General features: G+C 38.9%; 1 protein-coding gene and 1 long non-coding RNA gene across 2 annotated transcripts; both read right to left on the bottom strand.

The window, feature by feature from the left end:
- Positions 1-12,044: 12,044 nt before the first annotated feature.
- LOC132642443 (uncharacterized) lies at positions 12,045-18,679 on the bottom strand. Its single transcript, XR_009583162.1, has 3 exons — positions 18,502-18,679; positions 17,932-17,980; positions 12,045-12,637 (listed from the first exon to the last, which is right to left on the bottom strand). It is a non-coding gene; the product is annotated as an uncharacterized LOC132642443 (long non-coding RNA).
- Positions 18,680-25,432: 6,753 nt separating this feature from the next.
- Positions 25,433-59,189, bottom strand: LOC132639380 (uncharacterized). The gene is made up of 4 exons (XM_060355831.1): positions 58,877-59,189; positions 57,436-58,751; positions 57,274-57,375; positions 25,433-25,879 (listed from the first exon to the last, which is right to left on the bottom strand). The coding sequence occupies exons 1-4, from the start codon at positions 59,187-59,189 to the stop codon at positions 25,433-25,435; spliced, it is 2,178 nt and encodes a 725-aa protein (XP_060211814.1).
- Positions 59,190-72,089: the final 12,900 nt, after the last annotated feature.

Here is a 72,089-nt window from a genome sequence, read left to right as displayed (position 1 = left end):
TATGTATAAAATATGAATATGAATGTGATAAGACTATGTATATGAATACGAATAAGGACATGTATACGAATACGAGCACAAGTATGGTACGAGCACTACTAAGAAATACGCATGAGAAATGGAGAGTTCCTATGAAAGGCAGGTAAGTGCCATGATGATGATATTATTGTCTCCCCTCCTATGCAACTTCATATATTGTCTATGATGCTTCTATATTGATGTTGATCATGCTTTACATACTCAGTACATTCTTCGTACTGACGTCCTTTTGCTTGTGGACGCTGCGTCATGCCCGCAGGTGCACAGGGGGACAGACTTGATCCATAGTTGCTTATTCAGAGATTGCATAGCAGAGCTCCATTCCTTTCGGAGCCGTAGCTTTTGGGTACTTATTCTTTTGTATACATAATTATGGGCATAGCGGGGTCCTGTCCCGCTCATGTGATTTGTTATACTCTTAGAGGCTCGTAGTCACCTGTATATATGGTTAGATATGTCCGGCCTTGTCGGCCTATATTTTGTATGTCTTTTGTTGGCCCCGTCGGCCCTTGTACATTGTTGTGGCACAGACGCCTATGATGATTAAAGATGTTGTCGTCCAATGGGACTAGTATGATTTATGCTTAGAGATGAATGATTAATGATGTGGCTCACCTAGATGCAAGCATAAGTGTAAGCTATGGGGTGCCCGGGTGGGCTAGCACCGGGTGCTCGTCGCAGCCTCTGCTCGGGTCGTGACAAAGACCTACTGAGCTAGATCGCCTATCTGGCTACCTGAACCTACTGGCATGAACGCAGCGCCCCCAAGCAAAAGAGACGTCAGTACGAAACAATGTACCGAGTATGTAAAGCAAACGATAACTAAAACTGAACTGAAATCGATACAATCTGAAGGCCAAAAAATTCCTAGAATATCTTAACTGACCTGTCTCATATGAAATTCAATATATTACTAATATATATCTCACTGACCAAGTGGCTAGGCAACTGTAAAATCTCACTGGCCAAGTAGCCAGGCAATATGTCGCATTGACCCGTCGACCAGGCAATATGTCTCACTGACCCGTAGGCCAGGCAATCTGTCTCACTGATCTGTAGGAAAGGTATATCTATCTCACTGACCCGTAGGCGAAGCACATCTGTCTCACTGACCCGCAGGTCAGGCATATCTGTCTTACTAACCCGTAGGTCAGGCAAAAGAATATGTCTCACTGACCCGTGGGTCAAGCTAAAGAAAATATATGTATATCATGCATATGCTGAAAATACTGATACTGTAACATGCCTCTTATGTCTCTCTATAAACTCAAGGACATGGAGAGGGAATATAGCCCCTCAAAAAGAATAACATAACACTCGGAAACTATGCCATAATATGACAAGCTCTACTTTGACAATAGTCGTAAGGTTCTTTATGCTCCTACCATATATGGAATCATGCCAAGAAAAGAATGAACAACCTTAACATACCTTTTTGGTCTCCTTAACTACTTAATGGTTATCCTCCCAAGCTCGTAAATCTACATTCAAGATAATTCATATTATTGTTAGGCTTATCGTCATATGCTTATCTTAAGCCTTCAAATTAAACCCCTTTAGAATCTGCCGAAATTCGGATAACATCTACCCTGTATTATCTACTTCCACTAAATTCCAAAAAAACTTCCAAACATCATTAACAACATCAACCATAGCGTAATCAAGATATTACATGACAAACGTATACAAATCCGTCCGAAACTTCCTTCGAAAATCAATCCATAAGCCAACAACATCAACATATCTATCTACGACCTTTATGCCATGTTTTCCCTTACTTTAAACCACTAAAATCCTCAAAATAAACGAATAAATATGAAACTCAAGATGAAAAACATACCTTATATCTTGAAGAACTTCACCTCGCACAATTCGCCCTAAAGCTTATCCACCACAACTTCAATTAGAAGTACGAACAAGCTCCTCCCATGAACTAGTTAAGGATTTTATGGCTTGATCTTCTCTTGATTTGATTTGGAATTTTTTGGAGTGTCAGAGAGAGCTCATAGGGTCTAGAAGGTTCGGTTTTGGTGAAAATATGAGCCTCAAAATCGTGGCCCTTCTTTGATTCGTTGAGATTCGTTGTTAATCTTACAAACCCGAGCTTAATTTAGTGTAGGAACCCCTAAATTTGCTATATCTTGGTGTAAGAATATTGGATGAATGTTGTGGGAGCTTCTAGAGAAGTGTGGAGATGAGAAATGGTGAAAAATGAGGTGATTTAGATGACTTAAGAGGGTATTTGTTGTAGTCCAATTCGGTTTGGGCTGATGGGCCAAAATTTGTGGGCTTTTAAAGTAGTTTCTAGAATTTTCGCGTAGGTTCGCAAGCTTCTGGCAGTTCGTTTTAAAACGCCCATAACTCCCTACTCCGATGTCGTATTGACGATCGGTTTGTTGCGTTGGAAACTACGCTCAACGAACTTCATTTTAGGCTCTTGAAAAAACTCAAAGCTCCTGATATACCAGGTGATATACCTGTCTGAAGTTGACCCAAAATTCTGCCAAATGTTTTTCCAAATTTTCGAAAAACTTATTTTCTTCAATTTGCTTGATCCCAGAACCCTTAGACACTTGCTTAAGACTTTCTAAGAGTATTCCTTAACCTTATAAGGGTTCCATGACCTCTCCGAGCTTATGTTAGTGTTATATCCCGCATTTTGTACATTCAGATAATTCAAGATAATCGCGGGAAGTTAAGGGCAAGGTTATGTTTTGATTTTTGTTTAGCACACAAGTTGCTTATGGAAATTTTGATGTGGAAATATTAAGAAAGGCTAGGGGTAGAAAGGAAAATTCGCAAGATGACTCGTAGAAATATGGAGGAAGGCTAAGGGAAAACTTGGAATTTGGAAAATAAATTTTCATGACTTACAAAACAAAAGAAAAAAAAAAGTGGGCTTGAAACAAAAAGGGGCCAAAGTGGCCGTCCAAATAGGTATGGGCCAAGGCCCATGTGGGAGCAAAATAAATAAGTCCAAGAGGGGACTTATTAGTCATATTCATCTCTTATACTCAAGAAAGGTCAAGAAACTTAGAGAAGAGGAGAGACAAGGGGCCATTTGGCCATACTTGGTGGAACAAGAACCTTGGAGAAAAAAATTGTTCAAAAATTATTTTCTACCAATTGGAAGGTCCCCAGCAAAGTGAAGTAATTATTGGAGCAAGAAAAACATCTATTCTTGCAAGGAGCAACTTTAGCCAAGAAGGAAGATAAGTGGAAAAGGTAAGAATTAATCTTCTTTTATATGTTATGGATGATTATGTATGTTGTAGTATGTAAAAGTGGATGAAATTCATGAAAATAGGGAACCTAGGTTGTGGCCGTGTATATGTGTGGTGTGTAGGAACAATGATTCAATTATTTTATTTAGTGTTTTAGTTGTTGTTGTTGTGGATTCTATGTTGATAATGAAAGTTTAATAATTCTAGTTGAAGTTGTAAGTGTTGGAGAGTTGTTTTAGCAGCTAATGTGATTTTAATGTCACTTTTGTAGTTATGGAAGGTAATGTTGTTAATGTGTGAATTGTTAGTATAATTCATGAATTTGAAAGGAAAAAATGTGTTGTTGTTGTTATTGCATTTGGGAAGTTTCGGGTGGAATGGCATATTGGTTGGATTATTTTGAATATAGTACGGATTGGTTGAAGTATTCTTGAATATTGTTTGAATGGTTTCGGATTAGTACTTGAATACGTGAGCAATTATGAATTGAACGTAAATGGAAAGTCGTCAAAGTTTGTAGAAAGAAGTTGCTAATGTTAGTATGCGTTGTGAATCGATTGTGGACATTGCTAGAGTAATTGTTGGTATTGTTGTTGATATTTTGGCCGAGTTAAATTCTCGGATTTGTTGTTGATGATATAGCCGAGTTGGATTCTCGGGGATGGTAGTATTTACAGGGGAAATGCTGCCGAAATTTCTGTAGATCAAGTAATGGTTTAGAATTGGACTCTTAAGTGTTATGGCTAATGTTTGGCATATATGAATATTGTTGTAGATCTTGCGAAGCGAAAGACTTAAGTTCGGATTAGCATAGAAAGCGGGCAAGGTATGTAAGGCTTACCCTTTCTTTCTTTTGGCATGATCTTTATGGAACGAACAAATGACGCATATGTATGATTGCAAAGAAATTCCTATTCTTAGAGCCACTAGGATGGCTAATATCCTTGATTTCCATAAGCTGGTTCATATGATTTTGATGTGTATCTATGTTGTCCGAAGATCTACTTGATATGTTTCCGAATTGGCATTCGAGAGATAAGTGATATGGCTTATGTCTTGATTTTCAAATGATAGCACGTCTGATTACTCCGTTAAGTCTTTGATACACTTTGATGTGTACATATGATTCTAAAAGCTATACTTGATTTGGTCCATACGATATCCGAAAGATACTTGATATGATTGTTGCTTCGATTTTCCAAAAATGGCTTCTGAAACGTTCGTAGAGGGTTCTGTACTTCAAACGCTCATAACTTTCTCATACTAAGTCGGATTGACCCGAAACTTGTTTCTGAGCCCTTCGATGTCGATAAGTATACTTATTTATCGAGTCTTGATTTATATGCATATAGTTTCTCACTACTCTGCTCGTGCAAGCCTCAATATGTCTATTCACCGAGTCCCGGGCCGGGTATGTTATCGTGCGCACTCCACTGCATTGTTCACCGAGTCCCTCGATAGAGGGCTGGGTATGGTATATGCATATGATGATGTGATGAGATGATGATATGTTATGATGGCCAAGAGGGCATATGATGATTTGATTCACCGAGTCCCTCACTAGAGGGCCGGGTATGGTATGTATATATGTATATGCATGATGATATGATGGCATACTGATATGACGATATGATTTCACTTACCGAGTCCCTCATTAGAGGGTCGGGTACGGTATATATATGGTATATAATGTTGACATGCATGACTTTGTTCACCGAGTCCCTCATTAGAGGGTCGGGTACGGTATATGTATACATGTATTCATGATGACATAATGACATGATTTCATTCACCGAGTCCCATAATGGGCCGGGTACGGTATGCAATATGAAAATGTTTGATTCTGTTCCGTACTACACAGGTACAGTGGTTTCCTTATTATGATACTTGACTCCCGGAATCTCTATTTCAGTTATGATCTTTCCAGTTGTATTTCATGCCTTACATACTCAGTACATATTCCGTACTGACCCCCTTTTCTTCGGGGGCTGCGTTTCATGCCCGCAGGTACAGACGTTCGTGTGAGTGACCCGACAACTTAGGCTATCTGTTCTGCTGCCTTGGAGTGCTCCCTTGTTCTGGAGCTCATATTTTGGTACAGACTTTTCCGTTATATATATATATATATATATATATATATATATATATATATATATATATATATATATATATATATATATATATATGTATGTGAATATTCAGGGGTACGGTGGGGCCCTGTCCCGTCATATGATTCTGTTGTGTTTGTTAGAGGCCTGTAGACATATATGTGGGTCATGGGTCGTTATTGTTCGGTTATGTCTGTTATTTGCGTCTAAGCGGTCCTATTTGCTATGACAGCCTTAACGGCTTGTACGTATATATACTTATGTATATGCTTTGGACGATATGTTCTATGACAGCCCTGGTGGCTCTTGTATGATGTGTTTGATATATGCGACCGCTTAAGACAACATCTGCCTTTAATATCTGTAATAATTAATATATGTTGGATATGGATAAGTCATTGATATGTTGATTTGGTAAGTAAGCGTGTATGGGTGTCCATCTCGGGCACTAGTCACGGCCCACGGGGTTGGGTCGTGACAATAGTTCACTCACGATGCAAAATACGCGAAAATTTTCAAGGTGTAATAGTTTATTATCTAAAAATAAAAAGTGTAAACTAACTAATATGCTTTTGAATTTTTTAGACGAAGGAGATATTTCAGGGGTACAAATAAAATCTTCAATCCTTTTGAGTATCCACTTAGTTAGCTATTTTAATTATCTGGTTTAATAATCACAAGGTCGATATTGCTCAGGGACCCTCCCAATCGCCACTTGCCTATTCAAATTACTCTAACGCCTATATCTGTATGAAATTATCAGTAATAAAAATATATCTGTATCTCCTATATTTGACTAAGTAAAGAAACTATTATATATATATCTATTCTAAATGTGAATCTGTTCCCAATGCCAAGGTTCAAAAACAAGCTTTATTTTATCGTATATGCAACCTATGGTTTCCTTTCTCAAGTTCAACCCTATATTCATAGATAGTATTCAATTGGTGATCATGCAATCAATTAATTAAACACCGTATAAAATAAGTGAACCAATAGTGATAATCATAACGCTAACATAAAGTTTCAAAGTAAAACATTCTTGAACAACCCTGCAACCCTAGAATAAAGGAAGTTAGCCACTCATGCTTGTGGATAAAACATTCATGCTAATTATTCATTCAACTATAAAAATAGAAGAAAGAAAAAGTGAAACGTGTGAATCTTTGCTCCATGGTGATCTAGCCTCCATGGTGATCTTCTTGTGTCTAAAGTCTGTTAAAAACGTGTTTAAGATATACTGTGTTGGAATGACCTTGGGCCGAAATACCACCTCTAGTCCAAAATTTTCCCCCTTTCAATCATGCCTATCCGGAAATAGGGCATCATACCACTTGGCAAGCCATGCACCACACCAAGTCATTTATTCAGAGACTTAATTTTCTACAGGTTTTCTGATTTTTGCATTGGTGCGGTCCTCCATTGTACTTTTTTCAACTTCTAATATTTTTCATCTTCTTTTCGTGTGTACTTGGCCTTTGGGTCCTCGACTTGATCCCATCTTTGATATTGACTTATTCACAGACTTCAAAGCCATTTTTTCATCATTTTTTACAGTGATTCATCATGTTTTCATCAAATCATCTCCAACATAGAAAAACACAAATATTAAGGACAAAATGAAAGAAATGAACTTAAACACAAGAAAAGAAAGAAAAATATGAGGCTGCATGTAGCTGAAAACATATACTTCTAGCCGTCGATCACAATCCCACATATGAACCTTTGCTTGTCCTCAAGCAATTTTCTACAATATAAACTTACAATCATCACTCAAGCTAGCACTCTAACTCTTCCTAATACCCATGACATAGGTTGATACCGCCAATTAGGTTCTTTATAATTTCAAATCACCAAGCATAGTTTGTTTATGATATTTCAAAATTCTCCAAGTATCACTTCAAAGCTTGCAAGACAAGACAAAAACTTGAAATGTGAGAATATTCAATGGTGGTTGCAGACATCCTAGATAATTGACATTATAAAGCCCCAAAAATGTACATCTAAATTTATTAAAAGGTCAGTGCATCCCATTCTGCGATTGTAAATGAGATCACAGAACTGGTCTGCGGTCCACAAACTAGGCCTAGGGATCGCAGAATGGGCCTTTGTCTTCGAATCTAGATTCTTGTATCTTCAAATGTCCTCCATAGAACTGGATTGCACTCCGCACATGGGAGTTAGTGCTTCTCCAATCAGTTCTAGAGTTTCTTGATTCCTGGTCGCAGATTGAAATGTGGACTGCATGCTAGGTTTGCAGCCCGTATTTTGGTCTATATATTGGGGTCTTCCTGATATATCTGGAATTTTCAGAGTTGGTTTGACCAATTCTGCGGTCCATAGTCTGATTTTACAGTCCAATCTGGTCACATTTCTGCCCTTAATTGATTTCTGACACTTTTGCTTTATTTTTTGTGCTCCAACTCAAAATACCTACAAAATGGAAATAACATTAGAAAACTATATAAAACATGCATTAAGAACATGAAAAGCTTATATAAATGACATGGATTGTCTCGTATTTCTCAGACTCACTAAGTAACATCTTGGTGTACTGACATACTTTTTGTGGGGACCCACATTGACCTATATCAATGTAGGCACAGGTTTTACAGGCAAGCAAGGTACAATCTAGGAGATAATCACTTACTTAATTTTAGTAAAGCTCCATTCTTGTCCATCAAGTTCATTGATTTGAGATTTGAGATTTGAGATTATTATTCATTGATTTCTAGTTCAAGATTAGCAACAAGTCTATGTACCGAGCAATCCATTCAGTATACTTTTGAGGCTTCATAGACCTAGTAGAGTCAAGTGTTAAACTTTAGATGTTTTTATGACTTAACTGATTTACTCGCAGATGTTGTATTTAAAAAAGATTAAGCTATATAGAATGTTTTCATAATATGCTTTCTAATAATAGAGAAGGGTTTTTCATCTTATTTGATAACTAGTAAATTTAACCGCGCTTCGCGCGATCGTTAAATATATAATTTAATCTATTTAAAACTAAAATATAATCGAAATTATTGTTTCCACATACTAAAGTTATCTTTAAATTTTCTTTCAAAAAGTTATCTAAAACATAAAAGTTTGTAATTTCAATCTATACTTATTTTGTAAAAGAAGAAATCAAAATTTAAACAACTGCATTTTTATATTAAAGAAAGAATTAAAAATATAAAGAAATAACTATAACGACACAAAAATAAAAGATCTAATCAAAATTGTCTAAATATCTTGTGCGTTCGATGAAGCATGATTTTACTATCCTCGTTAATACATTTTGGTTACACTGTGAATCTGTGATATTCTTCTATCGAACTTTGCGCCATTGATAGAAAATTAAGAATAAAAACATCATTTTATTCCATGCCTCGTATTTGCAAAACATCTCAGTCATATGAATTAGTCATCTTAAAATTGGAAATTAAATTTAGAAGCCGTGTTAAAAGAGAAATAACTTTGTTGCAACAACAACTTCCTCGGCAACCGACCATCCTAATGTTTTACTTACTACTCAAAATCACAACAATAATTGAGCCAAGTTATTCATACATTCTTATTAGAAGCACTACAAACACTCATAATACTAATCGAAACTCAATTAGCCTCTTCTGAAAAAATCTTTTCCGATCCTTCCTTAATTAAGGTATTCATAGAAGATGACTATTTATTATGTTATACTTACTGCATCTTTTATTATGAAATCAACACATTATGGACAAAATGCAGCATTTTGAACGTGAAAAGAAAAAAATAGGGATGCCAAATTTTGTCTTTAAATTCTTGCAGATGCAATATAATGGCCTTATGAGGCTGCTACTGTGGTACAACCACTGCTACTTTAAAAAATATGCCCGCCCAACTACCTGCTCTAAAATCAAATAGGATACCAAAAATTGTGAAACTCAACAGGAGAAGGTTTCTGTTGTATACAGCGATACCAAACACATATGTAGTTTCATATCAATATACACAAAAATTAACACTTTTTCAGCCATAGAGTATATTGTGAACATTTTCACCAATGTTCAGATATTGTGAATTTCTGACCAATTAATCTAGCCCCTTTAATTATCACCATGTCCTAATAAAAATTTTCCGCAGAAAAAGCGCTTATGGAAACATAACAGGTCATAACAAAACATGTTCCTACTTGTGACATCCAACCATTTATGTGCCAAAAAAATAAAAATTACTATTATAGTTATTGTACATGGTGAATGACCAAATTCCAATTGCAACGAAATCTTTAGGATAAACCAATGAAGAAATTAATAAGAGGACATCAAGTTGAGAGAGATCGAGCTCACAAATTGGTTGAAGCTAATACTTTTCAAGTTATAGCAAAAACCTGTACGTAGTGTCACATTTTTGGCAGCTTCAATAGGCATTCCACCACCACTATATATTTGCCCAAAGCTATTGCCACATATGAATTTTGATGTTCCTTATCCTCAAAGTCTTGGCCACAACCACACTGCTGCAAAATGTTAAATAGGAACGGGTGAAGCTGTGGGAATTTAAGCATAGGAGAGCAAATAAAACGTTTTATTTTCATGGCGAGACTTTTCAATGCCGAACGGTTGTTTCTTTTAGACTTACAAACGATTGTTGTTTTAAGTGTTGTTAAATTTATTATAATACAACATTTAGGCTAATTGAATGTAAAGCATGAGAGGAAATAAAAAGCAAGATATACTTGAAACTATAAGGGAAAAATTCAAAAAAAGGAGAAAAAAGATAAATGTTATTCTAGGTCATAGAGAGGTGCCACATCACCTTGTCTATGCCCAGCTTTATTATATATATATATAGATTTAACTTTTAGGATAGAAAGAATATACTAGAAAGTGTGTTCTATCGAGTTAAGATACCAGATGCCGATCAGGACTAGTCAGGAATCAGATCGTAATAGATAAATTTTTAGCAAATACCTACTCCTGCGCTTTTTCCTCGTTCACAACGCATTTGATAACCCAATCTTGATTAAGGAAATTTGAAAGATCTAACTTTTATTCTGAGTAAAATGTTCTACTCTGTCTAAGGCAACCAACTTTTGTTGACATTACTTCATGAACACCAAACCTTTAGGTCTGAGGTTAGTATGACAAATATGAAGCTAAAAGCTTCAGATATTCAAATCCGTAATTTCAAATCAATGCTTCCAATGCAGCAGCCATGATCTTCTTTTTCTTCTTCATCTTCCTCCATTTCATCCTGTTGATCAGTCTCAAAGTCATCCTTGGGGTAGTTAGTCGAATCTTTTGACCAATCCAATCAGTTATTACATCCCATAATCCAGTAGTCCAAGCACATTAAGCAAATAAATATTTACCACACTTGGGAAGCTAGGAACTGGAAAATATTTAGGTAACAATCTGTAAATAAAGAGGTAGTGGTACAACCAATTCAAATGAAAACTATATTTAGGTAACAATTTGTAAATAAAGAGGTAGTGGTATAGAAAATGCAAATGAAAACTAAGGAGAGAATGGATTTGTTCAAAATATCAAAGAGGTATAGGAGCAGTAGACTGGTTATACAACTAATCATGTAATTAGTCTTTCTTTTGTTTAGAGGCCTTATATCTCTTGATACCCTTCTTGGAAGATGGTCATGGAATAGGGTGCTCTTTATGTGTAGTTTCTATTTTTGTTGGTATGAAAATATTTCACATTTATTGTTAAAAAAAAATTCAGCTCCAGACTCACATGTCTAAAGTTGATTCTAAGGCGCCAAAACTTTATAAATTTCTACCATTCTTTAATTAAGGGTCCTAAAATGGACTCGAAAAAAAAAAGGGGGTCCTAAAATGCCTGTTTGTGAACTTGCCATTAGAAGGAATACTAAAACAAAAGAGCAAAAAAAAAAGCCAGGATTCAAAGGGAGGAATGCCCCAGTAATTCAGGGAACAAAAATAGTTATTTATGGATACCCAAATCGGATTGTTATTTTACATGCTAATCAATTAGTCAAGGATGTTTAGACTGTTACGGTTCGCATTTCGTGGGCAGTGTTAGCACTCGGAAAACTACTTCAAACTTGTTTGTGCTTTTCGGACTTTGTTTTGAAAAAGAGTCGTCACCTCATTTTTAAAAAATTAGGAAAATCAAAGGTGAAGGGTTTATTCAAATAAAATGATAAAACCTTCGTAATCCAAAGTTCTAGGTTAGGGTTCTGGTGATCCTCTAGGGAAGGTGTTAGGCACCTTAGTATTAAGGATCAGTACTATACGGTTGACTTTCGAATTCCGGTGTATGATTATTTGCTTTAACTGCTTATTTAGTATTTATTTTCCGCATGATAGAAATACTGCCATTTGCTTGCATATCATTTGCTTTGAAAAGATTCGAATATATTCCCTTTATATATAGGGTACTTTAGATTTAAATTTATAATATCCGGGTAATAATAGGCTCCTTTTATGTATAAGGATAGTGTATTTTGTTTTGTAAAAGTATATATATATTTATGTTTTAATCACACACTTCGTTTCGATTCAATCCGAATGATATGTTAGAACGTCTAATCTTAAACTTTGTATTCACGAACGTATTTCACTCGCTTGAATAAATCCAATTTTATAAAAGGACATGGTTTATTATTAAGAATCCATGATTCATATGAAATGATTGTTTTGTCTTTTAGATGGGCTTGAGCCCAAAAATCATTCTTTCCTTTTGTTTTCTGGTTCAAACTCAGATGGGCTTAGGCCCCAAAACATTAGTTTTTTGGGTTGGGGTTGGCCCAAAATCAGCCTGTTCTAATCTAGCTTTCTATCCAAAACTGATTTTAACTTTCCAAAATGAATTGTTTTTTTGCAAAACTGATATGGTTTTCTTAGGGGAATGATATAATGTTTGTGGTTTTTGAAACATCTTTGTGTCAGTTTTGATCTTGTATCAAAAGTTGTTTTATTTGTTATTCATTCAGGTTTTAAAAATCATTATACTAAATCTGGGTATTTTTTTAAATCGTTCGGGGACTTAAAGTCTTCTAAACGACATAAGCAACTTTGGCCTAAGACGACTAGTTCATAACCGTAAAGGATTCAATAAATAAAAATGTTTTACAAACACACAAATACAATACAATATCAGAATATAAATATGTAAATAAAAGATAAGTTAGGCTAAGGGCGTACCAAGCCCCTAGTTAACCATTTTTACCCATGGTTGGGCCTTCTATGTATCTTCAATATTTGCTTCCCTTTCTCTCCATTGGACTCATTCGTGTTCTGAAAGAATCAACATTGTTGGGCTGTAACCCAACAGGTTTGGTTTGGACCAGCCCAAGTGGCATGCAGTGAAAAGAAGGAAGGAGAAAAAGGAACCCGGATAAAAAAAATACTACTGATCTTACCAAATATATAAGAAAGCATATATATATATATATATATATATATATATATATATATACACACACACACACAGTGAAATACATATAGACACACACTCTGTTTCTGAAGATAGGGCCCAAAAGACCCATCCAGACATCTTATTAATTCTGTCCGAACCCCTGCTGTTTCTCCATTTTGTCTAAGTTTGAAGTAAAGGTCGCTTCTATTAAAATCGGCCAAGCCCACATCCATGCTAAGAATGAATTGGATTGAGATTGAGGCTTACATGAATTTTATCCCCTTTGTACTCATCTTACATGACTACGTTACTCCAATATACATCTAATATTCCAATGATATACTCATAGGTTATGTATACCAAGTGTATATCATATGTATATCTCTTCTCTTTCTTATTAACTTAGTGTATATTTATATATATCTAGCCTTAAAACATGACCTTGAACCTATGACTCAATCAATCGCCTAATCATCTTTCCAAATTTGCAACCAATGATGTCTAACCTACACTAAAGCCAACTCAGGCTCAAACTAACCAAACCAGCACTAGGCAGACAATCCACACTTCATTGCATGCACAACTTCACACAAGTAGTAGTTTTATTCAAGTCCACTATCAGAGATGTATATCCTCTCAGCAACCCTACACATTACCTTAACTAACCAACAATCCTTACAACAAATTACTTCAAACCACATATGTTCCCAGTTCATGATGTCAACAGTGCCGATCATAACAAGGTAATGTGAGCTAAAGAAAATCAAACATATCACACTCATTATCATAAGTAGGTTTGAGAATCAGACAGGAAAAAAAAAACATAAATAGGTAGTTTAGCATCCTACTAATTTGAGCAATCAAAGGCAAGGGGAAAGGGGACAGGGCTGAATAGGTCCAAATGCATAGAAAGTGCCATAGAGCTGGCCAATGTTCCTTCCAGTACTTGTAAATAGGATAAAGAACAGAATATGTGTACAAACAACATAGGCCTTCATATGCATAGTTTGGTTGAACCGGAAAAAAAACTATCTTTGTAGTTTAGACAAGGTCTTAAAAAAGAAATGACTTCAGAATTTCAAACAGCTTAAGTGGCTTGTGTGATTAACATTTTAATTTAGATTACACTAAGGCTCCTATTTGGTATGTCTTTCCCCCAAGAGATTAGCATCATCAAATGGACAGTTCTTACTTTTGACAAATCATTAAGACACCTAGTGAGTTTATTTTATGGCAACCTTGGATTCAATGATAAGGATGAAGAACCAATGACATACATATGATCACATTTATCCCACAGACTCATAGGGTTTTATTTGGAGGAGAGATGTTAAGGACGCAAGTTGAACTTGGTCCTTCTCAGCCTCTCTTTAAGACACCTTTACAAAGGCTGGCTGTTGTCAAGTGATTTACATGGATCATATACACATTTGTAGTCTTGTCAACTCATCATCGAACCAAACTAAGCCCTAAGCCAATACTGATATATATCCATTAAAGAGAGGTGCATAACTGATTCATGCCTAAAGTTATTATAGTCAGACAGGACTGTTCAATGATCAAGACAAAGTAGAAACATGATAAGCCTACACTGTGAGCCTCATCTATACCTTTGCCCAATTTGATTATCACAAGTTGAAACCTTAAGCAAGTTAGGATAAAATCAAATAGCAAATCTGTTTCAACACTTAAAGATAAAGCCAGCAATGTTTTACCATTAATTCTAATTAGGTTTGGAATCCTTTCATACTTAGTTTGTGAACACAGTTTCATACAAAAGTCTAGGCAGATTCCTGTATACCTTTACTCACAAAACCACCTTAAGTACATTTGGATAATTTTGAACGAAACTTAAGCCTATGCAGGTATGTTTGCATATTTTAGGTTCAACTAGATATATCCAGGCCTAGCTGAGCACTTCTGGATTATCTTAGACATGTTTAAGGCTAGACATGCTTAGATTCATTTAAGCTTTTTTAAAAAAAAAAAACCTATTCAATCCTGTTCAAGTACAGTTAAGAGTATCCAGGCATATATGAGCATTTCTAGGTATGATTAGGCATGTTTATATCGTTCAATAGGTCCATATCAATCTCTAAGCTAATAACCAAGCAAACAAATGCAAACCAACATAATTCTATACTAACAGGCCTATATTAACAACAAAAACAACTAAATTAGCATTACTTGTTATATCCCGTGTTTTCGCATAATCGGAAATCGTGAAAATAATTAAGACTTGCATGTTAGAAGGAAATAATTGATTCTAGTTAAAATGTCTATGTTGTTTATGAAAATATTGGTGTGGAAATGTGAAGGAAGGCCGAGGGTAAATTTGGATTTCGGAAACTAGTTTCGGGAATTACAAAAAACGACATTTTAACGGATTGGGCCAAGAAAAAAAATTGAAGAAAAATTGAGGCCCAAACCTTAGGGGTGGCCGGCCAAGAGGCTTGGCCCAAGCCCCATTTTAAGTGGTCATGTGATCATCATGTGACCACTTAATCAAAGTATATATCCATGTTCATCTTTAGAAGGTTCAAGAAAAGCAAATCAAAACAAAAAAAAAATTGAAGAGCTCTATAGCCCCTCTCGGCCGAAACCCTCTCCACCAACAAAAAATAATTTTCCTAGCCTTGATTTGATCCTAAAAATCTTGTTCTTTTTGTATTAGTAGTAAGTTCAAGACGCTCTCCGACGTGATACAATTAGTTGGGCAAAAGAGCGACGTTTGCGGCAAATCGGAATTTCAAGAAAAAGGTGAGAAATCTATGTTTTTATGTTATGAAATGGGTTTATATGTTATAGTGATTGATGTTGCATGAAGATTTTGGAATGGTGTTGTGTTTGTGCATGGCGTGTGTGTGTGAGAAGGGTGTGTTTGGCCGTGAGCCATAGTGTGGTGGAGGGGAGGTGAATTTGATTTTATTTAGTTTGCTAGTTGTGTCGTTGTGGCATTTATGATGTAAATGAATGTTAAACGAGTTGAATTGGCATTGAAGTTGGTCTTATGTCGATATGGGAGATTATGTAATTTTCATGTGATTTTTATATAATTATAGAAGTAAGATTTTAAATGCGGATTATGGTTGTTGTTAATAAATTTGGAAGGAAATAACGCGAGTTAGTATGTTCGTCGTAGTTGTTGGCGTTTCGGATAGAATATGGGAAGTGGCGGCATACTTGAATTCATGTATATCGCTTGGAATATTATTGGAACGTGTTTGAATAACTTTGAATGAGTAAATGAATATGATAATGTGGGTGTTAGTTTGATGTTGTGAAGTTTGGATGAAAGTTGTTGAATTATGTAGAAAGAAAGAATATTGACGTTGGACTTATTTTGTTGCGACATATGATGTTTGTGATATTGTGGGCTGTTGTGTTGTTGTATATGGAGCCGAGCTAAGTCTCGGGGGTGTTATATATATAGGGGAAATACTGCCGAAATTTCGGTAGACAAAAATGAAGTTAAGCGAATTCTTAAGCCTTGAAATCCCTAATTGGTAACTTTGACCATTTGCAGATTCTGAGCGAAACGGGACGTAAGTTGTGGGCGAGCGTAAGTCGTATATAAGGTATGTAAGGCTACCCACTCCTTCTTTTGGCATGTCTTAGGTATGCTAGGTTGATATCGGAACCCCGGGAGCAATCCTGCTTCTCGAAATCCGAATTATAAAATGTCTACTATTCATTCAATTGAATTGAAGCTTAAAGACCTTATTTTGGCTAGAAAGGAACCAAATGTCTGAAACTTATGCAAACGTCGTCGGATCACTTCGAAACCTTTATGTATGATCCCATAGACCCCAAATGTCCGAAATTCTCGTCCGCCACCTCGACTTGACCCGAGGTGGGCCCGCTAACCCCGAGATGCCTTGTTTGTTCTATTAGGCTCTCTCTTTGTAAAAGTTCGACAAGGGACCTTTGACTGTGAAATCGTCTATTATAAAATAATGTTTTGATTAACACAATATGCTAAACTATGTTTTGGGTTATAAATACCATTTCGGGAGCATTTTTGTAAAATGAACTCCGTACTAACTAATTGTTCGACTATTTTTACTAAAGACTTGACTTATGATTTTATCAAGTTCTAAAGAATATTTTGACATACAAATTGCATTGTTTGCTCACGACTCCGCTCGTGCCCTTATTATGATTCGTTCACCGGTTCCCGGGCCGGTTATGATTCGTGCGCACTATGATAAATTCGGCCGTATGCTGTGTTACGATTCCCGATACCTCGCCATAGGGTCGGGTTCCGTTTGGAGTTATGCTGTGATATGGCTGGTGATATGATATGCTGATATGTGTGTGCTCGGGGATGTACGGAGATTTGAACCTTCTGGTGTTATGCTGTGTGTGGCACCAGCGTCGGAGTGGTGACCACGTTCCTGAGCTTTGCATGATTTTGTTTGCATTATGTATATATGATTTTGATACACATTTGGATATATTGTTCGGCATTTCTCTCCTTTGTATCCTGTTTGCTTTCAGTTGTGGCCTATATTTCTGTACTCCATGCTTTACATACTCAGTACATCTTTCGTACTGACCCCCTTTCTTCGGGGGCTGCGTTTCATGCCCGCAGGTACAGACGCCGGTGATCCACCATTGTAGGCTCCACTTTCTGCTATCTCGGAGTACTCCCTTTTGATCCGGAGTCCACTTTTGGTACATATACCCTTTTGCTATGTATATATTTCTGTATATCTGACTATTTGGGTACGGCGGGGCCCTGTCCCGTCATATGATTCTGTCGGTCTGTTTAGAGGTCTGTGGACATGTCTGTGGGTTAGGGTCTTTCGGTATGGATACGTGTATATGTTGTTTGGGCGATCCCATACGCCGAGGCGGCCGGTCCACATATGTTTATACGTTGCTTTGTTAGCCCTGTGTGGCCTTTGTTGGTGTTTGTTGTGTACAGGGTTATTCTGGATAGTCCGAAAAACAAAGGAAACTCTGCCGAAATTTTTCTGGAAATTATCTAAATTTGGAATATAGCCTTGTCGGCTTCTGCTATATATTTGAATGCATTCGATAGATGGGTTTGGGTGCCCAGATCGGGCACTAGTCACGGCCTACGGGGTTGGGTCGTGACATTACTACTAATGGACATTAAGAAAAAACTAAGCAAAATAAACATGAAAACATAAAAATGTAGAAATGTAAAAGGCATGATAAGAGAATTACCTTTTTTGAGTGCAGTCGGAGCAAGAATGGACTTGGAGCCTTCTTTGTGCTTCCAAAATCAAATTCGGCCACACAAAGCAAAGTAAATTAAAATTTTGAACTTAAAACTCAACCTAAGAGGCTAAGTTGAAACTTTTAGACTACGAACCCCAATTTTGAGTATGAAAGCTCAAAACTCGGGTTTTTGGTGTTGTATCCCTGTTTTCCAAACTATTTTTTTTTAGATTCAATGAAATGGGGGTTCTATTTATAGAACCCCAAAACACCCAAACCCTAATTCCCCAATCGATGTGGAACAAGTGAAATTTCTAAAAAATACACTTGGTTCTCACAATGAATGACTCAGATCATCCCAAAATTGAAATGAACGCATGATTTCTAAGCTTATTCCCTCAATCCGGTTGGTTCATAAAGAACTAATGAGATTCGAGGGTTGAAGCAGTTCAAAACAAATGTCATTAATGCATTGAGTACTTGATTCAGACGGAAAAAATGGAAAATAAGAGAGAGAAGGGTGAGAATTACCTCTCTTAGGTTGTATTTGGTGAGAAGGAGTGGAGAGAGACTTACTCGCAATAAATGCGGCTTGATTCGACTATGCACGTACTGAGAAAAGCCTGTGGAGTATGTGTTTTCGCCATTTTTGGCAATCCAGCTCAGAGGAGAAAGAACGTAGGGGGGTGGCGGCTAGGGTTCGGTGAAGGAGAGGGAGGAGAGAGGGAGTAGGTATGTTTGGCGTGGAGAGAAGAATGAAAGGAAGTATGGGGTGTTACCTCCTTTAACACGGAGCTGGGCCGGGTCTTGCCCGTTTGGGCTATACTCGGTCCATTTTCTTTTAAATGGGCTATTCCATTATATACATTTATACACGTGATATACATGTATTGTCACGACCCAACCCACGGGTCGTGCGGGCACCTACCATATGACAAGCTAGTAGGCGAACCCTTACCAATATAAACCCAACACTTAAAAGCATGTAACAAATCACCCTGAAAATTTAATAAAATTAAACGTAAACATTTATTATAGGCTTGTTTCAATATAAATAAATCCGAAATAAAACCCCGGGATCTAGTCTAGACGAGTACAAGAGCTCCTACAATACAAGAAGACAAGATCAATGACCCAGCTTCCGCCGGGAGTGAGATAGGCGATGCTGTAGGAGAATATCCGGTAGGCCCTTGCGACGACACTTCAGCTAAAAACTTGCAACACAGCTACACCCCAAAAGGGCATAGCAAGAGTAGTATCAGTACACCACACGTACTGGTAAGCATCATAGGTCGACTAAGATTAGTTCACGCAAAACAACATGAAGTTAATAAGATAAGCAGATAAGTTGATGAACCTCAAGATTCTAGATAAAGACCATTGCCACACCGCCCCCTTACTTCGTTACTCCTGTTGCTCACTTATTTTATTTCCCAACCATAAGGTGTTCTACTAAATTCCAACCTAGTAACTCTCGAGTTCACAATTGTCGTATACTGAATTTTTGCACTTATTGTTCAAAAAGTCCACCTACTCGCCTTACCACTATGTTACGATGTATCTGGGGAATTAAATCACTATCTAACGACCAACACTACACTTACCCTGTATAACCCCTTTCCCACTAGGCTCTCAGCACACACACGGTTTAATGGACAATGTTAAAGAAAGTAATACACCTGAGTACGACAATAAATCATGAGAATGCAATGCAATGCAAATATGATGCAAGACCCGACACGCTATCTGATGCCTTTGCTCAGTAACCATGACCTGCAAGGGACCCATAGCGTCCATGTACCACTCGTTCCGGAATACTCCTCGGACCCGAGCACAAACCTCCGCTCCGGAAAGAACCTCAGACGCAAGCCACATTATTCGTATACACATATGTAATCCAAGTACTCGATCCCACGACCGCAAGGCCGGATAACACCATACGAAACTCATGCCTTGCCTATTTACCTGTATTTCCACCTGAACACGACAAGTGTAATGCACAAAACTACCTGACAAGTCAATCATAATCCCAGCCTGTGATGGGCGCAATGCAAAACAACTTCATATAATTCAATTAATACGACCTCCTAATTTCAAGGAAATAACCATATAAGCGATCAACAATAAGATATACCCACGGGAATTTACTCCCCCCTCCTAGGGTAGCATTAAGTAATTACAAGGTATTTCCGTAGCGACCACATCACTTCCTATTAAGCTAAATCTTTATTATCATAGCCCTGATTATACCCTATTTTAATCATATTACAAGTACGTCTCTCCAAACTCCGGTGCCCGAAGACCTAAGCATGCATTCTCACATCAACTCTAACATATATATGATTAGCTAATCAAAGTCTAACTAAAGTAAACCGTAACCTATCTCTTTGGCGAATAGATATTTGATTCTCTATGAATTGCTCGTCTTCTTAACCTTCATCCGAATCCATGAGCGAGTATCTTTCGTAGGGATAGGTGGAAGAAGGGATTAGAAGGGTTTTCTGTTTCTTGGGGGCCATGGTTTTTCTTTCATGAGGAACCCTAGGAGCAGCCCTTGGAAGTTTTATGTTTGAAAAAAGAGAGAAAATAGACCAAGTACACGATTTTCGATTACCGCTATGGCGGTACCGCTGCGGCGGTCCTCAGGCCGCTATGGCGGTACCGTTGCGGCGGTCCTCAGGCCTCTATGGCGGTACCGCTGCGGCGGTCCTCAGGCCGCTATAGCGGTGCTGCTACGGCGGTCCACTGACCGCTATAGCGGTCCGCCTTCTAAATTCTGGCCCGACATTTTCTAAACCATTCTGAAATTGATTTTTCCCACTCCTAACTCTTAAAACATATTATGAAGCTTATTAAATATAGCCCTAGACTTAATTTGGGTATGGTTTCGCAAAATATTAAATAACGACCGGACGGGTCGTTACATGTATACTACATGTATATCCGTGTATACATGTGTATATGTACCGGATTTTGATACTCATTTTAATATATAATAATAATTAAGAAAAGACTAATTAATTTAGACATTAATTTAGACCCTTAATCCTAATTAGATGAAAACTATTCAAACAAGTAAAGGCTAATTTTTTCAAATATGTCCTTAATCAATCAGGCCAATGTATTTGACCTTTTCATACAAGGTCACAATTAAATTTCACAAGCAATTTAAAGGATATTTTTGCAATAATGGCCTCAATTAGGTCAAACAATGATTGGCTTTCAATTAAGGTCAAAATTGACCATTTCAATTGTAACCACAATCAATTTTGTAGTAAACAATTTTTAGGGAATCAACCATAATTAAGCATTTAATTAATTATGGTAAAATTCTAATAAAAATGGGGAAATTAAGAGTTGAGGGGTAAAACGATTAATTTATTTAATTAATCAAATTCCTTGAATTAAACGGAATAAAATACTTACTAATTGATTTCTTTGATAATTTAAACAATTAAATAATTGTTGTGAATTGTCTTCTCTTGGTTAAATTTAGCAAATTAATTTCTAAATGATTTATGACATCATAGAAATTATTTTACCAAATAAGAATGGTAAAGTATTTTCTAAATAATTTTATAAAATCATTTTGACTTTTAAACATACCTATTTCACTCTGTTTAATATCCAACGACTCTGGGTAATTAAAATAAATTACGGGAGGTCAAAAATTAGGTGTCAACATAGAGAAGGACCACTACAAACACTCAACAGTTAATAATATTCATGTCTTTGGGTTAAGCCACAATCTAGTGGAGCCGATTATTCTGCAGATAAGTTTCTTAATCTATATTGGTAAGTATACTAAATAATCACTGTTCATCATTCAACAATAAATTTTATTCCACTTAATTGCTATAGGAATAATGGATGAACAGAAGTTATAGTAAACATAAATAAATATCCTTCTTTTAGCAAATTATATCAGAAGGCATGCCTTCTGATGTTTTATTGAATAAACTCATGTTCAACAAAAAATAAAGACAGGAAAGAACATATAAAAATAAAAATCTAGCTAACCTCTAAGAGAAAGAATACTCAGAGATGATTTACATTTTCACACAGAAATAAAAGTAATAGATTTGTGATCATATCCTGTGTCAGTTGCAATGTGTTTCCTTTGCATTTCTCTTTGATTCTGTCTTTCATGCCTGTAGTATCTTCCTTTCCTTGATCCTTAAAGATGGTACTTAAACTTTATCCATATTCAAAATATTTCTGCCCATGGAATGAAAGTTGTGATATTGTAGTTGCTCTCCTTCTTCAAGTGTTGTATTGCCAATAAAATCTACAACTTGTTTCCTTCTCTGGAAGTGTGTGTCATCGAATGTGTAGTTGTTCTATTATGTGCTGAATCTGTTCCACTATGTTAACAATTTCCCATGGAATTTTTCATACATCTTGCAAAATGTGTTTAAGAACTAAAGAGTTTGTTTCAATGCTACATTCTGCAGGTTGTTCCTCAAACAGTACTGCATTGCTTCCTGGGCTGCAACTGTTTCTTCTATCATATTTATTCTGATGCCTAATTGCTGAGCTTGTGCATATATAAGGTCCCCTCTATCATCTTTTAGACAAAATCCATATGAACTGATGCCTGGATTTCCTTGACATGCTCCATTTGCGTTACATTTAATTTCTTGCTGTGGTATCCTCCATTTGACAGTATAACAGTGAAGTTTTGGTCTATATCTGCTCAAGAAATCTATCACTGATGGCCAGTCTGGAGAAATTCTTGTGAGCCAAGAGTACTTAACTCTGATCAATTGATTGATTGTCTGTTGAACCCGGTATATCATCCTGTTGTAGGCTGCATTTCCTCCATGCTTGATTGAGTTCCTTCTTTTTGACAGCTCCCACATTATAATGGCTAGTACTTCTTGATAAATTTCTTGATATTTGGGAGATGCAGCTGCTTTCCACCACCTTATGATTACTTGCTGCAATTGCAGCCCTTCAACGTTCAAACCTGCACAAGAAGCAAACTGTTTCCAAAGCTTAAAAGCTATTGGAGATGTTAGAAAAACATGGGTTATTATTTTATGTCTGTAATCTTTGCAACATCAACATCTAGAGACTATATAGATTTTCATTCTTTTCAGATAATCATTAGTAGCTATATTCCTCTTCCAGGCCCTCCATAGGAAAAAAAATGATTTTGATTAGTAATTCCTTTAACCAAATTAATCCTATATGCCTCAGATGGCTTCCAATTTTCGGTTAGTTTACTTCCAAGAACTTTTGACAGTAAACCTCCATTAGTTTCTCCCATCCACCATGCTTTGTAATTATCTAAATCCAAGAGTTTAGTACTAATGTTATCCTTAATGTGTTTTACTACATCTTCTAATAAAATTTCCTGCAGTTTTGAATGTTTTGTGAGCCTCCAATTATAAACTCCTTTACCTCTAACTCCTCATCAATAGCCATTTCATTGCCAACAAAGTAAAGAGCCCTTTGCTTTGTCCAGTTATCAAACCATAAGTTGGAATTACCTTCTTTGAGTTGCCACCATATATGATGCTCTGCTTCTTCTCTGACTGTGACCATCTTGTTCGATGCATGTGAAGCTCCTCTTTATTGTGCTACGACAGGATGTAACTTGTTGCAATATTGTTCCCCATGTATGAGCTCAATAATCATATTGATGTCTCGAAATTCCACCAAAATTTAGCTAAAGAATCCTTTGACATATCATATAGTGATCTGAAGCCTAGGCCACCTTCACTTTTGGGTAAACACATCTTGGCCCAAGCCACCGAATGCTTCCCTTTCACTCCCACAGTATTGCTCTAGAAAAACTTGACAAAAATCTTATGCAATTGTTCTATAACCCCTTTAAGTGGATTCATAGCAGATAGTTAGGCCACCTTCACTTTTGGGTAAACACATCTTGGCCCAAGCCACCGAATGCTTCCCTTTCACTCCCACAGTATTGCTCTAGAAAAACTTGACAAAAATCTTATGCAATTGTTCTATAACCCCTTTAAGTGGATTCATAGCAGATAGTAGATAAACTAGCATGGTTTGTAGTACATGTGTTGTGAGAATGTATCTTCCAACAAATAATAAAAATCTATTTTTTCAAGACATAACTCTTTTCATCACCTTTCTGATCAAGTATTCATAATAAGCAATCTTTATTCTTTCATAGAAAACTAGATACCCCAAGTATGTAAAAGGGAATGACCCTTCTTCATTCCATTTTTCCTCCTTATTCTTCCTATAATAGCTGCAGGCACCTTTTCATGGACATAGAACGAACTCTTAAAGTTATTCACCAACTGACCTGATGTTTTCTCATATTCGCTCAATATCTTCATCATTTTCTTCAAGGAGATTGGATCTGCTGAGCAAAAAAGTATGGTGTCATTTGCATATGAGAGGTGGTTTACTCTTTGACTCCACTTTGGCATACCATATCCCTTAAATGTAATCTCATCATGTAATTTATTCATCCTCCTAGCCATGGTTCTTGTTGCAATTATGAATAATGTTAGTGATAATGGATCACCTTGCTTCAAGCCTCTTGAAGAGTGAAAAAAAATCATGTGATTGACCATTAATCAAAAATGAATACCAGTTGTTAGAGACAAGCCTCCATACCATGTCAATAAACCACCTCTGAAAAATCAAGTTGTCTTAATACTTTAGTCAGATAAATCTAGAAAAGTCTATTATAGGCTTTTGCCAATCAAGCTTCACGACTAAATTGTGCAGTTTGTTTCTTTTGTTGATGTCACTATTCTTTCATGCAACTTTAGAAACGATTTTGTTAGAAAAGGTGCTAAGGCTAATTGGTCTCAAATCAGTAAAGTTGTTGATCACTTCCTTCTTTGGAATTAGGACAAGGTTTATGTCTGTTATGAATCTAGGAAGTTACTGTCCACAAAAGAAGACCCTCACCATTCTAGTAACATCATCACCTATAATATTCAAGTAGATTTGGAAAAAATGTCCAGAAAATCCATCTGGACCACTGGTGTTATCTCCATAAAGCCCCTAAACTGGCAGCTTCACCTCTTTATCGCTAGGGAGAGCAATTAATGATTCATTTTGCTCTTGAGTTATCAAAGAGGGGATGTTCTGCAACATATTAAAGTTGGAAGTCCTAACCTGTTCCTTGAATTGCTCTTGAAAAAAGTTAACTACTTCCTTTCCAATATCATTGTTAGAAGTGATCCAGTCTCCTTGGCTATTCTGAATCCTTCGGAGAGTCAGTTTTTCCTTCCTCCTTTGACATAGGAATGAAAAAACTTAGTAATTCTATCCCAATCTTTAAACCACCTCGTACCAGCTTTTTGCTTCCATTATTCCTCATCTAAATGCAGATATCTGTTCAAATCAGCCTGAGCTCTATGTAGAGCTTCTCTGTTCATCATGGATAGATTAAGTTCAAGCTACAACTCCTTCACCCCGATAACATCTTCTAGAGCGGATATTTGCTGAAGGATGTTTCCATAATTATCCTTACTCTACTTAGCCAAAGCCTATTTAACCTTTTTCATTATGGGTTAAGTTCAAGCTGCAACTCATTCACTTTGATAACATCTTCTACAGTGGATATTTGCTGGAGTATATTTCCAGAATTGTCCTTACTCCGCTTAGCCAAAGCTTGTTCCAAAGCTTGTTTAACCTTTTTCATTTTACCCTGAAACTCAATGAAAGGATTAGCTGCAAAATCTAAGCACCAGTTGCCTTGCACCACTTCCAAGAACTTAGGATGTTTAGTCCAGATGTTCAAGAATTTAAAAAATTTAATCACTGGCTCCTCTTGACTGTCCCACACAACATGGAGGGGTGCATGGTCAGATCCATACCTTATAAAATGTGACACTTCACTTGATGGGAATAAATCCATGAACTTCTGATTACCAAAAACTCTGTCAAGCCTTTTGAAAATGCACTCCTCTTCATTTCTGCCATTCCACCATGTATACTTGTTGCTACAGAACTTCAATTTCAAAAGACCACAGTTGTTAATGAAATGAACAAATTCAGCAGTTTTGGAATTGTCATGCCTATTTTTAACGGGTTAAAACTAGTTCACAACTTATGACTATGTTTCCTCTGGTTCTGCAAATTTTAAGAGTCGCCGCCTAATTTTAGGAAATATTAGGAAACCAATTGTAAAATGTAGACTCCATTTTTTAGTCTTTGAAACCTGTGAAATTCTAGGTAAGGGTTTTATTTACCCCGAGGGGAAGGTATTAAGCATCCCTCAGAGCCTATCCGAGGACAGTCTTTAAACTTAGTTTAATTAATGCTAGAGGGGGATTATTTAATTATTTCTTATTTATTATCACCTATTTAAAGAATTGCGGAAAAAGAAACTACTCTCTCAACACTATTTGTATAAAGGGGGTTTTAAAGTAAATATAACTACGTGAGTAAATGCATATTTATAAAGGAAGTAGTTAATGCTAATGTATGCATGAAGAAAATATGTATGACATTTATTTTATATGAGAATAGTAAGTGTTATATAGAATAAGGAGATGTATATTTTTATAAGAAAATAACCTACATATGTGATAATATATCCTAGGTGAATACTAAAAAAAATAGTTATGACGACACGATAATACTATATGTGTACATATAAAATACGACTAAAGGAATTAAAAAATAAGATAGTACAGGTATGGTATGCGCGTATGAAAATAGTATGTTGGTATACCCATAATAAAGGAAAGTAATTAAGACAAGATGTAAAATTATACATATTAGGAATATATATATTGTTTTCAAAAGAGTACGTATGCATATTTTAGAAGATGAGGTATAATATGATTGTTGTATATAATGTATACTAAAGATAAGTATTTATAATATAATGTACATACGTATGTATGTGATGAGAAAATGATTAAAGGTATTTAAAGTAAGAATAGTATACATACATGTAAAATAGGATCTTTGTATATAAAGTAGAGTTATACCTTGTAGTTCTTGAAAATACTTGAACCACTATACTTGGGTCCTAATATGGTTTCCTTGTATTAAACTTGCGAAATTTGAGCCTGCTCATGTTAGCATTAAATAAAAATGATTGCCCATGAAATATGCATCTTACCCTTTTAAAACCCCTATTTAGATCGCTAATTTTTGTTAAAACTGATTTAAATAGAAACGTTAGTTTGTTGAGCGATTAACTCAAAAAAAGGATTTTTTTTTTATTTTTTCAATTAATTTCCTTTAGTCGGAAATCATTTTTTAACCTGACAGTGCATGGACAAAAGATGAAAACATTGGCGATTATCATTTCTAACACGCCTAAGCCAAGATTAATTATCCAAGGGGAGAGGAAAAGTAATGACTAAATTTACCATCATACTTAACTATTTTTCCATAAGTTCCTACACAAGCGAGAAACAAATGTGCTACAAATACAATCCATAAAAAATGTTAGTCAAGAATATAAACATGTATATACATGATAACACGAAGACACGAAATTTAAAGAGAGGAAGGAAGACGGGGACACTAGACACGAGCAATTAAATCTGCTGCTGGCCGAAATCTGCTGCTGGCCGCTCTCTGATATAATCAGGGCAGGATCCGGAGTTGCCATAACTCCAAATGCTCCCAAGGTTGCTCATGAAAAAAAAAAAAGATAAAGATAAGGATTAGAAACGATTCTCAACAAGGAAAAGAAATCTATATAACTTTAATTAATAAAAGCTAGATAAAAGAATCAAATGTAAGACAAAGCTTTCTCGTGTATTTAGCCGAGTTTATAACTGATTTCTTTATTCTTGAGTCAAACAAGGTGTACTAGAATACATGTAGTTATATCTAATGAAAAACTTCATGCTAATCTCATCAAATTTGATCATGAGTTAACCACACATTGAACAAACCAGAACTAGACAAGACTATGACTCACAGTTCTAAAGGGAGAATTTGAACATACAACCTCATGATCAATTTGATGATAAAGAAAGGTTCAGGTTTTATAACTGGAAAGCAAGGATTTCCTTTGGGCTAATTAAATAGTTTTAAAGCAGTACCTTAACAAAGAGCCTCTATAGCAGATGAAGCAGGTACAGACAAATGCTTAGTTATCCGAAACTTTAACACATAAGAATTTGACTTATCAGAAATTCAATCCCCAGAGTTAGTACTTGGAACAGATTTTGATAATTAGAAATAGATCAACCGAGCTCTTCAATCACCAACTAAGATTAAGTAACAACCAATTGCAACCCGTGAATTAAAACAGAACATGTTTACTTTCTAAAAAAAAAGACTTTCAAGACCTTCTCATATGCCAATATAATCAACAATTAAATATAACAGTTGCTAACCCTTTGACAAGTTAAATAGATTGATGTGATAACCAAAATAAGCTGTAAGCCAAACCATTTGAGATTACACTTTCAAAAGATGAACGGACCTTTCATGCAAATCAAGATCAGCAACCATCATTTTAAAAAGGACTGAAACTGGAGATGTGCTTTTAGACTAAAGGAATCTAGGAATGGGATTCTAAATTAGCAAGACCATTTCTGAGGTTTCAACACACAGTGTGAGAGCATTAAACAAGACTGAGCATTTAATGCATCCAACAGGGAACTAAATTACTCATGTGGACATCTCAAGCCTACATAAACCTTGTTTTAGCTATAGGGTTCAACAGCTCATTCACTTAGCAAAACAGAAAGGCAAAACTGATCTAGAATGCTTCAATTCTAACCTCAAACCAGCTGTTAATTTTAAAACATCTTTACTACTCAGACTTTGAAGATGGAACGAAAAGAAAAAAAAACACTTTTTGTTTAGAAATGTAATCAGGGAGGACAGGGCAGCTGCCTAGAACAACCAAACAAAGTTCACATAACCAATCTCACCTCTTGTATAATAATGTAAAATAACCAAGTGTTGGCAAAAAGGAATTCTAGGCAAACCATTATCATAATATCCCAAACAAACAATGCCATCACCCTGAACTTAATGACAGTGATCTAAAACAAGGTCTATGCCGCTTGAGCTTAATTACTTGGCCACAACAACTATACCTTGCTGCTCTCAAACATTTTTTTAGAAAAAAAAAAAAAAAAAAAAAAGAAGGGAAGGCAAACACATACATGCCCAGTGTTATTTTTTGACCCACCTATCCCCACCATTTACCATATGCAAACTACTGCCAATCAAACTATCATGTACAACAAATTCAAACCATCCCTTAAACAGTTTTAAGAATGGAGTGATCATATCGACAATGATCCATCTTTTACTCAGTTGGTATATTAACTACTCCAGTTTAAAGCTTAAGAAAAATATCATAGCCAACTCTAAAAGACAATAACTAGGATGTTAAACCATCACTGTTTATTCTTACACAGAGCAGCGAAAAGAAACTGGAAATTCATGTCCTAATCTAGAAAATGAGCTATTCTCCTTCCTTCTAATCTCAACAAAAGAGAAACTTAGGGACAGATATGAATGGTTCGAATCGACACTCATAATGATCAAATAAGCACATATAAAAACTCATGAACCATAAACATGCTAAATCATGTAAACTTTGGAAAATCTTTTCTGGGAACATATTGGGAAGGTGTGTTAAATATTGACATCTCATTTCCATGAACAAGTAAATGGACGAGTAAATTCTTTTGGTTAGAGATTTCGGTCATATTGCATATGAAATAGTTGAAACAATGATTCAAAATTCTTTTGGTTAGAGATTTCGGTCATATTGCATATGAAATAGTTGAAACAATGATTCAAAATAAAAAATGCAGTCCTCTTGATAAGTGACCAGTGACTATTATTAACTATGCTTAGACTGTTATTATCATGCATGCGATGGATCCTCTACAAACGACTTAACTATTCACATACATGACAACATTAACTAACCATACCCTTTATAGCATGAACATAAACGAGAACAACACACAATCAGATTTATGTTTATATTTATCTTATATTCAGAACTATCACCTGCTTGTTTTCATAATGCCATTGTAAACAACCTTCGAAGGCTCATATTCTACCATTTATATGACCATATATCGACTCCCTAACAGAAACATAATCTCATAGTACTTTTTAGAATGAAATGAATCACTACACATAGTCGACTAAGTAGTTAACAATTCCTTCAAGCATAGGCGATTTTCCTTAACCATTTTTTAGGCTGGAATTTGGAACAAACATGGCAATAAATAGGTTCAGGTCCACAAGATCGAACAAACAGCCACAACCATTGACCGAACACATTTCAGTCCGCTAAACCAAACAAACGACGAGAAATACTTGAACGACTACATTTCCACTTCTACTAAATTAAAGACGAAGAGAAGACGAGTGTGATTACCTTCTCCGTGACAGCGAACTGAGGCTATTATCGTCGTCGAGTCTTCGAATCCGCTCGAAGTGGTCCTTGCTCAGCCGAGAATAACCAAAATTATACAGCCAAAAGAACTTAGAGTTAAAAATAGAACTTTCCGAGAACCCAAGTTTTAAAGCAATAGAAATTTTATGAGAGGGGAAAGCTTGTAAAAATAAAAGGGATTTTTTTTTTGTGGTTCCCTTTTTCCTCGATTGATCTCTGCCCCTTAACAGCCCATAGAGGGCTGTATTTATAGCTGAAAAAAGGGGAACGTTTCAACAGCTTCTTCAAGAAGCTTTTGGCCTTTGAATTTCGAATCCAAGAAGGGGAAAATCTGAAATTTCGAAAAAGAAATGATGAACCCCCCAAAAAAATGACGGATTTTTCACCTTTTCAGATGGATTTGAGAGAAAAAGAGTTGTTGGGGTGTAAAACATGGCGGTTCTTGCCATTGTTCATCGAATCAAAGGGCGATTATCTTCTAGACCAAAGGACTTTAGAATCTCTCCCTTTACAGCTTTGAAACGTCTTCAAAGCAAAAAGGAAAAGGTGATAGGAGGCGGGTGATGGGAGGTGGTGTCAGTGACGTGATGGTGGCGTCGAGGACCAGCAGTCCGATGGTGGAGTTGGCGGAGATGGGACATGGCGTCGTTTGGTTAGGGTTGTTGGTTGAAGAGGATCATTTGGTTCTGATGGCATGAAAAGGGTTGCTTAGTTTTAGGTGGGGTTTGGGCCGGGTCGATTGGGGATTTGGGCTGGGGCGATTGGGGATTTGGGCTAGGGTGGTTCGGGTCTGGGCTGGGGCAGTTTGGGCCACAGATTTTGGTTTAGGGGGAAAGGGAATTGATCCAATATTATGTAGGTGAATGATTTAATTTCTCATCCCTTTTACTTTAATCAATTAATTAAAATATGCTTCTTTGTCCTAATTAATTTCCAAAAACGTGTACATATAGAAATTATTAATACAAGTAATTTAATATACGTATTTAGTTTAAAATAGAATAAACAATGTTTAACATAGTAATAAATAGGATCAAAGGAAAAATGTCAACGCCAATATTGATATAGGAATATCAACACTATTTTTGAGTGATTTAATTGTACAGAATGATGTTTAGTAATTTTTAATATGAAAATATGATGTTTGGTAATTTTTAAGAAATAATATGAGTGTTCTTAACTTTAGAGAAATATATCTCGAAAAATAGCGTAACAATTAATGAAAATATTCCAAGCTCATTCTGGCGAATTTTCAGGACCGAGAAGCATAGTGAAATTAATTCAACGAAAAAGGAGGGCCAAAATTGGGTGTCAACAGCTTGTCCCTCTTCGACCCAAGATGATAATAGAGTCTTTGGACGAAGACATTGGCATAAACCCGATTTTGTCCCATCGAGTAAATCAGATTGGGTTTGGAAAGAGTATAAGTGAAAAAGAGTAATTCTTTTGGGAATCGAGAGGTGAGTTTATAAATTCGACCGAACTCTGGTTCCTGAGTATCCTACATATCTCGGGTCATAAGAGAATCAGGTCGATGTAGTTCGAACAAGGAGACGGTAAAATTTTGAGAGGTCCTAAAAATTTGCCACAGTGTCTAAATTATGAGGACACTGGTTCTCTTGTCATGGACAGGGGATAGTACTTTCGTTGGAGATTTGGAAGATTGAATTGTTGAAAATTTTTTAGTGACCCTCAAAAATTTATCCCAGTGTTGTAGTTATGGTAACGCGAGGTTTTCGGAGATGGAAAGGGTAGTGGTTTCAACATGAGCGAAAATTGCTAGAATGGAATATGACTAGCTTGACTCTGAGTCCCCTACGTATTGAAGAGGACGGGAATTAATTCAGATGTGTTTTAAAGAAAACGAGAAGGTAAAGAATTTTGAGGGATCCTCAAAATTTTGTCCCAGTGTCGAATTATGGTGACACGAGACGTTGTTAAGAATATGCTGTCAAGTTTTGGGGGGAGACGACTGCTGATGAAAAAGATCTTTCTGAAGACGGGATATACTTTTGCAGCCTCCTGATTATAAATGTGGCGACCGCAAAACACTCATAATCAAGACTCTACAAGAATGCATCTTCTTGCTGTCATAGGAACATATCAGCCCGTCGTAGAGGACTGACGCTCAAACCTATCCTAGTATCACATTATGACGACCTTAGTGTCACGACCCAACCCCGTGAGCCGCGACTGGCGCCCTACTTAGGCACCCCAAACAGACTTACAACCAGATCACCATATTAAGACTCATTCAGACTTAACATAAGTTGTTCGAACTGAAAACTAATAGCAGACGTCGTACAAGTATTGACCAAACATTTATCTTAAGCGGTCGCCCGTGCAGAATAGTGATATCAAAATCAGAAGAGTGGTGGAATATACATCGCCCAAATGCACACACACACATACAACCATATGGGCCGTCTTGGCCATAATAGCATACGAGCCGCTTAAGAACGCAAAACAGAACCGCATACGAACACACCGGACCCACGACCCACAAATATGACTACAGGCCTCTACAAACATAACAGAACATACGAACATATGACAGGACAGGGCCCCGCCGTACCCAAATAGTCACAAATGTACAGAATATGCATAGCGAAAAATATGTACCAAAAGATAAGCTCCGGATCAAGGGGAGCTCTCCAAAATAGCAGAATGAATAGCCTTAACCGGAGGATCACCCAAGCGAGCGTCTGTACCTGCGGGCATGAAACGCAGCCCCCGAAGAACAGGGGGTCAGTACGGAAGAAGTACTGAGTATGTAAAGCGGAAGGTACAGAAATCCCAATCATGGCTGGAGTCAGAAGGCACAAAACAAATATCAAAGTAGCAGATCAAACCTGTGCGAAAGATAAATGTACAGAATGCAAATAAAAATCATGCATAGGGTTCAGGAACGTGGCCACCCCCGACGCTGGTGCCACAACACATCATACTCCAGAAGTTTTCAAATCTCCATACATACTCCGAACAAATCGTATCACACACATATCACATCATCAGAACATATCAAATGCCATATCACATCATAACTCCATAGACGGTAACCGGCCCTATGGCGAGGCTTCGGAAACCGTAACACATCATACTTCCGAATATGGTATAGTGCGCACGATCACAAAGCCGGCCCGAGTACCGACGAACGAAATCATAATGAATGGTACGAACGGAGTAGTGCAGAAACCATATGCATATCAAAAGTAAATTACAGGACTAGACACATAATTACATATATGCATATACCGACATCAGAAGGCTCGAAGTAGGTGTCAAGTCAATCAGAATTAATATATAGAAGTTACGAACTTTCAAACTACAAAACCTTCGAAAAACAATTCACAGGTCATTTTCTGAAAATTTAGTATCACTCATAGTGCAAAACGTTCAATAACGGTATAGGACATTTCAAACGGACCTTAGAATCATAGGCAAACGATTACTTTTCATATCGGACGGAAATGAGTCAAACAAATCGAATAAGGGAAGCCTCGGGGCTTGCGGGCCCACCTCGAGTCAAATCGAGGCGGCGGACACAAATCACAGACTTTAGGCTCCATAAAGCCATCTATGAAAATTTTGGAGAGATTCGGACACAGTAGCAAAAGTTATGAAGGTTTGAGCATCCTTTCAACCAAATATAAAGAATATGTTTCAATTGCGCTGAATGAATAGTACCCAAAATTAAACTCGGATTTCCAAGAGCAGAATTATCCCCGAGGTTCCGATCGCAACCTAGTATGACTAGGACATGCCAAAAGAAGGAAAGGTAGGCTTTACATACCTTAGTCGTGCCTTACGCTCGTCCAATCTTAATTCCCGTTTCGTCCAAAAACTGCAAATGGTCACATTTACCAATTACTATTCATGAAACTTAAAATTTCAATTCTAGCCAACACTTGTCTATAAAAATTTGGGCAGCATTTCCCTTCTACATATAGCATCCCCGAGATTCAACTCGGCTCAAAATAATCAACAACAACCCAACAACAACATCAACAACCTCAACAATCACAACAAACACAACACAACACAACTAGTCTACTTTCCCACATAATACAATAACTTCCATTCCGACTTCAATTTTTTTTTGAATCGACACCATCATACTCACATTCATTACTAATCAAAATCATTACAATGCCATTCGGGAGCATTTCATATCATTTCTACAATATATACACAAGATATACAAAATATACCACCCTTCCACCAAAGCCATAATTCTTCCAAATCTTCTAAGCTTCAACATAAACATCTACAACACATTTTACCTTCCAATTTCATTAGCAACCATCCTAATTTGCATCTTACCAATTCATTTTCAAAATTATACAAATTTCCCATAACTTCATTAATTTTCCTACAACAACTTTACAACAAATTCTCAAACCAACAAGAATCATTAGCCTTCTATTTACATCACAAAACCATAACAACTCAACTAATTCACTAAATAAAATAAATTCATCTACCTTCCACCTATGGCACTACACGGCCACAACACCCATATGCACAACACACAAAATATTCATACTTTTCATTCACTTCTACATACCCTAACATGTATATATCTTCCATAACATAAAAAGAACATAAAATTCTTACCTTTCTCCAATCCTTCCACTTGCCACCAAAGTCACTTCCTTGTCAAACTAATTATACCACTTTGTAGAGAATCTTGAACTTGTTACTAATTTAAGAAGAACAAAATTTTTGGGTGAAGATTGAAGGCTAGGAAATTTTTCTTCTTTTTTTTTTCTTTTCTCTTGGAGCCGATGGCTCCTCTTTTTTTTTTTTCTTGATTTTTTCTTTGTTTTCTTGAAAGTTCTAAGGGATGATGATCCATATATAATAATCCTTGTAATTAATTTGTCACATGGAAAATTTTCCATGGACATGGGCCTAGGCCATCATGGCCGGCCACCCTTCCATGTTGGGCCTCAATTATTATATATTTTTTTGAGCCCAATTTCTCATGAATCATATTTTGTAATTCCCTAAACAAATTTTCAAAATTCTAATTTTTTCCCTTGGCCTCCCTTCGTATTTCCACACCAATATTTTTCATGAACAACACACACATATATTAATTCAAATCACCATTTGACCTTATTCCTCATAATTCAAAATTATTTCGCATTTTCCGAAGACACAAAAATGCCGGATGTAACATCCTCCCCCCCTTTAGAACATTCGTCCTCGAATGTTCAACTGACCTTATGGGGGTTTCATCATACTTTGGGGAGGTCTGTATCCTTTAGATTCCGTCTAATCAATATTCCCCATACACCGCAACACTGACTGCGGGGGCCTACCGTCCGGTCCATACGGTCATAACTGGGATGCCATTTACACCCATATACAATTACCATCATTTCACTTACGATACATCCTCAAACGCCACTCAACTTATTCTTGTTTCCAAGCGGTGTCGTACATTCCTTTCTTCTTCGCCGGCGGAGTTTGCCTTAGCCGATCCGACTTAGTTAAGGTTTCTAATCATTCGGTACGTCCTATTTTCCTTCAGGTTATCCTGGAGTTCCCATCTGCCTTTTATAGCAACATTTATGAAAATTGGGTATACTTCCCAGGGGGGTCACCCATCCCAGAATTGCTCTAGCCCCAGCACGCTTAACTTCGAAACTTCCATGCATTTTGAGGCGTTATTGCTAATATAATTGCGCCAACTGCCCCACACAACCTTTATCATGTAATTCTAGAGAAAATCGGGGTCGTAGCAAATTTTTCGGGAAGTTTTCATAGCGGGCCCCACTCCGACCCAAAGGGGTCGTTTGCTCCTCTGGCTATATGGTTTATCGTCTTAGCCTTCCAAATTCCCTATATTCGCCTCCCACATGTACAAATAGCTGCCTCGAATAGTTTCATTGATTCGGATTTTTACCCTACTTTTACTGACACGCAGAAAGAGGATATCGCGTAATATACTGGAATATAGATTTATCAATGCACATATTCATTTAGAAAAAGGTTAATAATGTACCTGGGTCTGCGTCTGGTGATGCCTCTGGGTCCTGCCGACCAGTCAAAGCGTATATGCGGTTCGAGGGACCGCTAGAATCAGAACCCCCGCCACGGCCTCTACTACGGCCCGCTGGTGCTGGCATACCTCGCACCGTAGGGCGCGTGGCTGAAGGAGTAGATGACGAACCAGCAACGGATCTCGTCGGTTGTGCTGTACTACCAGAACCGCCCGCCCACGGACAATCTCGCATCACATGGCCCTGGCGGCCGCAAGCAAAACATGCCCCTGTAGCCCGGTAGCACTCTCCTGGGTGCGATCTCCCACAATACGAACACTGGGGCATAGGTGGCCTAGTCTGACTGGGACCCCTTCTCGCCTGAGGACCTGGGGCTCTGGAACTCTGGTCTGCCCTGGACGGTTCTGCGCCATCAAATCGCTTACTGGCAGACTGTGTGTCCCGGCCTAACGGAGGGAAGTATCCACTGGACTGATACGGAGGCTACCTGCCCCGGGAATCTCCAGAATACCCCGCTGATCTGGCCCTCTTGGGCCGCCTCCTGTCATAATCTCTACTGGGCTGATCTGCTTGGTGCCGGTCCTCCATCCCCTGGGCGTAGGCCTGTAACCTGGCAATGTCCATGTCTGTTTGCGCCGCCATAGACATGCAACTATCAACCAAATAGGGATCCAGCCCTATCACATATCTGTGCATCCGATCGGCCATGTCCGCCACTATAGTAGGAGCATACCGGGCCAGAGAATCAAACTCCAAATTGTACTCACGAACACTCCGACCCCTCTGCTTTATCTGCAAGAACCTATCAACTCTCGCCCTCCGCAACTCCGGGGGCAAAAAGTGGCGAAGAAAAGCGGCCTCGAACTCATTCCAAGTGGCTGGGAGAGCACCCTCGCCCCTGGATAGCTCCCAGGACTCATACCAATTTGCGGCAACATCTCGCAACCGGTGCGAGGCTAACTCAACAGACTCAGTCGCTGAAGCCCTTACCAGTCCTAATGAGCGCTGCATCCCCCGAATGAAATCGTGGGGGTCCTCATCGGGCTTAGACCCGAAAAACTCTAGGGGCCCACATGTTAGAAAATCACGGACCCTCAAACTGTCACGTCTATCATCATCATCACCCCTGGGTCCGCGCCCACGAACCTGTCCAGCTACCAAGGTCGTCAGTAACTGCACCGCTTCCCGCAACGTCCTATCCTCCGCCCCGGGCTGGGGAGCTGGAGGCGCGGGCGCTGGGGCCGCTGGAGCTGCTGATGGACCCGCTCCAGCCCCCTCTGGTGGTGGTGTAACTGAGCCCTCTGACTGTAACACAATACCGGGTCTGGTCTGAGCACGAGCCCGAGTAACCCGCGGTATCTGGCTGGTCTCTCCCGTCTTCGCCTTGCCCTTCTGGGCAGCCGTTGCCTTCTTCGGAAGCATCACTGAAAACATAACAGTTTGTCAGAGGAGGAATCATCCTGATAACACGGCTCTAACGCATGATCTAAGATCCAAAGAAAAGGTAACATCCTAAGCGGTTGCCCGTGCAGAATAGTGATATCAAAATCAGAAGAGTGGCGAAATATACATCGCCCAAATGCACACACACACATACAACCATATGGGCCGTCTTGGCCATAATAGCATACGAGCCGCTTAAGAACGCAAAACAGAACCGCATACGAACACACCGGACCCACGACCCACAAATATGACTACAGGCCTCTACAAACATAACAGAACATACGAACATATGACGGGACACGGCCCCGCCGTACCCAAATAGTCACAAATGTACAGAATATGCATAGCGGAAAATATGTACCAAAAGATAAGCTCCGGATCAAGGGGAGCTCTCCAAAATAGCAGAATGAATAGCCTAAACCGGAGGATCACCCAAGCGAGCGTCTGTACCTGCGGGCATGAAACGCAGCCCCCGAAGAACAGGGGGTCAGTACGGAAGAAGTACTGAGTATGTAAAGCGGAAGGTACAGAAATCCCAATCATGGCTGGAGTCAGAAGGCACAAAACAAATATCAAAGTAGCAGATCAAACCTGTGCGAAAGATAAATGTACAGAATGCAAATAAAAATCATGCATAGGGTTCAGGAACGTGGCCACCCCCGACGCTGGTGCCACAACACATCATACTCCAGAAGTTTTCAAATCTCCGTACATACTCCGAACAAATCGTATCACACACATATCACATCATCAGAACATATCAAATGCCATATGACATCATAACTCCATAGACTGTAACCGGCCCTATGGCGAGGCTTCGAAAACCGTAACACATCATACTTCCGAATATGGTATAGTGCGCACGATCACAAAGCCGGCCCGGGTACCGACGAACGAAATCATAATGAATGGCACGAACGGAGTAGTGCAGAAACCATATGCATATCAAAAGTAAATTACAGGACTAGACACATAATTACATATATGCATATACCGACATCAGAAGGCTCGAAGTAGGTGTCAAGTCAATCAGAATTAATATATAGAAGTTACGAACTTTCAAACTACAAAACCTTCGAAAAACAATTCACAGGTCATTTTCTGAAAATTTAGTATCACTCATAGTGAAAAACGTTCGATAACGGTATATGACATTTCAAACGGACCTTAGAATCATAGGCAAACGATTACTTTTCATATCGGACGGAAATGAGTCAAACAAATCGAATAAGGGAAGCCTCGGGGCTTGCAGGCCCACCTCGAGTCAAATCGAGGCGGCGGACACAAATCACAGACTTTAGGCTCCATAAATCCATCTATGAAAATTTCGGAGAGATTCGGACACAGTAGCAAAAGTTATGAAGGTTTGAGCATACTTTTAACCAAATATAAAGAATATGTTTCAATTGCGCTGAATGAATAGTACCCAAAATTAAACTCGGATTTCCAAGAGCAGAATTATCCTCAAGGTTCCGATCGCAACCTAGTATGACTAGGACATGCCAAAAGAAGGAAAGGTAGGCTTTACATACCTTAGTCGTGCCTTACGCTCGTCCAATCTTAATTCCCGTTTCGTCCAAAAACTGCAAATGGTCACATTTACCAATTACTATTCATGAAACTTAAAATTTCAATTCTAGCCAACACTTGTCTATAAAAATTTGGGCAGCATTTCCCCTATACATATAGCATCCCCGAGATTCAACTCGGCTCAAAATAATCAACAACAACCCAACAACAACATCAACAACCTCAACAATCACAACAAACACAACACAACACAACTAGTCTACTTTCCCACATAATACAATAACTTCCATTCCGACTTCAAATTTTTTTTTGAATCGACACCATCATACTCACATTCATTACTAATCAAAATCATTACAATGCCATTCGGGAGCATTTCATATCATTTCTACAATATATACACAAGATATACAAAATATACCACCCTTCCACCAAAGCCATAATTCTTCCAAATCTTCTAAGCTTCAACATAAACATCTACAACACATTTTACCTTCCAATTTCATTAGCAACCATCCTAATGTGCATCTTACCAATTCATTTTCGAAATTATACAAATTTCCCATAACTTCATTAATTTTCCTACAACAACTTTACAACAAATTCTCAAACCAACAAGAATCATTAGCCTTCTATTTACATCACAAAACCATAACAACTCAACTAATTCACTAAATAAAATAAATTCATCTCCCTTCCACCTATGGCACTACACGACCACAACACTCATATGCACAACACACAAAATATTCATACTTTTCATTCACTTCTACATACCCTAACATGTATATATCTTCCATAACATAAAAAGAACATAAAATTCTTACCTTTCTCCAATCCTTCTGTCACGACCCAACCCCGTAGGCCGTGACTAGTGTCCGTACTGGACACCCAAACGTACCTGATACCCCAAACCAGCATATTATCAAAATATATTAATATAAAGGTTAGTTGGCGCTACTAAATATCACAGATGAACAGATTTTGCACGTAGAGGCCGATAAGGCCATCACCGATCATAACAACCCAAAACATATACAGAACCCACACAAGTATGTCTACAGACCTCTACAGAACATAACAGAATCATAAGACGGGACAGGGCCCCGTCGTACCCCTGAATAGCGTACATATATACAATAGCAGAGGACTGTACGAAAATATAGGGTCCGGATAAAGGAGCGCTCCAAAATAGCAGAATAAAGTCCTAAGCGGGCGGATCAGCAAACCTGTCGTCTGTACCTGCGCGGCATGAAAACGCAGCCCCCGACGGAAGGGGGTCAGTACGAAATATGTACTGAGTATGTAAAGCACGGAACGTAGTAAACAAAGTCATAATCGAAGCAGAAGATACAGAAAATGAACTGAATATCCAGATTAGCAAAATGCTGATCATATAGCATAAATAATATTCGCTGGAAACATATGTCGTACCTGGTCCCATTACGGAACAAGATCATAACCGAAACAGAACTTACAGAGAAGTGAGTGTAACATCCGAAGTATCAAATGCATATTTTCGAAACATGAGGAGTGTGTACAGAAACATATACCATATCATATCCGACCCCTGCCAAGGGACTCGGCAAACAGAACGTGGCCACCCCCCGACGCTGGTGCCACCACACATAAGGAGCAGAATAGGGGATAACCCCGTAACATAACATATCATATCAGATGGCCATATCAGATCATATCATATCAGAATGTGTGTACATGGCACAGCATACTCCACAACCCATGTACATGTATACCTGCCCCCTCACATCGAGGCGCGGTGAACAATGCAGTGAAATACGCTTGACAACATATCCTGGCCCGGGCTCAGTGTGGGAAACATTGAGGCATCCACGAATGGAGTAGTGAGAAACTAAATGCAATAAAAATATCATATATATTTCCAGAGACTCAATGAAGCATATCGAATGACAGATTAAATCAATGAAATCGAACGGAGTCATAGTAAGTGAAATTCGAATGTCAAAATGGGTTACGGAAGCATAATCTTTCTGAGATCGTTCCCAAGTTTCAAAACAATTCATAAGGCTTAATGAAATATTAAAACAATTTTTATTTAGTAGTTAAAAGAGTAGTTAGAATATTTCTAAAAAAAATGCTCGAAGACAAGTCATAAACACAAAAGGGTAAAATCGAAAATAGTGGGCCCACCTCGGGACAAACGAAGCGGTGGGCTCAAATTACGTATTTTAAGCTTATAAAGTCACCTACGGAGGTTCTGGGGACATTCCATAATTTTCTAGACAATTTGCGGAAGTTTGCACAATTCTTTCAATAAAGCATACTTATAGGGTTCAATTCCATTGAATGAAAAAGGGGTATTTTCAAATGCAGATTCCGATGAGCAGAATACTTTCCGAGGCTCAAATCCGATCCTAGTACACCTAGGACATGCCAAAAGAAGGATCGGGATAGCCTTACATACCTTATATGCTCTTTACGCCTTTCCAAATTCAATTCCCATTTCGCCCAAAATCTATAAATGGTCACATTTACCAAATGTTAGCCATAAGACTTTAGGACTTAAATCTTGAATCAACACTTTTCTACAGAAATTTGGGCAGCATTTCCCCTATACATATAGCATCCCCGAGAATTCAACTCGGCCAAAACAATCAACAACAACCCAACAACAACACCAACAACAACAATAATCACTATAACACAATATAACATAACTAGTCATCTTTCCCACATAATGTCATAACCTTCATTCCAACTTCATATTTTCCAAATCAATATCAACATTCTCGTATTCATCACTAATCAAGATCATTACAACACAATTGAGAAGCATTTCATATCATTTCCACAAAATATTCACAAAATATACAAACTTTTCCACCAAAGTCATAATTCATCCAAAACTTCTAATATTCAACCTACATATCCATAACATATTTCCATCTTCCAATTTCATCAACCATAATCATAATTCACATCTTAATAACTTCATTTCCATAATATCACAAAATCATTCTAAAGTGACATAATCTTCTACATTCCAACTTCAACCAAAATTCATTCAACTTTCATTCCCAATATAATTTTCACCATAACCACAACTAGAATACAACATAAAATTCAACTCATATATGTATACAACATATATACACCCATGGCTACATATATATATACATACCCACTTTGCAAACTTCTTTATTTCCATAATTTCTACTCATTTCCACATACCACAACATAAACAAACCTTCATAACATAAGAAAAAGGAATTGATTCTTACCTTTTTCTACAAACTCCTTCACTTGAACAAGTTGTCAACTTGAAGAAATAAGTGCTCCTTCTTCCAAAACAATTACACCAAGTTGTAAAGGACCCTTAAATTAGTAGGAATACCACAAGAAAATAATTTTTGGAGGAAGATTTTGAGGGTTGAATTTTCTATGGCCAAACCCGAAATGGTCCTTTTTTTTGCTCTTGTTTTGTTTGTTCTTTCTCCTTCTAAGTTTCTTGAATCATCTAAGGGATAATGATCCCTTTATAATTAATTTGCCACATGGAAATTAATTAATTTGGTGGGCTTGGACCAGGTATGGCCGGCCACCCTCTCACCTTGGGCCTAAATTTTTCTTTTCACTTTTTTGGGCCAACTCGGTTGGTCCCGAGTTGGGCCTAGCCCACTGACCTTTCGACCTTAAAACGTTCATATCTCCTTGTACCGACGTCACTTGGGAACCCACGACCTATGGATGGAAAGCTAATTCCATTATCTACAACTTCTATTTCTTGGTAGTTTTCCAAATTTCAAACTTATAATACCGTTTTTGCCCCTCAAAGCCAGCTCACCCGAAAACGTTTTCTTAAAAATATTCGTTTGGAGGACTTCCACTTTGATTTGGCCCAAGGGTCCTTCTTGAGTTGTGTTTAACTTCACATATGTGATTCATATAATTTGTCACATGTCCCAAAAAAAAAATCTTGACGTGTGGGACCCACCTCAACTTACAATTAATCCGACGTTAAAAAATACGGGATGTAACATCCTCCCCCCCTTTAGAACATTCGTACTCGAATGTTCAACTAGCCTTATGGGGCATTATAATACGTCGGAGAGGTCTCTTTCTTTCCTTCAAAATTTCCCAAACGTTACTATTACTATCCTTCTTTTACGTACTCGTTTTCTTTCTATTTCTGAAAATAGTTGTGCTAGAACGTCCCGGCCTCAGCTGGCGACGGAACTAGTGTCAGTTTACTTCTAATATCTGTACCATGTCTTTCGCTTTGTTTCTCAAATTCTGTTCAGTTAATTTCTTTCATACCTCACGACACTGGCTGCTGAGGTCCACCTGCCGGTCGGTACAGTCATCAGTGGGGTGTCATATGCACATTTATACCTTTCCTACCACTTCGCTTACTAAACATTTCCCAAACGCTTATTTAAACTTACTCTCATTCCCAAGCTGCATTGCGCTATCTTCTCCCTCATCGGCTTATCTTGCCTTAGTCTACCCGACTCCTTGAGGGTTTCTAATCACTCCACATATTCTAATTTCCTTTAGGTTACCCCAAATTTCCTATTTATCTCTGATATCTATATTCGTGAAAATTTTAGTTCATTTCCCAGGGGGGTCACCCATCCCAAAATTGCTTTGGCCCTAGCACGCTTAACCTTAAACTTTAATGCATTTAGGTGCGTTAAGGCCGGTATAATCATATCAACTGCCCCGCACGACCTTTATCGTGTAATTAAAGGCAAGTCAGGGTCTTAACAACGCGGGTCCCACCCTGATCTAGAGAGGATTCTTTTACTATTCTGGCTATATAATTACCGTGTCGCCCTTTTTAAATCCTCAATATTTGCCTTCGTCTATATATCTAATTCTAAACAGCCCACCAATTTAAATTTTTATTCCACAAATTCCATCTCCAATTAGTCGATGAGAACCGATAAAATGTTACTGTAAGGCCTTCTCCAACTACTAGCAGAGGAAACTGGAGTCCGACAAACATCGCAGAACTTCTTAGTACTTAATTCACATAATTATCTCCATATATATATGAGTTGTGAGCGAACCATTAGATTCCCAACTACTTGTCATACGCTTTGTATTTTTCCAATAAGGTGAAACTTAACCGCTGGACATTTTGCCCTCAGCATAGGCTTTTCTAAAGCAAAGTGTGATTGGAACGTATTCTGGTCCGTTTAAATGAATCACGAATTTGCTGGTCATATATACTTTCTCGAAATAAAATTTTCCAAGTAAGAATGGTGCCTCTTACGGATGACATGGAGGGTATCTCTTAAAACTTCAATCCTACGTAATAAATTCACCTTATCGGTATCGACTTTCAAGACATATCATGAACTTATATTTCCCCTTTTTTCTATTTCTGGGAAAATTTGGGCAGAGTTTCCTCTGTACTTCTTACTATCCCAAAACCTGCACGCAGGAAATACCAACAATGCCTCACAGGGCCAACATATGTACGTATATATCATATTGTATCATAGCCACACAAGGCTAACAATTTCAAGTAAAAGTAGAAGGATGTCGAGACTTACCTCACATGTCCAACTCAAACTGCACCTGTTACATTTTCCTGTTTACCTTCCCTTCAATCTTCAACTTTACATTTCAATCGTACTTCAAATACCTTACCCGACATACATCTTTCATACCATTGCTTATCTGTGTAATGTGTAGCTTCCAATATCATCAGCCACTCTCTTATGTCGATACCGTTCTCCAGCTGAAATTAAAGGTTAGTAGAAAGGAATTTCATTTCTTATGGCTGGGCTCTATCGCACGATCTAAGATCCAAAGAAAGGTAACACCCTAAATGTCCTGTAGCTTCATGTTTATAGATGTGGTGCACAACACACCGATAAACAAGACTCTACTAGACACGGCCTGTAGACACTCCGAGGACGAACCGCTCTGATACCACTTTTGTCACGACCCAACCCCGTAGGCCGTGACTAGTGTCCGTACTGGACACCCAAACGTACCTGATACCCCAAACCAGCATATTATCAAAATATATTAATATAAAGGTTAGTTGGCGCTACTAAATATCACAGATGAACAGATTTTGCACGTAGAGGCCGATAAGGCCATCACCGATCATAACAACCCAAAACATATACAGAACCCACACAAGTATGTCTACAGACCTCTACAGAACATAACAGAATCATAAGACGGGACAGGGCCCCGTCGTACCCCTGAATAGCGTACATATATACAATAGCAGAGGACTGTACCAAAATATAGGTGTCACGACCCAACCCCGTGGGCCGCGACCAGTGCCCTAGCTGGGCACCTATACGTACCCGATACCCAAATTAGCATATTATCAGAATAATAATATAATAATAACATTAGTGGATGCTACAGAATTTAGCCGAAGAGCAGACTTGGCACACAGAAGCCGATAAGGCTATCATAAAACAAAACATCCCAAACATATGTACAGAACCCACACAGATGTATCCACAGACCTCTACAGAACATATCATAATCATAAGACGGGACAGGGCCCCGTCATACCCTGAACAAAGTACATATCCAGATAGCGGTGACAGACTGTACCAAAAGATGGGCTCTGTAGAAGAGAGCGCCCCAAAATAGCAGAAATGGGATCCTAAACGTGCGGATCAGCAAACCTGTCGTCTGTACCTGCGCGGCATGAAAACGCAGCCCCCGAAGAAAGGGGGTCAGTACGAAATATGTACTGAATATGCAAAGCGGAATCACAGAAGTCAAATCAAAATGGTTACAGAAAATGAGTACAGAATCCAGAGTGTCAAATGCATATTTCCAAAACAGACAGAATGCGTACAGAAACATATGTCATATCATATCATATCCGGTCCCTGCCACGGGACTCGGCAGACAGAATGTGGCCACCCTCCCGACGCTGGTGCCCCTATACAGAGGAATCAGAAAAAGGGGCGTGGCCCCGTATCATATAATGTCATATCAAAATGGCCATAACAGATCAGAACAGAATAGGCGGACATGGCACATCATACTCCACAGACCCATGTACGCGTATACCTGCCCCCTCACATCGGGACGCGGCGAACAATGCAGAGAATTACGCTTGACAACATATCCTGGCCCGGGCTCAGTGTGGGAAACATTGGGACATCCACGAATGGAGTAGTGAGAGACTAATGCAATTTAAAAATATAATAAATGTTTTCAAAGACTCGATGAAGCGTATCAAAGACAAACAAGGGTCGGACGGAATCATAATAAATGTATTTCGGATATCATAATAAATTACAGAAGTATAACTTTCCCGAAGTCATTCCGAGTGTCAAAATAATTTATAATATTTAACAGAATATTTAAAATAATATTCGTTAAGCGATTAGTAGGGTAATTAAAACATTTCTTTCAAAAATCGCTTAAAAAGGAAGCTTTAACACATTAGGGGCAAAACCGTAAATAGCGGGCCCGCCTTGGGACAAACAAGGCGGCGGGCTCAAATTGTGCCCTCTAAGCATATAGTATCACCTAAAAAGGTTATACAAACATTCTATGACTTTCTGAATAATTTAGAGCAAAATTGCATAATTTCAGAAAAAGCGTATCAAAATGGTTCAATTCTACTGAAGGAAAAACTGAAATTTTGTCTTGCGGATTTCGAGGGCCAAGAGGTCCTTCGAGGCCCGGATCCGACCCTAATACACTAAGGGCATGCCAAGGGAAGAATTGGGTTTGCTTTACATACCTTTCACGCTCCTAACGCCTTCCCAAAGTCACCTCCCGTTTCGTCGAAAAACTGCAAATGGTCAAGTTTACCATTTGTAAGCCATAATTACCAAAGTCTCAATCTAATGCAAATTTGGCTACCGAAATTTCGGCAGCACTTCCCCTATACATATAGCACCCCGAGAATTCAACTCGGCTATAATTCATCAACAACAACCCAAACAACAACATCAATATCATCAATGAACATTAAAAGCACAAATATCCTCCAACTAGCAATTTTTCTCACAAGTTAACATAATCATCAATTCAACCCAAATTTTCGAATTAACATCATGATCTCACATCCATTATCATTCAAGATCATCACCACATAAATCTAAAGACATCTCATACCATTTCCCTTAGGATATACATGATATACACTTTTCCGCCAAAAGCATAACTTATGCAAAACATCAAATCTTTGGCATCCAACTTCATAATAAGTTCCCAACTTCCAAATTCATCAATGATCACCATAATTCACAACCAAACACTTCATTTCCTTAATGTCAGAAAATCATACTAAAACGACATAAGTGTTCACATTCTAATTCAACACAAACTTATATCATTGTAGCTTAATTCACATTACAAACATCACAATACCAACACTCCAACACATTACACAACTTGATTCATATTTATTCCAAGACCATTACACCACACGGCCATATGCTCATTTTGCAACATCAACTAAATTCATCCAACTTTCAATTCCCATATGCATTTCATTACAATCATGACTAGATTATAACATAAATTCAACACATAGAGGCTATATAAGTAGTATATACCCACGGCCACACACTCACACACACACCCACTTTGCAAACTTCTATTTCTTCATACAATCAACACATTTCCATAAACTACAATACAATCAAAACTTCATAACACAAATAAAAGGTAGAAATTCTTACGTTTTCTTCAAGTTTTCTTCACTTGGACTTGTGTTCACTTTGATGAAATAAGACCTTCTTTCTCCAACCCAACTACACCAAGTTAATAAGGGTACTAAACTTAGTAGAAATTCACCAAAAGAAAAAATTTAGGAACAAGATTTTGGATGGTCAAATTTTTTTCCTCCAAGCCGAGAGCACCCCTATCTCTTGCTCTTGTTCTTGCTTGCTATTCTAAGTCATCTAATAGATAAAGATGACTATATATAATAATACCCCCTTATAATAATTTAGCACATGGAAATTTAATACACTTGGTGGGCTTGGGCCTCACTTTGGCCGGCCACACCTTAAGAAAATGGGCCTCATTTTTGCTTCACATTTTTCAAGCCGAACAAGGTGTGGATCGTATTTTGTAATTCCCGAAACTAATTTCCAAAATTCCAAAATTACCCTTAGCCTTGTCCCACGCTTTCATGATTCTATTCTTTCATGCATAACTCCTATGTTCAACAAAATATCAAATTTGACCTTATATCTCAAAAATCCAATATTATCAAATTTTTTCCAAACGTGTGAAAACACGGGATATAACAATAGGCTCCGGATAAAGGAGCGCTCCAAAATAGCAGAATAAAGTCCTAAGCGGGCGGATCAGCAAACCTGTCGTCTGTACCTGCGCGGCATGAAAACGCAGCCCCCGACGGAAGGGGGTCAGTACGAAATATGTACTGAGTATGTAAAGCACGGAACGTAGTAAACAAAGTCATAATCGAAGCAGAAGATACAGAAAATGAACTGAATATCCAGATTAGCAAAATGCTGATCATATAGCATAAATAATATTCGCTGGAAACATATGTCGTACCTGGTCCCATTACGGAACAAGATCATAACCGAAACAGAACTTACAGAGAAGTGAGTGTAACATCCGAAGTATCAAATGCATATTTTCGAAACATGAGGAGTGTGTACAGAAACATATACCATATCATATCCGACCCCTGCCAAGGGACTCGGCAAACAGAACGTGGCCACCCCCCGACGCTGGTGCCACCACACATAAGGAGCAGAATAGGGGATAACCCCGTAACATAACATATCATATCAGATGGCCATATCAGATCATATCATATCAGAATGTGTGTACATGGCACAGCATACTCCACAACCCATGTACATGTATACCTGCCCCCTCACATCGAGGCGCGGTGAACAATGCAGTGAAATACGCTTGACAACATATCCTGGCCCGGGCTCAGTGTGGGAGACATTGAGGCATCCACGAATGGAGTAGTGAGAAACTAAATGCAATAAAAATATCATATATATTTCCAGAGACTCAATGAAGCATATCGAATGACAGATTAAATCAATGAAATCGAACGGAGTCATAGTAAGTGAAATTCGAATGTCAAAATGGGTTACGGAAGCATAATCTTTCTGAGATCGTTCCCAAGTTTCAAAACAATTCATAAGGCTTAATGAAATATTAAAACAATTTTTATTTAGTAGTTAAAAGAGTAGTTAGAATATTTCTAAAAAAAATGCTCGAAGACAAGTCATAAACACAAAAGGGTAAAATCGAAAATAGTGGGCCCACCTCGGGACAAACGAAGCGGTGGGCTCAAATTACGTATTTTAAGCTTATAAAGTCACCTACGGAGGTTCTGGGGACATTCCATAATTTTCTAGACAATTTGCGGAAGTTTGCACAATTCTTTCAATAAAGCATACTTATAGGGTTCAATTCCATTGAATGAAAAAGAGGTATTTTCAAATGCAGATTCCGATGAGCAGAATACTTTCCGAGGCTCAAATCCGATCCTAGTACACCTAGGACATGCCAAAAGAAGGATCGGGATAGCCTTACATACCTTATATGCTCTTTACGCCTTTCCAAATTCAATTCCCATTTCGCCCAAAATCTATAAATGGTCACATTTACCAAATGTTAGCCATAAGACTTTAGGACTTAAATCTTGAATCAACACTTTTCTACAGAAATTTGGGCAGCATTTCCCCTATACATATAGCATCCCCGAGAATTCAACTCGGCCAAAACAATCAACAACAACCCAACAACAACACCAACAACAACAATAATCACTATAACACAATATAACATAACTAGTCATCTTTCCCACATAATGTCATAACCTTCATTCCAACTTCATATTTTCCAAATCAATATCAACATTCTCGTATTCATCACTAATCAAGATCATTACAACACAATTCAGAAGCATTTCATATCATTTCCACAAAATATTCACAAAATATACAAACTTTTCCACCAAAGTCATAATTCATCCAAAACTTCTAATATTCAACCTACATATCCATAACATATTTCCATCTTCCAATTTCATCAACCATAATCATAATTCACATCTTAACAACTTCATTTCCATAATATCACAAAATCATTCTAAAGTGACATAATCTTCTACATTCCAACTTCAACCAAAATTCATTCAACTTTCATTCCCAATATAATTTTCACCATAACCACAACTAGAATACAACATAAAATTCAACTCATATATGTATACAACATATATACACCCATGGCTACATATATATATACATACCCACTTTGCAAACTTCCTTATTTCCATAATTTCTACTCATTTCCACATACCACAACATAAACAAACCTTCATAACATAAGAAAAAGGAATTGATTCTTACCTTTTTCTACAAACTCCTTCACTTGAACAAGTTATCAACTTGAAGAAATAAGTGCTCCTTCTTCCAAAACAATTACACCAAGTTGTAAAGGACCCTTAAATTAGTAGGAATACCACAAGAAAATAATTTTTGGAGGAAGATTTTGAGGGTTGAATTTTCTATGGCCAAACCCGAAATGGTCCTTTTTTTTGCTCTTGTTTTGTTTGTTCTTTCTCCTTCTAAGTTTCTTGAATCATCTAAGGGATAATGATCCCTTTATAATTAATTTGCCACATGGAAATTAATTAATTTGGTGGGCTTGGACCAGGTATGGCCGGCCACCCTCTTACCTTGGGCCTAAATTTTTCTTTTCATTTTTTTGGGCCAACTCGGTTGGTCCCGAGTTGGGCCTAGCCCACTGACCTTTCGACCTTAAAACGTTCATATCTCCTTGTACCGATGTCACTTGGGAACCCACGACCTATGGATGGAAATCTAATTCCATTATCTACAACTTCTATTTCTTGGTATTTTTCCAAATTTCAAACTTATAATACCGTTTTTGCCCCTCAAAGTCAGGTCACCCGAAAACGTTTTCTTAAAAATATTCGTTTGGAGGACTTCCACTTTGATTTGGCCCAAGGGTCCTTCTTGAGTTGTGTTTAACTTCACATATGTGATTCATATAATTTGTCACATGTCCCAAAAAAAAAATCTTGACGTGTGGGCCCCATCTCAACTTACAATTAATCCGACGTTAAAAAATACGGGATGTAACACCTTCCACTTGCCACCAAAGTCACTTCCTTGTCAAACTAATTATACCACTTTGTAGAGAATCTTGAACTTGTTACTAATTTAAGAAGAACAAGATTTTTGGGTGAAGATTGAAGGCTAGGAAATTTTTCTTCTTTTTTTTTTCTTTTCTCTTAGAGCCGATGGCTCCTCTTTTTTTTTTTCTTGATTTTTCCTTTGTTTTCTTGAATGTTCTAAGGGATGATGATCCATATATAATAATCCTTGTAATTAATTTGTCACATGGAAAATTTTCCATGGACATGGGCCTAGGCCATCATGGCCGGCCACCCTTCCATGTTGGGCCTCAATTATTATATATTTATTTGAGCCCAATTTCTCATGAATCATATTTTGTAATTCCCGAAACAAATTTCCAAAATTCCAATTTTTGCCCTTGGCCTCCCTTCGTATTTCCACACCAATATTTTTCATGAACAACACACACATATATTAATTCAAATCACCATTTGACCTTATTCCTTATAATTCAAAATTATTTCGCATTTTCCGAAGATACAAAAATGCCGGATGTAACACTTAGGATGTGGAAGAATTTGACTGTGTTTCTAGAATGTATATTCTCAAAAGAAGTGACTTCTTGAAAAATTGAAAGAAAAACTTGTTGCCGAGCTAAAGCGGAGAGCGGATTCATTGACTCTAGCTTGTGAGTTTGATGTCCTCATCAAGCGGGGCGCCTCAGTTCGCTGTGGCAGAGATAGTTCCACGTTGTATTGTGTTCATTTGCAAAAAAATGTAAAGATACCTGTGTAGTTCAAAGTTATAATGTAATAATAACATAAGGAAATAAAGGAAGGGAGTGTAGACAAACTAGAATTGAAAGCACCGATTTGCGGAGCGACTGAAATGTAAAGCTTCCAGCTGGCGGAGCAATTGTAATGTGGAGGCTTCCGGCTGGCGGAGCAACTGTAATGTAGAGCTTCTGGCTGGTGGACCAACTATAATGTAAAGCTTCCGGCTGGCGGACCAACTGTAACGTAAAGCTTCCGGCTGGCGGAGCAACTATAACGTAAAGCTTTCGGCTGGCGGAGCAACTGTAATGTAAAGGCTTCCGGCTGGCGGAGCAACTGTAATGTAAAATAAAATCTCCGATTGGTGGAGCAACTGTAATGTAACGTAAAAATCTCCGATTGGCGGAGCAACTGTAATGTAAAGTAAAAATCTCCGATCGGCGGAGTTGTTGACGAAGTTAGGCAGCGGTCCCCGATTGGCGGGGTAATTGGCGTTGTTAGACGGTATCCTCGATTGGCGAAGTTAGTCGACGCAATTAGATGGTATCTCTGACCGGCAAAGTTAGTCGCAGGTAGATTGTCTCTTTGATTGGCGGAGTTAGTCGCAGTTAGATCGTATCTCCGATTGGCGAAGTTAATCGACGCAATTAGATCGTATCTCCGATTGGCGGAGTTAGTCGCAGTTAGATTGTAGATATCCGATTGGCGGAGTTAGCCACTGTTAGATTGTAGATCTCTGATTGGCGGAGTTATTATTAAGGAACAAGGCTGCTACGGGGCCCCCCATCTCTCGAATAATCGACCTTGACCCTGCTTCTGGAGATACCTGTAAATTTAAATGAAATGTTCAGAGACGAATAAGCCAAGATAATAAAATAAAGTAGGAGAAGGTTATTTTGGCTCATGGTGTAGTGATAGATCTTGTGACGCCTCCTCCGGAAGCTTGCTTCGATGTCATCTTGTCCTAATTCCTGTCAATCCTGTACTCAAAGAAAAATTCTTAGTTTGGGAGGGGGTGTTGATTTGTGTTGATCGTGGCCCTAGCCTTGTCACTTGAATCCTTTGAGCTTCTTTGGTTGCGGAGATCTCCGTCCGGAGACTTGGTAGGTGGAAAAATACGTAAATGCACTTTGAAAGAAGAAAAAAATATATGGTATTTTAGAAATCGGATATGCATGTATATGTACTACGTATAAATGCGATAAAAATATATCATTTTTTAGATTATGACATGTTCCGAAACGCATTGAGCTTCTCCATTCTGACGCCCGCATCCAAACGGTGTCTTTGCATAGTATGTTCCTCTGATGACACTTCTTCGTATTCACGCCAAGTGTCGCGATGTCTTTAACGATGAGACCGATCCTAATCTATAGTTACATTACAAATAAAAGGTTTCCTAAGGGTATGATCGAACCTTTTTAGGTTGCCTACGTATCCCAAATAGGAATTAGGTCTGTACGTAGTTCGGGGGTACAAATGAAAAGAAAATGATATGTAATGTGATGTGACCGAGCCTGACTCAGGATGCTTACGTATCCAAATGGAATCAGGTCGTAACGTAGTTCAATTACAATAAAGGGGTAAAATAAAGCAATGACCGAGCCTGACTCAGGCCGCCTATGTATCCAAATGGAATTAGGTCATAACTGTTATATCCCGCGTTTTTGCGCATTTGGAAAAGTTGGAATAATCTTGCCTTGTAGGAAATAAGGCTATGTTTTTGTTTTATTTAACACATGTGTGATATTCATGAAATTATTGGAGCGGAAATACGGAGGAAGGCCAAGGGCAAAATTGGAATTTCGGAAATTGGTTTCGGGAATTACAAAATATGATCCATAGCTAATTAGGCTAAAAAAAAAAGAGAAATTAGAGGCCCAATTTAAGGGCTTGGCCGGCCATGATCCATGAAGAATAGTACAAGCCCATGAATTTATTAAGGTCATGTGATAAATAAATAAAGGGGGCCAACAAGTCTTCATTCTTTATGAAGTTTCAAGAACAACCAAGAAAACAAAAGAAAGAGAGAAAGAGAAGGTGAGGTTCGACCATAAGAAAAAAAGGGGAGAGAAAAGAAAGAAAAATTTTTGCCCTTCAATCTTCAATCCAAAAATCCTAATTTTCTTGTATCTCTACTAAGTTCAAGATTCTCTACAAAGTGGTATAATTATTTTGGCAAGAAAGTGACTTTGGTGGCAATGAGAACTTATTGGAAAAAGGTAAGGATTTCTTGTTTCTTCTATGTTATGGAAGATTTATAGATGTTAGAGTGAGTAGAATTGAATGGAAATCATGGAATGGTGGTGTGGTGTGTGTGAGCCGTGTGTATGTGTGTGGGTGTTGTGGCCGTGAGGTACCTCATGGTGAAGGGGAGATGAGTTGATTTTATTTATTATGTTAATTGCGTTGTTGTGACCTTGTGATGTAATCGGAAGAATAATAGTCAAGTTGGCATGAAAATGTTGTTAAGTTGTTGTAGGGAATTTTATGATTTTATTGGGAATTTATGTAATTATGGAAATGGAATTGTTAAGATGTAGATTGTGGTTGTTGTTGATGAGGATGGGATGAGAATTATGGAGTTGTGATGTGTATGTGCATAGCCGTGTGTGTGTGTGAAGTAGTGTATGGCCATGAGCCATAGTATGGTAAAGGGGAGGTGAAGTGAAGTTCAGTTAGTTGGTTAGTTGTGTCGTTGTGACATTTATGACGTAAATAAAGGTTTAACGATTTGAGTTAGCATTGAAATTGGTTGAATGTTATTATGGGAAATTATGTGATTTTTATATGATTTTTATATCATGGAGAGAGTGAGATTCTAAATGTGAATTATGGTTGTTGTTAATGAATTTGGAAGAAAACAATGCGAGTTGATAGTGTTGTTGCATTCGTTGAAGTTTCGGATAGAATATGGAATTGGCGGAATTGTTTAAATCCTTGGGTATTGATTGGAGTGTTAGTGAATTATGTTTGAATAACCTTGAGTTAGTGAATGAATATGAGAATGTTGATATTAGCTTGATATTGTGAAGTGGAATGGAAATTGTCGCTTTATGTAGAAAATAGGACTATTTATGTTATAGTGCGTTTTGTGATGATTGTTGATGCTCTTGGTATTGTGGTGTTGTTGTTGTTGATATTTTGGGCCGAGATGATTCTCAGGGACGTTGAATTTATAGGGGGAATGCTGCCGAAATTTCGGTAGACAATATGAATTTAAGACTTGAAATTCTAAAAGCGTGAAACTTATATTTGGCAACTATGACCAATTGTAGATTTTGGACGAAACGGGGATTGAGTTTGGACGAGCGTAAGGCCCAAGTGAGGTATGTAAAGCTATCCCTTTCCTTCTCTTGGCATGTCCTAGAAGTACTAGGTTTGAGTTTGAACCTCGGGGATCATTCTATTTATAGAAATCCGAGTTTACTTTTAGCACTATTCCATTCAGTGGAATTGAATTAGAAACTTATGCTTTGTTGAAAAGAAACGTTCAAACATTCGTAACTTTCGTAAACATGATCGAATCACCCCTAAGCGTTCATGGTTGATTCCATAAGGTCAAATGTCTGTAAAATTTGTACGTCGCCTCGACTTGGACCGAGGTGGGCCCTCTAGCCCCGAGTCTCCTTCGTTGCCCTAATTGACTTAACTTTGTTCGATATCGAAAAGAGACTTTTTCTTATGACTTTAGCTATTAAAGAATAATGTTTTGATTACTCCATGATATTCTGATTTACATTTTGAACTATGAATACGATTTCAGAAGTACTTTTGTGAGATAAACTCCGTATTGATCAGTTGTCCGGACTAGTTTGCCTAACGGGTTGTCATATGATTATGTCCAGTCTCATAAATGTTCTGATATGTAAATTGCATTAGTTTCCGCACTACTCTGCTCGTGCCCATTATTATGATATCGTTCGCCGGTTCCCGGGCCGGTTTTGTGATCGTGCGCACTATGATATATTCGGCAGTATGCTGTGTTACGGTTCCCGAGACCTCGCCATAGGGCCGAGTTCCGTTTATGGAGTTATGCTGTGATATGGCTTATGATATGTTGTGATGATGTGTGACGGGGATACGGAGATTTGAAACCTTCTGGTGTTATGTTGTGTTATGGCGCCATCGACGGGCGGGCGACCATATTCTCTGTGCCCTATGCATGACTTATATTTTGAGAGTAAACATTTTGATATTTCGGGTTTGCACTTATGTTCTATACTTCTATTTCATTTATGCCTCAGATTTGTTTTCTGTATCTTCTGCTTTGCATACTCAGTACATATTTCGTACTGACCCCCTTTCTTCAGGGGGCTGCGTTTCATGCCCGCAGGTACAGACGCACAGTTTGGTGATCCACCAGTTTAGGACACCCTCTTTTGCTATTTGGAGTGCTCCTCTTATTCCGGAGCCTACATTTTGGTACATATCTTCGTTCGCTACATATGTATGTATTTGTTCAGGGGTACGGCGGGGCCCTGTCCCGCCATGTGATTCGGTTGGTCTGTTTAGAGGTCTGTAGACGTATATGTGGGTTTTGTGCCTACTTCTGTTCAGGTGTGTTTGTATGATCACACTCGCCATGGCAGCCTCGTCGGCGTGCATTTGTATATGTTTTGGGCCGTTGTGCCATTTGATAGCCTAGTCGGCTTCTGATATATATGTACATGTATGGTTGTGTTTGAAATGTGTTTGAGACAGTTTGATATGATTTGTGGCAGCGTGTGATATTTGTGCCCGTATACGCTATCTGTATGTGATTCGGATTTGATGAGTGTGTTCGGGTGCCCAGTTCGGGCACTAGTCACGGCCTACGGGGTTGGGTCGTGACAATAACATAGTTCATTTACAATAAAAAATAAGATTACCAAAGGGACCGAATTCGGTGGGGATTGCCTACGTATCCCACTAAGGGAAATCTGGTCGAATCGTAGTTCCAGTTACATGAAGATAATGTTTTTGGGATTTTCTATTACAAGAGATCGGACCCGATGTGGGTTGCCTACGTATCCCACCGTGGGAAGTCAGGTCAGCGTAGTTCTGTTACAATAGAAATGCAAATTAAAACGGAAAAGAAAAAGCTAGCTTGGATGTCTTCAGATGTAGTACTTCTTGATCGAGTCAGAGTTGATGGGCTTCGTGCTCACTTTACCATCCATGTCTGCCAAAATCAATGCTCCTCCTGAAAGCACTCGATGAACCACGTATGGACCTTGCCAATTTGGTGCGAATTTCCCTTTAGCTTCGTCCTGATGAGGAAATATTCACTTTAAAACCAATTGCCCTGGTTCGAATTTCCTAGGCCTTACTCTCTTGTTAAATGCCTTGGACATCCTGTTCTGATAAAGCTGACCGTGACAGACAGCATCCATCCTTTTCTCATCAATAAGAATCAACTGTTCGTGTCTACTACGTATCCATTCTGCATCGTCCAAACTAATGTCTTGGATAATCCTAAGAGAAGGTATCTCTACTTCTGCGAGTATCACAGCTTCGGAACCATAGAGCAACATATAGGGAGTTGCTCCTGTGGATGTTCTAGCAGTGGTACGGTAACCAAGCAAAGCATATGGCAACTTTTCATGCCACTGCCTGTGACTGTTTGTTATCTTCCTTAAGATCTTCTTGATGTTCTTATTTGCTGCCTCGACTGCTCCATTCATCTGTGGTCGATAAGCTGTGGAATTTTGGTAGGCGATCCTAAGCTTTTCACAAGTCTCTCTCATAAGATCGGTGTTGAGATTGGTCGTATTATCTGTGATAATTGACTCTGGAATCCCAAATCGGCAAACTATATTGTTGCGAGCAAAATCTGCTACCACCTTTTTTGTTACTGCCTTGTACGTTGAAGCTTTGACCCATTTAGTGAAATAATCGATGGCCACCAAGATGAAGCGGTGTCCATTTGATGCAGGGGGTTCGATAGGTCCAATCACATCCATTCCGCAAGCGGCGAACGGCCAAGGGGAGCCCATTACATTGAGCTCATTTGGGGGAACTTGAATGAAATCTCCATGAACTTGACATTGATGACATTTTTGTACGTAGCGAATGCTGTCTCTTTCCATAGTCATCCAAAAGTATCCCGCTCTCAGAATCTTCTTTGCCAAAGTGAATCCGTTCATGTGGGGTCCACATGTCCCTGCGTGTACTTTTTCTAGCAACCTCGTCGCCTCTGTGGCATCCACACATCTTAGCAATCCCAGATCTGAAGTCCTCCTATATAGGATTTCTCCATTAAGGAAGAAGTGATTTGCCATTTTCCTCAAGGTCTGCTTCTGTTTGTTAGTTGCATTTTTTGGATATTTTCTCGTCTCGAGCAACTTCTTAATGTCGTAGTACCATGGCTGGCCATCCAATTCCTCATCGATATGAAAACAATATGCTTGCTGATCGTGTATCTTTACCTTGATAGGGTCGATGTAATTCTTGTCCGGATGTTGGATCATTGATGACAATGTCGCAAGGGCATCAGCAAACTCATTTTGGATTCGAGGCACATGCTTAAAGTCAATCTCTCTGAACTGCTTGCACAACTCCTTCATGCAATGCAAGTATGGAAGAATTTTGACATTCTTGGTGGTCCATTCTCCTAGTACCTGATGAACTAATAGGTCAGAATCGCCTATTACCAAGAGTTCTTTGATGTTCATATCAACTGCCATCCTAAGCCCAAGGATGCAAGCTTCGTATTCCGCCATATTGTTGTGCAGGGAAATCTGATCTTTGCCGAGATAGGGTAGTGCTGACCTGTCTCGAAAACCAAAACTGCTCCTATTCTGACTCCTTTGAAATTTGACACTCCGTCAAAGAACATCCTCCATCCGGAATAAGGCTCTGAAATATCTTCCCTTGCGAGCAGTACTTTCTCATCAGGAAAATAGGTTGTAAGCGGCTTGTATTCATTGTCTACAGGGTTCTCTGCGAGGTGATCCGTCAAGGCCTGTCCCTTGATGGCTTTCTGAGTTATGTACACGATGTCAAACTCACTTAACAAGATTTGCCATTTTGCTAATTTCCCGGTGGGCATCGGCTCTTGGAAGATGTATTTGAGTGGATCCATCCTTGAGATCAAGTACGTGGTGTACGCAGATAAGTAGTGACTCAACTTTTGTGTGATCCAAGTCAAAGCGCAGCATGTGCGTTCCAACAAAGTGTACCTTGCCTCGTACGGTGTGAATTTCTTGCTTAGGTAGTAAATGGCTCGCTCCTTTTTCCCCGTCTCATCGTGTTGTCCCAACACACATCCAAACGCACTATCCAATACGGACAAGTACAGCAATAGAGGTTGTCCTGGTTCTGGCGGGACCAATACGGGTGGACTGGACAAGTACTCTTTGATTCTGTCGAAGGCCTTTTGACAATCTTCTTTCCATTTTGTGGCAGCATCTTAAATATGGGTTCACAAATCACCGTCGACTGTGTGATGAATCGACTAATGTAATTAAGCCTTCCGAGGAAACTCATCACATCTTTCCTGCTCTTCGGGGAGGCAAGTCTTGGATTGCCTTGATTTTGCAGGATCCAACTCTATACCTTTTCTGCTAACAATTAATCCCAATAATTTCCCAGCAGGAACTCCAAACGCACATTTTGCTGGATTCAACTTCAAGTTGTACCTCTGCAATCGTTCAAAGAATTTCCTTAGGTCAGCAAAATGATCTGAACTCCTTCGAGATTTGATAATGACATCGTCCACGTAGATTTCGATCTCCTTATGAATCATATCATGGAACAAAGTAGTCATGGCCCTCATGTAGGTCGCACCAGCATTCTTGAGGCCAAATGGCATTACTCGGTAGCAATACACTCCCTATGGAGTGATAAACGCTATCTTTTCCGCATTATCCTCATGCATCAAAATCTGATGATATCCGGCAAAGCAATCAACAAATGATTGCAACTCATGTTTTGGACAATTATCGATGAGTATGTGGATGTTTGGAAGGGGGAAGTCATCCTTAGGACTAGCTTTGTTGAGATCCTGATAATCCACACATATCCTGATTTTTCCATCCTTCTTGGGAACGGGCACAATGTTGGCCAACCAGGAAAGGTAGTTTGTAACCCTTACGACATTTGCTTTAATCTGCTTAGTGACTTCCTCTTTGATCGTTAAACTCAAATCGGGCTTGAACTTCCTTGGATTTTGCTTGATCGGCGGGCGGGTGGGATCAGTTGGTAGCCTATGAGAGACGCTATCGGTGCTCAGCTCGGGCATGTCATCGTAGGACCAAGCAAATACGTCGACATACTGCTTAAGCAATTCCAACAGTTCTTGCTTCCGTTCAGCTTCTAAGTGTATGCTGACCCGGGTTTCCTTCACTGTCTCGTCGTCTCCTAAATTAACTATCTCAGTTTCCTCCAAGTTCGGTTTCTTTTGATTCTCGAGTTGCTCGATCTCTTGCGGAAGATTCTCAAGAATTATGCTTTCGTCGTATTCTTCGTAATCTTGTTCGCCGTTTGTACTTTGCTCAACAGTTTCGTTACATGTCATAATCATAGAATGAATATTTTTACTAGTTTGAGTGCTAAAAAAGAAAAGCGAGTATAAGTAAGATATGACATTTTAATAGAAAAAAAAATGCATTTTCGTTAAAGAAGCATTCAATGCTTTTAAAGAAAGAGGCGGATGACAAAAGAGCGCAGGCATGATTCAAGCTTCAATTGATCATGCTATTTTGAAAACAAACTACAGTTCCACACTACCAAGACTCCCGGCGAACCAAGGATAGGCTGACAGTCCAATTCTGCAAGATCTCTCCTAGTTCGGCATCACGAATAGTCGGTGTCTCGGCATCTGCTTCAGTCTCCCCATAATACTCCTCGATCATTGTCACGAACAGGTTCTCCATTCCTTCGGTGATATCTTCATTGACCTTCGGCACAATCATCTGACCCTAGACAGGAACTTGCTTTGGCACAAAGATCCCTTTGGTGCTGCTAGTTTCTCTAAACATAGGATCATACCCGAGCCCAAAAGTACCCTTCTGCTGCTTCAGTTGGATCGGTTCAATTATGCCATCAGATTTTGGGCCTAACCCAGACTTTGGCTGGCAGTCGTACTTCAACATCTCTGACGCTACCATCTTTTCCGCGCTTGACATCTTCATTTCATCAGATCCCGCCATCTCATCTATTTTTACAGCTTGCATGATTTCCACAGCATGAAAGGTAGCTCCATCTAACTCTCCCATTTCTTCAATAACTGGAATAGAGCGTTCAGAATAGACGGGGTGACTAAGTTCCCCCTGAACTACGATTTGCTCCTAACCCCATTCGAATTTCAAACACTGATGTAAAGTGGAAGGAACGGCTCCAGCCATGTGTACCCATGGTCTTCCTAACAACAAGTTGTAATTTGACGATATGTCCATCACTTGAAAAAGGATCGAGAACTCCACAGGCCCGATCTGCAAATGTAGGCAAATTTCTCCAATGACACCTTTTTGTGTCCCGTCAAAGGCTCGAACCTTCATACGGCTTTCTTTCATTTCTCCCGTGTCCATCTTCAAACTTCTCATGGTGTTGAGAGGGAAAATGTTACACCCTGAACCTCCATCAATAAGTACTCTAGATATAAACTTATCCCCGCATCTCACGGTGATGTGAAGTGCTTTGTTGTGTTCTGTTCCTTCTGGTGGAAGTTCATCATTGCGGAAAGAAATCTTATTTGCTTCAACCGTCTGCCCAATCGTTGTGGCCAGTGTTTCACTCGTCGTCTCATTCGATATGCTTACTCCACTCAACACCTTAACTAAAGCATCCCTGTGGGCTTCAGAACTCATCAACAAGGACATGATCGATATCTGGGCTGGTGTCTTCTTCAACTGTTCCTCGACTGAATAATCTTTGGTTTGCATCTTCTTCCAGAATTCTGCTGCCTCGGCATCAGTAATGTTTCTCCTTTGATGGTGCTCTTTGCGTGAACTTCCTCTGTTTAAATCCTCTGGGACATAAAATCTTCCTGACCTTGTCATTCCATGAGCGACTGCGGTTTCCATCATCTTAACCTTCCCTTTCAATGGATAGTCCCATGGGACTGCCCTGGTATCATAATCGTGCTTTCTTGCTACGACAGTGGTCACCACGGATTTTGGTTGGTATGTCTGAACAGTTACCGGTGCCTTCAACTGTACCGTGATGATGGGAGCAGTTGGGGATGTTGCGACAAATGCCTCAGTGTTTCCAACGGGCACAATGGTTCCGTCCAAGTTATATTCCTCATCAAATGATATCATATTAACCTCCCGATTTCCATGATTTGGTAGCGGGTTGTTGTTCACATTCGGGGGCGCTGTATTGCAATCAATTGCTCCACTCTTGATTAAAGCTTCAACCTAATTTTTCAAACCAAAGCATTCCTCGGTGTCATGTCCCTGAATTCCTGAATGATATGCGCAACGCTTGTTCCCATCAAAGTTTCGAGGAATTGGGTTAGGGATTCTCCCTTCAATTGGTCGCAACAATCGTGCTGTCCTCAACCTTTCAAATAACTGGGCTAAAGGCTCAGCTATGGGAGGTATAGGTACGGGTATTTTTGACTTCGGGAGTTGGGCGAGGTCTTGGGGCATATGGTGGTCTATTTTGGTGGACCGGTGCTTGGATAAGGGTGTAAGGTCTTGGAGGGTTTTGGTATGTGGGGGCTCGTGGTGGGTTGTAATATGGTTGGGTGTTATAAGCTGGGTATGGTACATAAGGGGCATGAGCAAAGATTTGGGGGTTTGTGGGGTATGGGCGAGATGACTCTCCTCGCCGGTAGTAAGGTGTGATATTTGATATGTCCTCCTTCTTTTTCTTAATTCCGCTAATGGAACCTGACTGTATGGCTTTGCTTGCGGCTTGTAGCGCAGCCATTGATTGAATCTATCCAGACTTGATTCCTTCTTCTTAAAAGTCTCCCATTTTGACCAAATCTGCGAACTCTTGACCCATTGATCCCATCATCTTTTCAAAGTAGATGCCTTCCTGAGCTCGAATGAAATACTTTCTGAGCTCGCTTTCGTCCAATGGGGGCATAACTTGGGCAGCCTCTATTCTCCAACGTCTTGCGTAATCCTGGAATGATTCAGTCGCCTTCTTTTGTATTGCTCAGAGAAAACCTGTCTTGTGTGATCTCAGTGTTAAATCCGAAGTGATTCATGAAATCCCCAGCCATATCCTGCCAGTCGCTCCATTTGCGAGGATCTTGGCGAGTATACCAAGTGAGCGTCTCTCCTAACAAACTTCTAATAAACAATTTCATCCTCAATTTCTCGTTCCTTCCTACTCCTACTAACTTGTCGCAGTAGGCCCTCAAATGTGCATGAGGATCACCTGTCCCATAAAAAATATCGAACTTAGGAGGTTTGTACCCTACTGGCATGCCAATATCCGGGTGTATGTACAGATCATCATAATCCAAACTCTCACTTCCCCGGGTGACTCGCATGTTCATCATTTCTTTCTTTAGACTGTGCAGCTGGTTAATGATTGATTCGACTTCTCCTATCTTGGCATCTCTCTCCATTTCTGCATATTGATCCACCTCGAACGGGACCCTGACTGTGACAGGAGCGGTAAAGGTTGGAGCCCCAGCTGCATATACCGGTGGCACATATTGCTCGCGGGAAGTGTCAACGTGTGCCCCTGGTATGTGCTGCACGGTGGGGTAAGTAGGTGCAGTAGTAGTTTGGGTTGATGTTGGGTTTTGTGAAGTATGGGTGTAGTCGGGGACGTAAGGGGTTTGTTTATGCATATTTGGTACATTCGCGGGAGTGACCGGAGGTAGGTTGGAAAAGGAAAGGGGTATTGGAGGTGGACGTATAGATGGAGAGAAGTGTTTTGGAACCGGCGAATCCAAAGATGGAAAGTGAGATGGATTTGGGAAAGCAGTCATAGTGAGATGGGTCAGGTCCCGAACTTGGCGCAGCTCTCCTCTTAGTTCGTCAAGTTGTAGCTTTAGCAAAGCGATCTCTTCTTCATCACTCAGATTAATCCTCTCTATCGAGCTTTCTGGATTTTCATTTGTTATGAAAAGGTTAGCAGTTGGGTTGACTTCGTTGGTGATAGTCATTTTTCCCTTAGACCTCAAATTGTAGTGTGACTCGGCCAGTTTGAAGATCAACACAAATCAACCTCTGTTGGGGCGATAAAACTAAAATAAAAACAATTGGAAAACAAAAGTTAGTCCGGGAAGCTTTAGAAAGAGTATAGTAACACATTTGATCACATAATTACGTCAAGTCGACGTGCAAACAAGCGTGTCCTAATTGTGGAGCCTCTTTTTGCCAGAGGTAAGCCTACGTTACTCACAAGTTGATGATGATGATCCTTTTTTGACACATTCTGTGATTTTTTAGAACAAACATAACTTCCATTCCCACAAAAGGCAGCTCGAGAGCTTACAAAGATAGGCCTATGGCAGCCTGAAATGATAAAACACAAAAGGGGATGGCCATAAAGGCATACAAAAGGAATATGTCGATGGAAATGCAAAGGGTGGCCATGAGGGCGTACAAAGGGATTGGGCCATATGACACTCTTTTGGAATGTAAATAAAACAAAAGGGGGGAAAGAAAATAGTCTAAGGCCATGTCGGGTCGTTATTGTCACCCCCATCAGGTGCTGGATCATAATTAGGCCCTGGGTCATACTCAGGTTCTTCCTCTGGGTCTGTCTCTATCTCCCAACCTGCCTCCGGATCATACTCAGGTCCCTCCTCCATACCATGTACTGTAGGCCTGCTCTCGGACTGCACCTCCAGTTCCTCCTCTGAATATCCTGCTGGAGTGTACTCAGGTGATTTCTCCGGCTCTACCTCCATTACAAGATTACGCGCTGATTCCCATTCTGGATCTTCTTCGGGATCCTCTTCCATCTCATCTTCCGGCTCCACCGGATCTTCCTCTTCTACCAGTTGTATCAGATGGTTTACTGAACCCGGAACTACCTTCCTGTACATATTATTATTGACGTTCATGAAAGGCAATACCTCAACTGTAAGCCAAGCGACTACATCATCGTCCGTGAGCCCATCGAATCCGTCCTCGGCTGGCAAAAGTGCCAGGCCTCCCACATTATACCAGGCGTAATACTCGGGTGTGCACTAACTCTCGTCACCCATACCAATTGTGATCAGGTTCAGGCCAGTACCTCATTCTTTCCGTGTGGCTCTGAATTTTGCTGCGAGCATCTATGCAGTAATCCATGATGGGGGGGGGGGGGGGGGGGGGGCGAGTATGGAAGTGTTCCGTGGCCCATAACTGTAGCAAGAGATTACACCCCTCGAAAAAGTTATGCCCTCTTGAACAGGCTGATAGAGCTCGGAGCATCTCCGTGAGGATCATAGGGACCAATGTCAATTCATCCGGTCCTGAGAAAATATTCATAACAAGTGGCAAAAGGTTAATATTGATTCGGTAGGCTCTCTTTAGAAAAACCAAGACTCCCAACAAGGCTACAGCGAAGACTCGTGGTCGCATTTTCTCCCACCTTCCGCGGTCACACACAAACTCATCCCGATATCGATCAAAGTTTTCTCGGCGCCCAAATCTCTGAAAAAGGAAGTCAAACTTCACTCGATCATTTTCCACGTTCCTCAAGACCGGGTAAACATTAAATCCCAAAATGCGCAAGAATTTCTCTCCCGATATGAAGGATGGTGACACTAGCATTCTTCTCTCAAATCATAAGTCGGTGAATCCACAAACTTCCTCTAAAGTAGGGGTTATCTCAAAATCCAAAAAATTGAAGGTTACACTGGCGGGATCCCAAAATTCTACCAGCAGCTTGGTGAGGGTTTTGTTAGCTTAGATACCCATTAGTGACATTAACGACCCTAGATGTTGTCGAATTTCCTGTCCGTGTGCCACTTTTACATTCCTCCACCAAGTTTGCAGGTCGTGAGGAGATGAGACTATCATTTGGATATTTGGTAGGTTTCACGGGTAAGTAGAGGGCGGGGAAACACCAAGCAAGACAGCCAAACTACAAACACAACAGTTTTCTTACATAGTAGGACTGGGCTTCAACATCCCGAAGGACGGCTTGCCACAAACCTGACTTCAACAACCCGAAGGATGGCTTGTCAAGTTAGTCGGACAGTTTGAAAGATCGTAGATATTAAAGTTTTTCCTACAAAATGGGCTGGCTTCCTAGCCAAGCTACTCAACTCGGAAAAACTTTCGCACTACTACAGACATTTTGTCAAAGCTTCGGAAAACTATTGTACTCATAGCAAGCTCAACTTGCCCAATATTTCCTAACCCTATATAACTTAGGATCAGCCTTTCCATGCCTTTCAAAGAGAAGAACAAGAGAACTTTAGAAGGCAAACATTTTATTGATATTGGAATATTTACCGGGAAATTATTTGATGCCCTCTAACTACTACATAGCCTCCTATTTATAGGAGTTGGAGGCTTCCACAAGACTTTTCTTACATGGCACACGGGCCCCGCTAGACATGTCAAGGGCCTAATAAACAAACCTAATAAAACGAGCCTAATAAGACAGCCTAATAAAACAAGCCTGATAAAACGAGCCTAATAAGACAGCCTAATAAAACACGCCTAATAAAACAAGCCTAGTAAAACGAGGGAAACATTATTTGAAGCATGAAAACCATGTGCAAGCATGTGACCGTGGGGTCCGCTTTTGTCTTTCTTGTAAGCACGTCAGTAAGTTTTATCTGACGGAGCGGTGCTTGATGGAGTCGACGGCGGAGTTGCGTATCCTTCCTCTATCCACCATTCTGGTCCATGTTTTTGCTTGAATTTTTCTTTGTTTTCCGGACTTCTTTTTCGCGACCTTGTGTAGCAGCATTTTTTGTTGGATGGCCCTGTCATCTCTGGATCTATTTTTGCTGAATCTTGAGATGGAAGATCCAATCTTATCTTTGTGATAGCTTGAGTGACTTCATCTTTGATTATTTCATATGGCACTCGATACTCCTTTGCTGCTTCTCGAACTCTTTCCCAATGGGGATGGTTATCAGTGTAATTCCATCGAGCTCATTCTTTCGGCCATATCTCCTTTGGGATGCACTTATTTTGTCGGAAAATAATTCTCTGTGCTTCGCTGTATTCATCTTCTAAGGACAAGATAGAGACGGGGAATTCCCACCATAGCGAAATATCTGGTTGAGCATAGACCTTCCCATCAATAATTTTTATCGGTTGATGTAACATGAACACTTTTGCTGCATAAGAGGCTTAGAAACATTGAGCCCCATATCTTCGTGGTTTGAACCATTGCAGAAACTTTTTGAGAGCAGGTTCAATCTTGTCAAAACATCGGAACATGTCGCACTTGAATTCCATGAAAATATAATACTGGTGACACAAGTACCAGAAAAACCATAATAGCTCTTGTGGAAAATCATTGTGCATGGCTATGAATACGTGACAGAATGGGTATTCTGGATTGACTCCGAATGGCTTAAGGATGGATCCTCCATATTTTCTGAAAACTAGGAGCTCATAGAAAGTCCTTCTTTCTGTGGGGATGGATGGATTAAACGGGTCCACAAACTTGCTGAAGAATTCTGGCGGATGATCTGCTATTCTGGATGGACTAGCTCCTGATGAGCTTGTAAGCATGAAATGTTGCTAGTTAGCCTCTTCTGCAGCTTGGCTTGAAATCTCTTTGAAAAATCATCTGGCCTGGATAGGAAATCCACTAGAATATTATCTTTCCCTTTGAGGTGCTTTACTTGGAATTTGTAAGGGGAGAACCATTGTACCCATCTGAGAATCTGCGGATTTGGGATAATCTTTGGATTTATGTGGACCATCCTCGGGAAAGCTTTCATATCCATCTCGATAAGAAACTCTGTGTGAATTAAAAAGAAATTAAACTTTTTAATCCTATTTTTTACGGCAAGAATTTCTTTGAATGTGGAATGGAAATGTTGTTCAGCATCTTTGAACTTTCCACTGGCATATCCGCATATTTTCCGTTGGCCATCTTCAACTTCAAAAAGTACCGCACTCCAATATTCGTTGCTGGCATCTGTCTGCAATATCTTTTTCCCATCTGATGGAATATGGAGGGCTTTAACCTCTTTTGAGATTTCTTTTATCTTCTGAACTGCTTCATCCTGTTCCGTTCCCCAACCTTGGGCATTCTTCTTGAGCATTTTTGTAAGTGGAGCAATGTATGTAGAGACATTAGGGATAAAATCTCTAACATAATTAATCACACCTAAAAACTGTTGGAGCTGCTTCGTTGTAAAATTGGTGTCTGGGAATTTAAGCAGTTCTTGACAAATATGTGGCCCTGGGCTGTATGCTCCATGAACAAAATGCATCCCCAGAAAATCAATTTCCTTCCTAGCAAGAATCAGCTTTTTCTGTGAGAGCATGATTCCATTTTTCTCCACTAGGTCATGGAATTGTTGCAGCAACGTGAGGTGTTCTTCCATAGTGTCACTAAAGGGTAAGATGTCATCAATGTAGACTAGTGATGTATGGAGGATGGGTTGAAATAATTTTATCATGGCCTTTTGGAACAATGAGGGTGCCGTTTTCAACCCAAAGGGCATGACCTTCCATTGAAAGTGGTGATCGGGTATACAAAACCCTGTTTTTGGTCTATCTTCTGGGTGTATTCCCAATTGCCAAAACCCCGATTTAAGGTCAAACTTGGAAAAGTATTTAGCTTTGGCTAAGTGTGAAAAAAGGGTGAGTTTATTTGGGATAGGGAATTTATCATCTTGGAGGAAGTAGTTAAGAGGTTGATAGTTTATGACTAATCTGAGTTTACCTCTTGTTTGTTCTGCCTGTTTATTGACATAGAACGCCTCGCATGCCCATTGTGAATTAGAGGGCTCGATAAGTCCAAACTCTAAGAGCTCTTCACATTCTCTTTTCGCAAGCTGAAGATGATCCGGATTCATGCCGGAGTGACTTGCCTTCGTTGGATTAATGCTTTCATTCTTCTTGAAGGGGAGTTAAATGAAAAACTCCTCATTTAGCCATAGAGGCTTTTTGCATTTTCCCATAAACTCCTTGTGAGAATCCGCACATGAATGCTCCGCCAACTGTTTTTCTATCTCCTTGATCTGTTCAGCATCAGTTATTTGGAATAATCGTAAAACATCTGTATATGGCTTGAATTGTTTCTTGAACGTTATTCCATGGGCTTTGATCTGGAGCTGATCTTTAAGTTGGCTGAAGATGTCAAATCCGACAATGAGATTTTTTCCTGGTATATATGATCCAATCAGCTTTGTTCGAAACTTCAACCCTGGGAAGAATTCAATTGTGATTGGATGCTTTGTGATGACTGTGGTGCTTAGGACTCTAGTCCCAGCAGTGTTGAAATCTTTGAAATGTGGAATCCATTGATCCTCAGGAAGGACGGCTGGGTTCATCAATGAACATGCCGCTCCAGTGTCCATGAAGGCAATAACCTGGATTGGTTTATCCCATTTGGATGGATAAACTTTAAGCTGGACCTGCAGGATCACCATGATGTTGTTGATATCTTCTTGAGCCTTTCCCTCTGGTTCTGAAATCTGGTAATATTCATCGCCATATTCTTTGTACACATCTATGGAAAAGAGGGTCTTCTCTGTGGGTTCATCCTCTAATGAGAGTACAGATTCAAGATCGCCATCTTCATCTAGATGGATACCAGTGTAGTCCTCTATTTCAGTAAGAAGCTTGATCGACCTTCTGGATTGGGGACAATGCCCAATCTTGTTGCAGATGAAGCATCTATCATTTTTTCAGGACTTGCCTGGGCTCTTCCTCCTGAAATATTTCGTGCGCCTCCTGAACTGGGATCCTTCTCGTGAAGGCCTTGGCCATTTGAATCACTTGAACCTTCCCTTTCGTCTGGGGACATGGCACGAACAGCTTGACCCAGTAATTAGGTCAGACTTTCCGCAAGCTTTATCAAGGGATGGATTGTTTCGTATGATCTTTTTCAAAACAGATCTCTTTGTGCAGATATCATCCAACGCTAGAAATATGGCTTGCCTAATGTAGCCGATCAGTGGGATCGTTATTGATTGAAACTTCTCCTCAACGATCGTCATGGTCCGGCTTGCTAACATCTTCGAGGGTAAAGGTTATGATAAGTATTGTTTGTAAAAAAAATCATCTTGTGTCTCTTAAGGATCATTTCATCAATTCACATAAAGGGTTATGTCATTCAAGTTTCAAACCTTTGACAAAATGGTGGATTCCTAATTTGCAGCGACAATACCTTGGATTGTCTTGCCTAAGGTGTATGCAGCATGACTTATTTTTCTAGAATAAGATTTTTTTCCTAATAATTTCGGAATGGGACTGAATGTCTGCGAGAAGGTAAGTAGTAAACTACCGTACCGACTCTGAAACTAGAGAATCCAAAGAAGGGGTAGAGGTGTGTCAAACAACACCTCGCGTGAACCACAGTGTGTGTAAGTGTACGGTCAAAGACTCGATAGAAAGTACAATGACATTATAAGGAAAGCAGTAACAAATAGTGTTTTCTCAAACAAATAAGGAGCACAAGTTTGGCTTTGGCTTGCGTCCTTTTAAATATAGCAATGTAGCAACTCATAAATAACAGGAGATAAAATAAATAAACAAACATCCCTCGAATATCTACTTCTTAAACTAAGTCTACTAAAGTCAAAACCTAAGGTATGCTCCCCAGCAGAGTCGCCATTCTGTCATGCCCTATTTTTAACGGGTAAAAACTAGTTCACAACTTATGACTATGTTTCCTCTGGTTCTGCAAATTTTCAGAGTCGCCACCTAATTTTAGGAAATATTAGGAAACCAATTGTAAAATGTAGACTCCATTTTTTAGTCTTTGAAACCTGTGAAATTCTAGCTAAGGGTTTTATTTACCCCAAGGGGAAGGTATTAAGCATCCTTCAGAGCCTATCTGAGGACAGTCTTTAAACTTAGTTTAATTAATACTAGAGGGGGATTATTTAATTATTTCCTATTTATTATCACCTAATTAAAGAATTGGGAAAAAGAAACTACTCTCTCAACACTATTTGTATAAAGGGGGTTTTAAAGTAAATATAACTATGTGAGTAAATGCATATTTATAAAGGAAGTAGTTAATGCTAATGTATGCATGAAGAAAATATGTATGACATTTATTTTATATGAGAATAGTAAGTGTTATATAGAATAAGGAGATGTATATTTTTATAAGAAAATAACCTACATATGTGATAATATATCCTAGGTGAATACTAAAAAAAATAGTTATGATGACACGATAATACTATATGTGTACATGTAATGAAAATACGACTAAGGGAATTAAAAAATAAGATAGTACATGTATGGTATGCGCGTATGAAAATAGTATGTTGGTATACCCATAATAAAGGAAAGTAATTAAGACAAGATGTAAAATTATATATATTAGGAATATATATATTGTTTTCAAAAGAGTACGTATGCATATTTTAGAAGATGAGGTATAATATGATTGTTGTATATAATGTATACTAAAGATAAGTATTTATAATATAATGTACATACGTATGTATGTGATGAGAAAATGATTAAAGGTATTTAAAGTAAGAATAGTATACATACATGTAAAATAGAATCTTTGTATATAAATGTTACACCTCGGAAATTTCTCCGTGAACGTACAACGAGTAGACCAACGAAGTGTATGAGTGTGTGATGTTTTACTAAGTAGGGAATGACTATTTATGAATTTTGGAAATGAGAAAGTTACAGATCTGCACTTTGACCCAGTTGGTCGTAAAATAGAATACCGTAAAGTAGTTTACGGACCGTAAACTGCCATCGTCCTCCAACATTACAAAAACTTCAACTTTCTGCCAATTGACGAAATGGTTAAATACGACTCAGAATATGGACCGTAAAGTGACATACGGCCCGTAAACTGTGACCGTAAACCACCATGACTTCAGCAAACCATTATGTTTCTGATATGCTTAAATACGGTCGTGAAGGATGGACCGTAAACCAGAATACGGCCCGTAAACTGG

This window comes from Lycium barbarum, chromosome 5 (assembly GCF_019175385.1).
Source record: "Lycium barbarum isolate Lr01 chromosome 5, ASM1917538v2, whole genome shotgun sequence".
Lineage (NCBI taxonomy): Eukaryota > Viridiplantae > Streptophyta > Magnoliopsida > Solanales > Solanaceae > Lycium > Lycium barbarum.
The sequence above is the reverse complement of the archived record's forward strand: the minus strand, read 5'-3'. Positions and strand labels throughout refer to the sequence as shown.

Excerpts from the sequence above, each read along its gene's own strand:
- LOC132639380 (XM_060355831.1), bottom strand. The coding sequence starts at position 59,189 with ATGGATCCACTCAAATACATCTTCCAAGAGCCGATGCCCACCGGGAAA. Across the intron at positions 57,376-57,435 it reads CCAAGGCATTTAACAAGAGA|GACGAAGCTAAAGGGAAATT; the intron begins GTAAGGCCTAGG and ends TTTCCTCATCAG. Across the intron at positions 25,880-57,273 it reads TGGCAGACATGGATGGTAAA|TTCTGTAGCAACAAGTATAC; the intron begins GTGAGCACGAAG and ends TTGAAATTGAAG.